Source organism: Mauremys reevesii, linkage group 9 (assembly GCF_016161935.1).
Source record: "Mauremys reevesii isolate NIE-2019 linkage group 9, ASM1616193v1, whole genome shotgun sequence".
In the NCBI taxonomy this organism is placed as follows: Eukaryota; Metazoa; Chordata; order Testudines; family Geoemydidae; genus Mauremys; species Mauremys reevesii.
In genome coordinates this window covers 61267160-61334935 of record NC_052631.1, presented here as the reverse complement: position 1 = coordinate 61334935, position 67776 = coordinate 61267160, and the positions used below count along the sequence as shown (strand labels likewise).

General features: G+C 52.6%; 1 protein-coding gene across 1 annotated transcript; it reads right to left on the bottom strand.

The window, feature by feature from the left end:
• Positions 1–7300: 7300 nt before the first annotated feature.
• Positions 7301–39393, bottom strand: XPNPEP2 (X-prolyl aminopeptidase 2). The gene is made up of 21 exons (XM_039488665.1): positions 39245–39393; positions 29354–29427; positions 28665–28775; positions 24993–25056; positions 23726–23830; positions 23221–23307; positions 22833–22979; positions 22276–22377; positions 20717–20798; positions 19649–19844; positions 18742–18831; positions 18502–18611; positions 17621–17698; positions 17018–17089; positions 16668–16728; positions 16059–16128; positions 12580–12684; positions 11938–11997; positions 11505–11581; positions 7738–7836; positions 7301–7660 (listed from the first exon to the last, which is right to left on the bottom strand). The coding sequence occupies exons 1-21, from the start codon at positions 39291–39293 to the stop codon at positions 7460–7462; spliced, it is 2040 nt and encodes a 679-aa protein (XP_039344599.1). The 5' UTR covers positions 39294–39393; the 3' UTR covers positions 7301–7459.
• Positions 39394–67776: the final 28383 nt, after the last annotated feature.

Sequence of the window (67776 nt, the reverse complement as noted above, 5' to 3'; positions counted from 1 at the left end):
AGCAAAAAGGACACAGCCAGCCAGTGAATTCTGTTACACAAAAGAGTTCAGAATTTGACCCTACTGGACAAGGAGGAAGGGAAAGATTAAACTTTGCAAAGAAAAGCCACAGATTAACCCTAAAATACCAAAACACCAAGGAAGAGGTTAAACTGAAAGCCTATGTTAAGGAAGACCCTGAGGTCAAGAAAAAGCTACAAAGATTCAAAAGGGATATTGAACAACCTGACCTAAAGAATGATTTGTCTAAACCAAAGGCTTGGCATGACAAAAATAATTTTAAATGTACACATGTGATAGGACTGACAATGTTATTGCTAATTATTGTAACTAACTTGTTGCTGATACCAAGAACTGTTAAAATGTACAATGTGAATGGTCTTTTGGAAAAGTCCTTGAACAAGTTAAGAGTGGTACATAATAGAAACCCTTATAATTTTGCTGTTTGGTTTAATAAGAACACACTTTGTATTAAAAAGCCTAATGATGTTGAGGTTTCACAGCTAATGCATAGACATATTTCTAAAACTTTCCACAGCAGAAAAGCCACTACAAGCTTGAACTGCTGTGCACAAAGGGAAACTCAGGTACAACACCTCATGGCCTTTATGGCTGAATGCCAGAGTAAGTACTCTCTGAAGAATGTTAATGGCTATGTTAACACATAGACCAAACCCTGGAATCACTTAAGTGTTTCACAAAGTGTGGACTAAGTTTTTGGCAGGGGCAAAAGCCTGCATCAATAATTTGGCCTTACAAAGAATTCAATATAAATACAGCTCATTATCTATGTTGGAAGGTACTTAACGTGTAGCCAGGAGCTCTAATTTCACCCTTCCACACCAGTCTCACATTGGAGGTGTGACCATGGGTGGCAGGTTTGTAGAAATTTTGGTGGTGCCCAGAACCCACCCCTGCCCAAACTCTGCCCCCCCAAAAAAACTCTGCCCCCCGCCTGCCCAAGGCTCTGGGAGTTTGGGTGGGGGAGGAGGTCTGCGGTGCAGGAGGGGTGCAGGGTGCAGGCACTGGGAGGGAGTTTGGGGATGGAAAGGGGTGTGGGGAGGGGGTGCAGGGGTGGGGCTGGGTTTGGGGTGGGGCTGGGGATGAGAGGTTTGGGGTGTAGGAGGGGCTCAGGGTGAGGGTACGGGTGTTGGGGGTGAGGGCTGTGGGGTGGGGCTGGGGATGAGAGGTTTGGGGTGTGGGAGGGGGCTCAAGGCTATGGCAGAGGGCTGGGGTGTAGGGTGAAGGCTGTGGGGTGGGGCTGGGGATGAGGGGTTCATAATGTGGGGGGGCTCAGGGTTGGGGCAGATGGTTAGGGTGCAAGGGGATGAGGGCTCTGGCTGGGGCTGGGGCTGAGGGGTTTGGGGTGTGGGAGGGGCTCAGGGCGAGGGCAGGGGTGTGGGGGCATGGGGGGTGAGGGCTCTGTCTGGGAGGTACTGTATCTAATCATAGAATCATAGAATCTCAGGGTTGGAAGGGACCTCAGGAGGTCATCTAGTCCAACCCCCTGCTCAAAGCAGGACCAAACCCAACTAAATCATCCCAGCCAGGGCTTTGTCAAGCCTGACCTTAAAAACCTCTAAGGAAGGAGATTCCACCACCTCCCTAGGTAACCCATTCCAGTTCTTCACCACCCTACTAGTGAAAAAGTTTTTCCTAATATCCAACCTAAACCTCCCCCTCTGCAACTTGAGACCATTACTCCTTGTTCTGTCATCTTCTACCACTGAGAACAGTCTAGATCCATCCTCTTTGGAACCCCCTTTCAGGTAGTTGAAAGCAATTATCAAATCCCCCCTCATTCTTCTTTTCTGCAGGCTAAACAATCCCAGTTCCCTCAGCCTCTCCTCATAAGTCATGTGCTCCAGCCCCCTAATAATTTTTGTTGCCCTCCGCAGGACTCTCTCCAATTTATCCACATCCTTCTTGTAGTGTGGGGCCCAAAACTGGACACGGTACTCCAAATGAGGCCTCACCAGTGCTGAGTAGAGGGGAATGATCACATCCCTCGATCTGCTGGAAATGCCCCTACTTTTACAACCCAAAATGCCATTAGCCTTCTTGGCAACAAGGGCACACTGTTGACTCATATTCAGCTTTTCATCCACCGTAACCCCTAGGTCCTTTTCTGCAGAACTGCTGCCCAGCCATTCGGTCCCTAGTCTGTAACAGTGCATGGGATTCTTCCGTCCTAAGTGCAGGACTCTGCACTTGTCCTTGTTGAACCTCATCATATTTCTTTTGGCCCAATCCTCTAATTTGTCTAGGTCCCTCTGTATCCTATCCCTACCCTCCAGCGTATCAACCACTCCTCCCAGTTTAGTGTCATCTGCAAAGTCAATCCTTTGGGATTGGTAGAACCTTTTCTTTTATATGATGAAATAAGACATTTTCATCATATTTGACGTGGGTACCTGTATGGAGGCCTCAGGCTGGATCACTTTAAGGGAACTGTGTTGTTTGGACTTCTGAGTAACCAATAAGGTAATAAAGAAGCTGTTTTATGCTGGCTTGGTAAATCTAGGTATTGGAATATCCACCAGCTTTTGGGGGATTGTCTGCCCCATTCTTTGCAGTTCACTCTAATTGAGTGACTACAGCTGGCCCCCACTGGGACCCCAGTCACAGAGGTGCTGGAAGGGGGAGGAGCTGATTGGTGGAGCCTGCTGAACAGCTGATTGGTGGTTGGCTGCTGGTGGGTGCTGAGCACCCACTATATTTTTTCTGTGGGTGTTCCAGCCCCAGAGCACCCACGGAGTTGGCGCCTATGCCCCTGCTGCTCCCCTTGGAAGGCTGTTGCAGAACTTCACTACTCTGAAGGTTAGAACCTTTCCTCTAATTTCTAGCCTAAACCCGTTGATGGCCAGTTTATATCCAGCATTGGCCCTTAACGTAAATACCCCTTCTCCCTCTCTAGAGTTTGTTCTCTATAAATACATCAGAGGGATTATCATGCCATTTTGTAAGGCTAAACAAGTCAAGTTCTTTGAACCTCCTCTCATAAGGTAGGTTTTTCATTCCTTGGATCATTCTAGGAGCCCTTCTCTGCACGTTCCAGTTTGAATTCATCTTCCTTCAACATGAGATCAGAACTGCACACACTATTCCAGATGAGGGCTTACCTGTGCCCTGTATAATGGTACTAACACTTCCCTGTCTCTACTGGAAATACCTCACCTGATGCATCCTAGAGTTGCATTAGCCTTTTTTATGGCCACATCACATTGAAGTGAAACTAGATATTCTAGTGTGACAGAATACTCCTTTATTCACACCCTGTGCACTATTGTAATCTTTGTACAAGGTATGCCTAGTAAGGAATCATTTGACAACTCATAATTTGCTGGTCAGTATTGTCCTGATAAAATGTGTGACAACACTGTATGTAAAGTTATAAGATTCCCCTGTATAGTGTTAACATATGTTTCAAACCCCACTACCCTGGCCAAGCAGAAGAGGTTTGTTTGTTTTGAACAAAGGAGTGTGTTTGCCTTAATTTGCATGCAAGCAGTAAACAGAGTCAGAAAGCAGGAAGGGAAGACAAAGGAAGCTCAAACAGGTGAAGAAGAAACAGCAGGGAACATCGTTCCACACGGACTTTGTCTCCTAGTGCCCAGATGAAAATGGTTTTCAAGAGGGGGGACTGAAACTATAAAAAGAAGGGGCAAACAGCCCAAGGCAACCTCCCCCGCCCTGTGTGTGTCCCTGTCTCTCTGGCATCATACCTAGGAAAACAGCAGTTGGACTCTGAGTGGCGGGGGTGGGCTCCTGACCTGAAGAGTTTGGTCAGTAACTGGGCTGGAAGCATGTGGTGAGAAATTTTGCTTGACTCTAATATAGCTTAATTTAGGCCCCAGTAAGCAATTTATCTTTATTTTTCTTGTAACCATTTCTAACTTTTATGCCTCATTGCTTGTACTCACTCAAAGTCTAGCTCTTGGTAGTTGATAGTCCTGTTTTTATTGCTTTATCTAATCCAGTGTGCTCCAGCTGAAGTGTCTGGGTAACTCTATTTAAGATAATAAGCTGGCATATCATTCCTTCTGCACCCTCAAGCTGAGGGCTGGGCGATACAGGACATACATCTCTGGGGGGAGATGCAGGGCTGGGGATGTGCAGGGGTCACCCTGCAGTGTAACCAAGGCTGGTGAGAGCCAGACTGTAGCTGGCTGGAGCGGCCCTGGCAGGAGCTACTTCAGCAAAGCATTGGAAGGCATCCACAGTTGCAGGGCAGGGGGACACAGCCCCTGCTCCCCAGCCTGGATTGTGCCCTGGTATGTCATATAGAGGGAGAACGAAACATGGTGAACTAGTAGTGATGACTGGAGCACAGGTATTGAAGGGTGTGTGTTGCTCGGTACAGACAGCCGTAAAGGTGGTGTGGCATTGTATGTTAACAATGAGGTAGACTGTAAAGGAACTAGAAGAGAAGGAATGGATAAATACAGGAAAACTCACCTTGCCATGAGGCCTTGCCAAGGGGCATTCAGATTGCACTCACTCACATGGCTCCCTGCACCCTCAGGTTTCTTTATACTGCAAGTTTTGCAAGGGGGAGGGATAGCTCAGTGGTTTGAGCATTGGCCTGCTAAACCCAAAGTTGTGAGTTCAATCCTCAAGGGGGCCACTTAGGGATCTGAGGCAAAAATCAGTACTTGGTCCTGCTAGTGAAGGCAGGGGGCTGGACTCAATGACCTTGCACGGTCCCTTCCAGTTCTAGGAGATTGGTATATCTCCAATTATTATAAGGGAAACCAAGGAGGAGAAGTGACTTGCCCAAGGCTCAGCAGCAGAGCCAGGAAGGAACCCAGGTCTCCTGACTCCCAGTCCAGTGTCCTATCCACATGACCCTGCCACCTGCTTCTCTGGGGCTGATTTGACCTATGCCAGGTGCCACGCCAGTCCCTTGAGCAGCATGGCATCTGGGAGGCACAAAGATGCCTGGCTCTGAGAGGGGCAGTATAGAAACTGGCCCAACATCTTCAGGGAGGTAACTTCCCCCTTGCTCTATTAGTCCCCTTCTTCCCATCTCTGCTGTCCTTCCCTCTCTGCTGGCATCCGCAAGCCCACCCCCTCTACACTGCTCCCCCTCACACATGCCATGCTCTCCCCTGTCCCTCCCACTGCAACCCATCAGCTTTGCCACTCTCAAGAGATCAAAAATCATGAGATTGGCCCCCCAAATCATGAGTTTTTAAGAAAAGATTACATGGGGGGGGGGGTGTTGCTCCATCTTTCAATGAACTGCCCCCGCCCATCTCTAGTGTGTGTGAAATAATTAGTGGGGAGTCAAGGAAACAGCCACCCAGGCAGGAGAGCCCAGGTCAGGGCAGCAAGCTGTGGGGCAGGTGGGTCTCCCTGCTTCCTTGTGTGCCTTTAGGCTCCCAGCATTATTTACAGGGAGCTGGGATCCCTGGCCTGCTTTAAAAGGGCTACAACAGTGCTATAGCCAAAGTCCATGTCAGGGGCCTGGTTTTCAGGGGCACTCTGCCCCCACATCCCCAGCTGCCACTTTAGCAACATAAGGGACATTAAACTGGGTGGAAACAGAAAGAGGCTTCTGGGATTCCCCATGCACTGGGGAGTGCCCACTGGAATGGCACTGGCCTATGGGATCTCTGCCGCCATGATCCCAGGCCTGTTTCAGAGGGTAGATCGGGGCATGGCCAGGGAGAACTGTGTGTGAGAGCAGCCCTGAGGCTTCTCTAATTTACATCAGGGCCAGGAAGGACCCTGCACTTCCCCAGAATACATGGGACCTGATTTTCCATTACCTTGGTAATTTGCAGTAGTGCAAAGTGGGTGTCAATCACTATCATCAGGATGGGAGCATTCACGCCCACTGTGCACAAGATGTGAGGCCATGGAGTATGAGGCCCTGAAGTGCAAAGCTGGCTTAAAGCTTGTGACAAAGTGGGACTGTTCTTAATGTTTCTTCTGAGTACTGTGTGTGTGCCTCAGTTTCCCCTATGCATTAAAAGTCTCCAGTGTGGCTGACAATCTGTCTCCTAGCAATAAATGGCAAGGGCCCTTCCCCCCTTGCAAGAGGACAGCTAAAGGTGAACAAAGAGATCAGGTGACCTTCTGGCCTGGGAAAGAGACAAAGGCCAGAAAGGAGGGGCTGGAGGGGGTTTCAGTTTGGAGCTGGCTGGGGATGGGAAGTGAGGGTTGTCTGGCTCACTGGGCCCCAGAATGGACCTGGCTGAGGGAATCTCGTTCTCTGTACCTACAAGCTCTGTTTTAGACCGTGTTCCTGTCATCTAATAAACCTCTGTTTTACTGGCTGGCTGAGAGTCACGTCTGACTGCAAAGTGGGGGTGCAGGACCCTCTGGCTTCCCCAGAACCCCACCTGGGTGGACTCCCTGTGGGAAGCGCACGGAGGGGCATATGCTGAATGCTCCAAAGTCAGACCCAGGAGGTGAAGCCATGTGAGCTTCTTGCCCTGAAGACAGTCTGCTCCAAGGGAGAGGAGGCTCCCCAAAGTCCTGACTGGCTTTGTGGGGAGCAGTTCCAGAGCATTGCCCGGGGACTCCGTGACAAAGCTACCATAACACCCTATCTGAAATACAGGGACAGAGTGAAGGAGAATCAGGCCCCAGGTCTCTACGTCGCCTGAGGGGTTCAAATCTGGGCCTGTACCAGAGACTGGGCTACCCCAACCGTGGCAGGCATGGGAGAAGGCTAGGGAAGGGATGAACACTGGGGAATTAGCAGGGAGGCAGGAGAAGGCAGGCCGTGCCTGGAAAAGTGGGAACTGGGGTGGGGCTGGCAGTCCAGCAGGGGGACACTAGTGGGCCTTAAACTAAAGGCAGGCCTAGGAAGTGATGACACAATGCTGCTATGTAGGGTGAATTTGGAGTCAGTCCTGTCAGCCAGCCTGGGTTCCACATGCATCCGGGCCGGCCACACCAGCTTCCCCCCCACAGAATTCAGTGCTTCATTGACACTTGCCCTTGGGCCTGCTGTTGTGCCCCAGGCCGGGACATGGATGCCCAGGTGCATGCAGAAATCCTGCACAAATGCTCCCCCCGAGCCCTGCACACACCAGCACTACACATATACACGCGCCCACCAGTGCCACAAGCGTTTGCATGCAGAAGCCCTGCACAGGTACCTCAGCACAGTCCACACACCAGCGCCCCTCCCTGCATGCATCAGACCCACTAACGCAACCACTGGCTTGACACACACATACCAACCCTGCTTGTTTGTACATGCCACAGCCACGCACACGCACCCCCCTCCTGTGCACAAGCCCCCACACCTCAAAGGCGCAGCAGCCACTGCACAAGGGGAAGCTCTCAACCCCCTGCCCGGAGGTTACTTGTTTTTAATCGCAAGCTAAAAAGGAAGTGAGGTAACAAGGCTGAGAGTGAGAAAAACATACAAACCACAGACTGCCTAGAAGAGGGGCTGGGAGACTGGCTTACGGCTGGGCGGTTGGGGGCCCAGTATCCCTCAGGCCTGTCTGTCAGGCAGGAGTGTAGACACCAGAGAGGTGATTGCTAGGGTGCCCAGGGAGGTGGCCACCAGTGTGCCCCGTGAGAAGGGCTGCGTGTTCCTCCTCAGCCACTTGTACTCCTCCTCCAGCTGGCGTCTCTGCAACTCTGGCCCCACACGCTGGCGGATGGTCTCATAGTACGTGTTGAGATACTGGATCTGCAACCAGACAGGAGAAGGCCATGAGCGGCAGGTGTGATGGGTAGCCCCAGCCTGCCCCGAGAGCCCCCACTCACCTGGTCCTCAGACAGGAAGCTGATGTCAATGAGGTTCCGGTCATAGGGCACCAGAGACACCACCTCGAAGGTCAGGTGGGCCTTCTCCCCTGCCCCATGCTGCAGCAGGAGAGAGACAATGAGGGTACTGAGCCCACCACCCCCGCTAGGCTGCTATTTACACCCTGCCAGCCCTCCTGAGCTCTGACCTCCTCCTCCTCATGGCATGTCATGGTCCCAGAGCCACAGCCTCCCCTATCTGCCACCACATCCCTCACTTGCTGCCGCGGGTCATGCAGTGCCTACCTCTGTGCCACATGGTCAGTACACTGGCATGAGAGACACTCCCACCTCCCTTGTAATCTGTGGCCAAGGTAAAGGTGCAGGAAGCTAAAAACCTACATGTGGGGTTTTCTAATTGCAGCACCTCCTCCACTGACTGGTCTCCAGGCCCTTCACTACTTGCATCCTCCTCTCTCCCGCCACCAAAGCATCTCCCCATTTTGCAGATGGGACAAGGTCACTGTAGACCCCCAGTCCCAGCCCCTAGGCCAGCTGCCTTGTAAATGGGCTGAGCCAGAGCAGCTCCCTGTGTGACACGTTGTCCCACCCGTGTTTAGAGCTCACTGAGGTTTGTGATGCTGCTGGTGGGCCCTGTGGTGTCACTCAGGCACTAGAGGCACAGGTTTACAGCTGCCCTGAAGAGGGTGCACCTGGCTTTGCTGTCTCTGGTCACTGGAGAGGGAGGCTGGCCCAAGGGTTTGGCATTAGCCAACATGGGAGACCTGGGGGTCAATTCCCTGCTTTGCCACAGATTCCCTGTGTGACCTTGGCCATGTCCTTTAGTTGCCACTGTTACAGGCTCTGATTTGGGTGGGTCACAGCCTCTCCCCCTGCAACTAGCACCCAGACCTCTCCCACATCTGAGCCAGTGTGGACTTCCCTCCCTTCCCTCTAGCAGTGGCAAGAAGACAGAGCATTTCCCTACTGTTGGTAACTGCACCCCCCCACATACACACCCAGCCCAATCAGGACGAATGGGGCATGGTTTAGTGCAGAGGCCAGTCCCTAATGGGGGTGCTCAGTGTTGCTTATCTGGGGCCAGCAGGCAGCATGGCTGGACGCAGGGTATGCAGCGCCCAGCAGGACAGCCCTTTCCTGCAAGCAAAGCAGGGGAAACTGCTTCTTCCCCTCCTCCGGCCTGGCCTCAGGGAAGGGGCCAACTGGCCAAGCCTTGCTGACCACTCATGGACAGCCAGACTCCCTGGAGCACATGCAGTTCTGTGCCAAGAAACTCTGTACTGGAGTTGCTCAGCGCTCAGAGACTCCAGAGCAAATGGGCTCAGGGGCAGGGGCGGCTCTAGACCCCAGCGCGCCAAGCAGGCGCTTGGGGCGGCCGTTTCCCGGGGGGGCGGCATTTGGCTCCGGTGGAGCTCCCGCCGGCATGCCTGCGGCAGGTCCACCGGAGCCCGGAACGAGCGGACCTGCCGCAGGCATGACTGCGGCGGGTCCCGTCTTCCCGCGGCTCCGGTTGAGCTCCCGCAGGCATGACTGCGGCAGGTCCGCTGGTCCCGGGCTCCGGTGGACCTGCCGCAGGCATGCCGGCAGGAGCTCAACCGGAGCCGCGGGAAGAGGGGACCCGCCGCGGGACCGGGGAAGGGCGGCGCAGCACTCCGCGCTGCTTGGGGCAGCCTACTTTCTAGAGCCGCCCCTGCTCAGGGGACAAGGAAAAGGGGGTTTCCCTGGCATCTGGTTCTGCAGACTCCCTGGGACTCACGAGTCCTGATGAGCTCTCTCCAGCCCATGCATCATCACCAGTATCTGACCCAGCAGGGGCATCCCCCTACATACAGCTCCAGGGAACCATCATACAACTGGACTCTGCTATCAGCGCTGCGTGAACGGGACTAGACATCAGCTCCCTCTCTGCAGCCTGTGAGTCAGTGCAATGACAGCTGGGAGCAGCTCTGGGGTGCTGTGGCTATTTTGTCAGTCATGACTTTTGGCCCTTGCCTGAGCTATGGTCCCCTTCCCTTCCCGGGGTGTGCTTGTGAAAGGAGCCATCACACCTTTCCCACTGCAGGCTCCTTTGCTGATCCCAGTCTGGGCTCTGCTGTGACCTGGCCTGGAAACAGCTCTGCTCCCTGGCCTCTTCCTTTCCTAGCTCTGACTCCTTCCAGTGCCTCGCTCCCCTTGGCCCCAGCCCAGCCCCCAGCCCAGTGAGCTGTGCTGAGGAACTGCCTTCCCAGCAGTGCAGCGTCACTGCCATGGTTCCAGTCCCACCTACATGGTGGTTCCCTTTTGGGATCCCACCATGTTCCTTTCTCCAGCTCCTGCTCCTTGCTCCCTGGTGTTTCCCCTCTGCTCACTCCCAAGCTGACTCACCCTTGCCTTTCCACACCTCACTGCCTGTCTGGGTCAAGCTTATGTGGCTGTTTCTCCACTTCCTGTGGCTGGATGGCTGAGACAGACGTGTTTGCGTTGAGCAAGAGGTGCCTGCCCTGTCACAGCTCACTGCCTCTCCCTTCCGACGTGGTTCCATTTGCCACACTCCCTACAGCCCTGTGTGGCCTGTCCTGCTCTCACACCTGGGGCTGCCAAGCCTCCATAACATCATCCAGGGGTGAGGGCTACTCCTCTTGGCTCCTGCTCTGCATACAACGTACGCTGAGCTGTGATCGGCTCCACCCCAGCCCGTGCCGCACCCTCCACGTCCATGCTGCAGCCTCTCCCGGGGATGCTGCCAAAGTGGCACTGAGTTCACTGATACTGGTGCAGCCTCATGTGTGGATCCCTTGTGGGGCTCACAAGACCCATGCTGACTCAGTGGCATTGGTTTAACACATGGCTTTAAAATCACCTTGTTGGCTAGCACTAGCAAATCCAGCTGGACACCTATCTGGTCTCCCTGGTGCCCTGCCTAGCGCCCCCTCCCCCCCCGCAGCTGGTGGGTGCAGCGGGGCACAAGGTCTTTCATCTTGCACACATGCCACGGGGCCCCATCCCTCCTCACAGACCCCAGCACGCACAGCTGGGCCCCTCTGCCCCACCCAGACCCCAGCATACACAGTTGGGCCCCTCTGCCCCACCCAGACCCCAGCACACACAGCTGGGCCCCTCTGCCCCACCCAGACCCCAGCACGCACAGCTGGGCCCCTCTGCCCCACCCAGACCCCAGCACACACAGTTGGGCCCCTCTGCCTCACCCAGACCCCAGCACACACAGCTGGGCCCCTCTGCCTCACCCAGACCCCAGCACACACAGCTGGGCCCCTCTGCCCCACCCAGACCCCAGCACACACAGCTGGGCCCCTCTGCCCCACACAGACCCCGGCACACACAACCATGCCATGCTGATCCTGCAGCCAGCTAGCTGAGCTCTTTGATGATTTGCCCAAGAACATGAATAAGTACACACTCAATCTCCTGTGTGTTCAGAGATTCACAGACTCCAAGGCCAGAAGGGACCATTGTGACCATCCAGTCTGATCCCCTGTATAGCACAGGCCAGAGAACTGCCCCAGAATAATTCCTAGAGCAGATCTCTTAAACATCCCTGGCCTCACACACCCTTCCCCAAGCCATTGTTAAGCAGCTGGTAGGGAACTGTCATCAGCTGTCTCCCAGCTAAGCCCTCAAATCTCTTTGCCCTCATCCGGGTTTCAGGTCTGGTCCAGCCCTCTAGAACTGAGGGAGAAAGTGCGGGGAAGGAGGGGAAGGGAAGGTGGCTGCCGACCGGTGATGTGTCAGCAAGGCCTGTCCCATCAGGGGCGAGGAAGATGAGTCACCTTGGTCTGAGCTTCCACCACCAGTGCCACGTCTTCAATGCGGATTCCAAACTCACCCTCCTGGTAATAACCGGGCTCTGGGGAGCAGACACAGGATGGCCAGTGAATCCAGAGCCCTGACAACCCTGTCATGCTGTACCTGGGGTCTCCCACACACCCTTGGGATCACAGAGCTCCAGCTGCATGATCCCCACTTTCCCAAATACCTCCTGGCCACAAGCTAGACACCAGGGCCCTGTCCCACAGCACTACACCACACCCCCTAGCCCTGGAAAGAGTCTAGGACTGCCATGGGAATGCATGGGGTCTGGGAGATTTCATGAAGGGTGATGCTGCCTTAGAGTAGAAGGCACAAGAGCCCACGTCTCGGGGCACAGGGGTATTGGAAGTGCCCGGGGCGTGGAGGGGCGGGGGTTGTGAGGGACACGCGTACCTATGGACGTGAACATCCCTTTGACCAAGGGCACATTGTTGGACTGGAATCCCACTGGCCCTGCAGGGAGAAGATGCCAAGTTTATTTCTCCTTCTGGATGCCGGAGAATGGAGACATCCACTCCCTCCTCCACAAGCAGGCTCTATTGGAGAGGTGGCTGCACCTTCCACATGCATAGGGCCTGGGACCTGTGCTTATGGTGCATATATCCAGAGCCCAGCATGCTTAGCAACCCTCACTCCCTGGGACCCACAGACGATTCCCTCCACTGGGCCTCTCAAGCCAGCCAGGCATCCAGCAGGCTGACCTGCCACACTGCCCAGCCATCGGTATCCTCCAGGCCCTGTGATGACAGGTGCTGTGCTCCCTGGGGCCATGACAAAGTCACTGGGCAGGTGTGGGGCATCCAGTTGCCAGAAGAGGATTGAGAATTCTTTGTGGGCAGCCACCACTGATGTAGGGCGCCTGTATCCCAGACACTGGCCGAGCAATGGCTGCAGGGAGACAGGGAGAGGCAGAGCTGTTGGCGCAGCTCCCCTGTGCCTGTCCAGTCCAAACACCCAGGGGTAGGGGTGAGAGCCAAGGGGGCACAGGCCCTTGTGCTGTTTCCCTTGGGGACAGACAACCAGCAGAGCACCTACACTCATGGACAGACAGAAAATTGCCGATGCCATGGCCAGTCCCATGGCCGTAGTTGAGTCCAACCTCCCACAAGGCTCGGCGTGCGAAAGCCTCAACCACTCTCCCTGAAACACAAAAAGCCAAGAAGTCCTGAGAGGAGAAGCCATGCCCATCCCCAGCGTGCCTGCCTGCATAGCAGAAAGCTAAACTGTATTATACTATTCAGCCACTGGGTGTCACTGGGTGTGTACTACCTGTTTGAGCTAACCTTAGCCATACCTGGCAGAGCATTAAAGGATCTTACAGTGACCAGGGCTGGTGTGTCTCTCTCTGGGAAGGAAGCTCTGTGGCCAGCCAATAGCTGGTAAAGAAGCCTGACCTGCTAGTAGCAGCCCTGCTGCTCTGTACAGGAAGTACATGACATGATGTCAGAAGCAAACTAATGCCAGAAGAAAACAAACAGAAGGAACAAAGCAGCAAAGATTGCAAACAGAGGGGGAAACGGAGAAAAGGTTGCAGGATCTCATCCACATGCCACTCTTCAATGCCCCCGAGAACTTCAGCTTCGACAAATGGACAGACTGGAAGCAGTATTTTGGAAGATTTCCAATTGCTACACATTTATTTATTAATTAATCTTTAATTTACACTGTGGGGAAGCAGGCAGAGCATATCTTTAAATCCTTTAACTTTACTGAAGCCAGTCACAAAGATGACGAGGAAAGGGCTCTGGCTATATTTGATGTATACTTTATACCTCAGCAAAATGTGGCTCATGAAAAAGCACATTTTCACCAGAGAATTCAAGGACCGGGGGAAATGGTGGATGTTTTATAAGAGCTCTGCCTGCATAGGCTGAAAACTGTGATTTTGGAACTGCAAAACATGAAAATATCAGAGAAAAGCTGGTTACGGGGGTAATAGATAAAAATCTTTCACAGCAGCTACAAGTGAAGACGACTAGCTGTAGCTACAGATAACAAAGCACTCTGGACTAGTCAAACAGCAGAACAAAAGGCTGGAGCATCTTCAGAAACCTGAAACTAGTTTAGACACTGTAAACAGACACCTGCGAGCACTAAAAGCCATTACCATAAAACCCCGGAGGCAAGAAGAGAGAACTCCAGAGGGATAAATTCCAGCCTGCATGCATGAGGTGTGGAAAAAGTCCTATCCCAAGAGATGATGCATGTCCAGCCAGAGGCAAAAGATTCAATACACGCACAAAATATGGACAGCACCAAAGCAGTGAAATTGAATATTCATGGCAAGACTATTGACTTTAAAATTGACTCAGGAGCTGAAGTCAGTCATCTCAGAAGGGACTTACAAAACCTGACTAGCCCTGGAGGGATTCGGAATGCATGGGCCAGTCCCCCACAGAAACAACTTTCAAAGACAAAAGCTTTGCATTCAGAGTGCACATATGAGCAAAGGACCACAGACCAGCAGCCTTCTCAGCCGCAGCATGGCTGCCAGGATGGGCCTAGTGAGGAAGGTGAAAGAACTTGATGGACTATTGGGTGATATTGGACTTCTGAAACCTTAAGAGACCATGCTGAACCATACAGAGTACGTACAGATCGCAGGATTCCCATCCCGTTACTTGGAAATCGAGTTAAAGAGAATAGAGTGGATTGGCATAAGCAAGAAAATCTCTGAACCAACGGCATGGTGTGCTGCAGTGGTGCTGGTTACAAAGAAAAATTAAAAACAAAGAAACAAACAAACAAAAACCGGTGTGAATCTTAAGAGACTCAATGAAGCAGTTAGTTGTAAGAGAAACATACATCCTCCCAACGAGGGTTACCATATTTCAGGTTTCCAAAAAGAGGACACTGCCAGAGGGGAGGTTTTGGAGGGGAAGGGGGAGCTGGAGGTGGGGTACAGTTGGGGGTGCTGAAGGGGGTACCTGTGGCAGGGGTACTCACTGGAAGTGAGGGGCAGTGTTACTCCCTGTCACAGTGGCAGGGCAGCTGGCACAAGTCCAGGACGCAGCAATGGACATCAGTCAGCACCTTCCTGCGGGACCCCCTCCCCAGGGCTAGGAGCCTACCTGGGTGGGCAGGATCCAGCAGCTGTGGCTTGCAGGGGAATGGACCAATCAACTGCAGATGCATAGGAGGGACCAATCGGAAAGCAGACCAATCAAGGCTCTTTCTGAGCTGCAGCTTGTCTGCTATGCAAACCCCTCAGACATTGCCTGTTATTTTTAAAATCCCCCACGGACAGAGAAAGGAGAATCAATAAAGAGGCTGTATCCAGGGAAACCCGGATGTCTGGTAACCCAACTTCTAGCACTGGGTAACTTCGCCCTCAAAGTGAAAGGAGCTACAGTATTATTTCAATCTGAATGCCTCGAGCAGATTCTGGCCGGTTCCTTTAGCCAAAGGAAGTGCTAAACTGACTCCATTGATCACATCCTTTGGGGGACTTTGCTTTTGAATGTTACCTTGTGGGATTCCCAGTGCACCTGAAAGTTTCTGAAGAAAGATGGCAGAATTGCTAACAAACACAAATGGAGTTGTAGGTTTCATGGATGATATTATGGGTCTTTGATAGGAGAACACAACAAATCCCACAACCAAGGTCTAACCCTAATCAGTCAGTCAGTCTGAAGCTAAACAAGGAAAAGTGCATTTTCACCTACCCCAAATCAAGATTTTGGGACAGACAATAAACAAAGATGGAATCAGTCCTAGCCCTCAGAAAGTAGAACCAATTTGAGAATAGAATGCACCAACGAATGTACCAGCACTGAGACGAGTACTGGGGATGGTACATTGCCCTGGTCAATACCTACAAGACCCTTCTGCAGAAACAAAACCCCCGATTGAACTGTTAAAGTCCAACACATCTTGGCTGTGGGGGCCAAACCAAGAAATTGCCTTTAAAAAGGTAAAAGAAATGATCTCAACAGCTCCAGTTCTACGATGTGAACAAGCCCACAATGGTTGGTGCGAATGCAAACAAGCTACAGCCTAGGTGGTGTACTATTGCCACAACATGGCTCTGAGCGGAAGCCAGTTGCATTTTGCTCTCTCACACTCACATAGGGTGACCAGACAGCAAGTGTGAAAAATCGGGACGGGGCTGGGGGGTAATAGGCGCCTATGTAAGAAAAAGACCCAAAAATTGGGACTGTCCCTATAAAATCAGGACATCTGGTTACCCTACACTCACAGAAGCAGAAAAATGGCAGGCCCAGATTGAAAAGAAGGGCCTGGCAAGAACATGAGCATGTGAGAACTTTCTCCGATCTCTGTGTGGACTGGATTCATTTACACAGGTAACAGACCAAAACCCCCTGGGAACCCTCATCCATGGAAAAGACCTGGATCAAGCACCACTGAGATGCCAGGGCTCTTGGGTAGGTTGATCCATCTGAAAAGCCAACTCTGCCCCAAAACATTGAATCTCAGGTTCTTCCCGGCCTTGTTCTCAGCATGGGGCGCAGCCAGCAATCCCAGGGCAGGGCTGTGCCCAGCTTGGCGCCTACCTGATGTTTCGGAGGGGAAGACAAGCCTGGCCAGGTCGATGTTTCCCATCAGCACTCGCGTGTATGCTTCCTGCATGGGACAGAACGAGTCAGGGGCCACCCGCAGCACTTGTCGTGGCTGCGGTGATGGCAGTGCAGGGAGGCAAGGTGTCCATGCAGACCCACAACCCCGCTTTTGCACGGCATCAGAATTGCTCTGGTAGGGGTCCTGGGCCCTATGACTGCTAGCAGCTAATGGAGACTCTCCTCTAGCTAGGTGGTGGGGCCTGCGTTTCTGCAGCAGGGGAAGGTGGGCATGTCCCAGCTGGCGCCATGAAGTCTCAAGGCCCATGGAGTGTGGTGTTACCGCGGCTGTGAAGCTCAAGCTGGCTGTGGATTTGAACAGAGTGCTGTCCTGTCCAGCTGCCTCTGGGCCTTCCAGGGGCTGGTGTCTGGGAGCCAAGAGATGGAAAGAGGAGAGGGCCCTCATTACTGACACAGGCAGGGAGTGGGGAGCCCTTGCCATCTCCCCCACCAGAGATGCTCATCAGTCTAGGACTGTGGCACACAGAGCCTGGGACCCAGCCACAGGCCAAGGGCAAGGGGTCCACATATGGGCATGCTCAGTACCTTCTGGAAAGGGCTGGGATCTCCCCAGTGGACAGTCCGGGTTATGTCCGTGGTTCCGTCCCTGCAGCAGAAGGAAAAGTCAGCAGCATCCCCAGAAGCTGGGCCCTGACCTTGTGAGCCTGGGACTCACTGCCTGCAGAGTGCTGAGCTGGTCCCTCTGCCGGAGTGCAGAGCAGCTCCTGCCCTTCCTCCTGCCCGCTGTGGGACCAGAGGGGTACAGGGCTGGGCACGCCCTGGGGGAAGGCGGCTCAGTGTAACCACCATGGTTTGCCTGTTTCTGGACATGGTTAGTGCTGTTCTTGTTGGGACAGAACTGGGGCAGCACGAATATGAGGCCAGGCCATACGCACAGATATTGCCCTCCGGAGTCCGACAGGTACATTTCATCCACAGACAACTTCCGGCTGCTGACGTTGGATGGACTGAAAGGGAAAACCCCCACAGTAACCAAGAGATTCCGCTAGCAACCCCAAGGGACACCCCGACAGCTGCCTCGTGTGCATGCTCATGTACACTCACATACGTGCTCACACGCTAGAGTGGGCCAGTCCAAGGGCCTGGAGAGACTGATAGAAATGGGAAAGCTCTGCAGGCTGCAGGTCCCCTTCCTCTAAGAATGCCCATCTGTCCTGGTGTGCGCCCAGCCTTCCTCACCACAGCATTGGAGCACCCCACCGTGCAGCAGCAGGGCCCCCACATGCCATGTGTGCAGTGGGGAGCTGAGGGGAGCATGGCATTCAGCTCTGAGAGGGCTGCAGCTGGCTTCCCTCTCTAGGGCAGGGAGCCCCACTACCTGGGCCCAGCTCCTGGGACAGTTCTGTCTCCTGCCCTGCTGGCTGAAAGATTCCTGATCCCGTGGGCAGTGAGTGGGAGGGAGGTCCTGGTTGTGGAGGGCGCCAGGGCCCATCCCAGTGGCACTGATCCCGTCCATGGAGAGGCTGCTCTGTTGGTACCTGTAGTGGGCCAGCGCTGCGTTGAGCCCGCTGGCAGAGATGGTCTCGAAGCTGGCACCCCTGCAGTGCTCCTTCTCTCTGGAAAGGAGAAAGGAGCCCGGGAATGCGGGAGGGATGAGACAGTGCAGCTAGGCCTCTGGGGGAGAGGAGGGGGCCGTGTGGCTCCCTCCAAGGACTGGGAGGGCAGGGGGCATGGCTGGGCCCTACAGACCCAGGCGGGGGAGGGGGCAGAGCAAGCCCTGGGGAGGGTGCAGCTGGAGTGTGAGGAAAGGTAATCTAGCTGGGCCCTGGCACTTGGTTCTCTGGGCTCTCTCCCTCCCCACCCCCAGCCATACATTGCTTCCTCCTCTTGGTTTCTGGCCTGGGGGTGGTCTGGGGAAGGGAGGGCATGGCAGGCTAGGGCTCACCCTGGCCATATCCCCCCAACACATCTCTCCTGGGACCTGCTTTCCCCTCAGGTGGTGTGCAGCTGCCAGGGAATGGAAGGGTGATCAGCCTATTTCTTCCAGCGCTCTACTTCAACATCCCCTCACCACGAAGGGGCGCTGTTGGCCTATAGAAACCTGGCCAGTGGAATGCCAGCCATGGGCACCCTAATGCCTGTCCTGCCTGCCCTCCATGCAGCATTGCCCCAACAGGGCACAGGGGTTTGCAGGAGTCCCTGTGTGGCTGTGGCCATGCCCTGCTCACCGTGGTGGGGCACCAACACAGAGCAACTCAGTCTCTGGTCACTAAGGACTCGTGCGGTGCGTGGACCCCAGAGCCAGATCCTGCCCCATGGGCTCATCTCCCACAAGGTCTGTGGCCCAGTCAATGTCCCATAGGGGCGGGAGTGGAAATTGCCAGGCTGGAGCCCGGACAAGGGTCACGCTCGTACTGACCTTCGTAGCTTGTCCACATAGCGAGCACCGGAGAATTCATCCACCGACCCCTTGGGAACGTTCTTCTCCAGCCAGAGCAGGTACTGGATCATGGCCACGGCATCCCGCACCTGGGGGCGACCCACCGGGAGCCTGATTCTCCCAGGTGAGAGAAGCACCAGGCCCTTCCCCATGCCAGCCAATCCCCACCCCTGGGCCAGTCCCTCTGCAGAGGGAGAGCCAGCTCCTGCCAGCACTTACGTGGGCCGCTTTCAGCAGCGCCTGCTCCTTGGCGTTCTTCACTGCCTTGGTCGTCATCACGGGGGAGTAGCTGCTTTCCACCAGCTTGTCCTGCAATGGGCAGGATGGGCCAGGTGTCAGCTGGCCAGAGGAGCAAGGTTTGCCAGCCACGCTGCCCCTGAGTTCCCTGTGCATGCAGGGAGCAGGGGGACAGCTATTCCCATGAGCTGCTGGCACACAGCAGCCCAGCTGGGGCCCGTGGCGGCTCCAGGCCCTGCACGTACTACCTGGCAGAAGAACTGGCTGGTTTCTGGTGGGGCAGTGGGTGGCGAGTCACACACCGGGGTCCTCTCAACCCCTCCCCTTACATACCTGGGGTCTCTCAACCCCCCTTCCCTTGCACACCTGGGGCCAAGTCTCAACCCCCTCCCCACACACACCTAGGGCATCTCAACCCCCCTTCCCTCGCACACATGGAGCCTCTCACCCCCTCCCCTCACACACCTGGGGCCTCTGACCCCCCCCCCCCCCACTCACACACAGGGCCTCTCAATCCCTTTCCCCTTACTTACCCACGGCTTCTCAACCCCCTCCCCTCACACACCCGGGGCCTCTCAACCCCCTTCCCCTTGCACACATGGAGCCTCTCACCCTCCTCCCCTCACACACAAGGCCTCTCACCCCCACTTCCCTCGCATACCCGGGGCCTAACCTCCCTCCCCTTGCACACGCAGGCACATCACTGCTGTCCCCTCCTTGCATGCCAGCTCCTTACATGGGTAATGATACCCCTGGTGCCTCTCACACAGGCAGATTAGCCAAAGCCACTCCCAGCCCTGGGCTGGCTCAGCCTGTCCTGCAGACGCAGAAGAGAGGAGGTGGCAAAGGTCTAGCTCCTTGGTACGGGAGAGCTGGGGCCAGCGCTCACCTGGGGGATCACTCCATAGAGCCCATAGGTCGTGTATTCCGTCCCGATCCAGACCTGGACATCTCCCTGGGCATAGGCCTGCACGCTGGCTCGCACCTGGTCATACTCCTTCACCTGCACGCACAGGGGCCCCGGGCACTGTGCGCTCAGGGACTGCAGTGCCTCCATGCTCAGGCGGTTCCTGTCCACAAACAGACTGGGGGGAAGGAGCACCAGGCTGGGCTCAGCTGTGGCCCCCACCACTGTCCAGCAGAAGCAGGGCCAGGACCCTAGCCCAGGGCTGGGATGGGAGTGGGACAGGAACCTGAACGCTGGAAAGAGAGCCCAAAGGGGATTGGGGAGCTGGCCCAGTCCCCAGGAGATGCACTGGGGCTCAGAGCGGGTGGGGAGCCGGTCCTTTGGGGACATGAGGGAGCTCAGAGGATGTGAGGGAGCTGGTGCCCAGGAGACATGCTTGGGATCAAAGGGGGTGGGGAGGTGATCTGGTCCCCAGGAATGTACTGGGGCTCAGAGGAATTGGGGATGTGGGGCCAGTCCTTGGAGGATTCACGGGCTCAGAGGGGATGGGCCAGCTCGTACAGTTCCTGGGGGAGGTGCTGGGGCTCAGAGGAGCTTGGGGGGCCAGTCTGATCCCTAGGGGAACTCTGGGTCTCAGAGGGGCTGAGGGAGCCGGAGGCCAGTAACTAGGGATGTGCTGGGGCTCAGAGGGGATGGGGGAGCCAGCCCAGACCCCAGGGGATGTGCTGGGGCTCAGAAGGGATGGGGGAGCCGAGGGCCAGTGCTCAGGGATGTGCTGGGGCTCAGAGAGGATAGGGAGGCCAGGGGCCAGTCCCCAGGGGATGTGCTGGGGCTCAGAGGGGCTGGGGGAGCCAGCCCGGGCCCCAGGGGATGTGCTGGGGCTCAGAAGGGATGGGAGAGCCGAGGGTAAGTGCCCAGAGATGTGCTGGGGCTCAGAGAGGATGGAGGAGCTGGGGGCCAGTCCCCAGGGGACATGCTGGAGCTCAGAGGGGCTGGGGGAGCCAGCCTGGGCCCCAGGGGATGTGCTGGGGATGGGGAGCTGCTCTGTACCTGATGTCTGATGTGGTCAGCAGTGCATAGGAGTAGAAGACAGGGTTGTACGAGATGTCATCTCCTCGGAGATTGAAGAGCCCTGTAGGAACAAAGGTGTTATAGACCCTCCCTTGCGCACCAGGTTGCCTGCCCTGCCCTGCCCTGGCCTAGCATCGCTCCCCGCTGGGTTCCTGGGGCCATGCTGGCAGAGGGTATGGGCATGAAGTGACACTAGAGTTCACACATCCGTCAGGATGTGTGAACAGTGACCAGCACAAGGGGACTGGATCTCACCCCTGTAACAGTGAACAGCCAGCCTGGGCAGGTAGTGTTGGCTTGCTGCGGGATGCCCAGCAGGGAAGCTGCTCTCAGTGGTGCTGAGGGCATTGGAGCAGTGTTGGGAGGGTCTGAGGGGTGTTGAGGGAACTGGGAGGCTGTTGGGGAGCTGGGAGAGTCTGAGGGGTGTTGAGGGCACTGAGGGGATGTTGGGTGCTGAGAGGGTCTGAGGGGTGCTGAGGGCACTGGGATATGTTCTGGTGCTGGGAGGGTCTGAGGGTTGTTGAGGGCACTGGGGGACTGTTGGGGGTCTGGGAGGGTCTGAGGGTTGTTGAGGGCACTGGGGGACTGTTGGGGGTCTGGGAGGGTCTGAGGGATGTTGAGGGCACTGCGGGGCTGGGAGGGTCTGAAGGGTGATGAGGGCTCTGGGGGGGGTTGGGGGACTGGAGGGTCTGAGGGTTGTTGAGGGCACTGGGGGACTGTTGGAGGTCTGGGAGGGTCTGAGGGGTGTTGAGGGCACTGGGGGGCTCGGAGGGTCTTAGGGGTGATGAGGGCACACGAGGGCTGTTGGGTGCTGAGAGGGTCTGAGGGGTGCTGAGGGCCCTGGGGGGCTATTGGGGGTCTGAGAGGGTCTGAGAGGTGCTGAGGGCACTGGGGGGCTGGGAGGGTCTGAGAGATGATGAGGGCCCTGGGGGGCTGTTCGGGTACCGGGAGGGTCTGAGGGGTGCTGAGGGCACTGAGGGGCTGTTCTGGTGCTGGGAGGGTCTGAGGGGTGATGAGGGCTCTGGGGGCTGTTAGGGGCTGGGAGGGTCTGAGGGGTGCTGAGGGCACTGGGGGCTGTGGGGTGCTGGGAGGGTCTGAGGGGTGCTGAGGGCAGTGGGGGGCTGGGAGTGGTTGAAGGGTGCTGAGGGCAGTGGGGGCTGTTGGGGGGCTGGGAGGTTCTGAGGGGTGCTGAGTGCACTGGAGGGGCTGGGATGGTCTGAGTGGTGCTGAGGGCACTGGGGGGACTGTTGGGGGGCTTGGAGTTGCTGAGCGGTGCTGAGGGCAGTGGGGGTCTTTTGGGTGCTGGGATGGGCTGAGGGGTGCTGAGGGCACTGGGGGGCTGGGAGGGTCTGAGGGGCACTGAGGACAGTAGGGAGGCTGCTGGGGGGCTGGGATGGTCTGAGGGGCACTGAGAACACTGGGGAGCTGCTGGGGGCCTGGGACACCGGGGCTGCCAGCGAGAAGCCAGGGGTGTGGGCTGAGGCCATGGTGGGCGGGGGGGGTGCAGTGGCAGGATGGTCCTGGGCCACAACGCTCACAGGCCGTCTCCTCCAGAGCTGACAGAAGCACGGCCGTGGGGCTCCTGGAGTGCTGCTCCATCTGGCTCCGGATCCCGGACACTTTCTCCTGCCAGGTGCTGCCTGAAAGGACAGTGGGGGTCGGGCATGAGGGTCAGGTACACGCAAAGCCCCATGCAGGCCCCTGGCCCACCCCTGCCTGGCTCTAGGACAGTCGTTTCTCCAAAACCTGCCCTGGCAGAGGGCTCAGGGCTGGCCAGGACTCCCTCTGTAGTCTCCCATAAATGCTGTGCCCTCGGCAAACAAGCCAAGGACCTCCCAGCCTGACCCAGCCCAGCCAGACTCCTCCAGGGGAGCCCAAAACATCTGGAGATCTCCGGGGAGCAAAGGCACCACCCTGGGGTCAGCTGTGTGCGTGGCACTCAGACATCTACCCTCCATCAGCGCAAACAGGTACACCCTGCCAACATCCCGGCATGCCCAGCGGCACACAGGTGATTGCTCTCCAGTGTCACCAGCAGGGGGCACCAGGGAATGGGCTCACGTGCCACGCCCACTCACAGGGGGCAAGTACCTACCCGTGAAGGTCTCTGGCAGGAGGTAGATCTCGCTGGTGGGCAAAGGAGGCCGCTGCGAGCCCCACACCAGGTCCACAAGGTTGTCCTCGATGGGAACCAGGGTCCTGTTGGAACCCTGCAGAACGCGGGCATAACTGTTCCAGAGATCTGAGAAGGGATGCAGCTGTTGGTTAGGCTCAGAGGTATGGTCAGTCTGCTGCGCCCTCCCCAGGCACTGCTCCGGCCAAGGCTTCAGGGGTGAGAGCCAGGGCAATGGGAGCTGGGCTGCAGTGTCAGGCCCTCCACCCCCTGTCCTAGGCCTTAGGTGGCAGGTACTGTGGAGTGGAATGGGGGCATAGAGGCTTGGCTCCTCAGGGAAGGTAGGGGATGCAAGGAGCAGGGGCGATACCAATGGAGAAGAGGAAGGGATCCAGTCCAATGTTCTCGCCAGCGGGAATCTCCTGGAGCAGCCACTCGCCGATGGAATCAGTCCAGACTGCAAGACAGGGCACAGCATAGTGGCATGTGGGTTCTGGGGGCAGGGGGAAACGGGCAGGCAGGGAAGGGAGAGCAGGGCTCAGTGTGGAGAGCTCAGGTGGCTCATGTGTGGCACACCTGGAGAAAGGCTGCTGGGCTGCCAACCTGGCTCTGCCTGGAGCCCAGGGCTCTGAGTCACTGCCAGACTGGCTGCCTCATGGTACCAGAGGCTGCTGTGTGCCAGGCCGGGTTTGCCTGCAGCTCTGGAGACCAGGGCTCCCCAGTGAGAGGCTGGGACTCCCCAGCGCTAGGCACTCATGGCAGCGGCTGGGCACAGAAAGGCTGCTGAGGCCCTGAGACTGAGGGCGGCTCTGGGACTGGAGTGGGCAGCAGAGGTCGGGCTTGGCACAATCTCCCTGCCCATCATAGCTACTGACCTATCTTCTGTAGCTCCCAGTTGCAGTCCATCTGGCGCTCAGCCTGGGTCCAGTACCGACTGTCTGTCCACAGAGCCGCCTTCTTTGTCGTCACCACCCCTGTCCCTGAGACGGGAGAGGAGAAGGCTCGTTAGCCCGGTGTTCAGGCTTTTGCAGACACCAGTGGTGCCAGTCGGGGGTGCTGTGGGGAGGGAATGTCCCTCCCAAGGGGGTTGAGGGAAGACCCAGAGGGTGCCCTTTTGTGGGGGTGGTGCCCAGAATTTGCTCCCCCAAGGAGTCTGTGAATTGGTGCCACTGGCAGGCATGTCTCACTGCCCCTTCCCTCCCAGAGGGGCTCTTGTCAGGACAGTTGTTGGGGGCGGGCAACTCAATCAGGGACCTGTTAACCCCAGTGCCTAGTGCAGCACTTGCCCTCTTGCTAATGCAGGGAGGGGCTTGTGTGGCACTGCATGCTGGCCTGTTCTGCGGCTTCGCACAGAACAAATGACCCATCTTCCCAGTCTGCCTCTGCGACGATGGCAGTGGGCAGCAGGATGGTGCCATATGCCAAAAGCTTGCGGGTGCAGATTGCAGACCCATAGCCATGGAAGGGACCTCAAGGGGTCATCTACCCCCTCCCACCTGCCTCCAGGGCAACAGGGACATGGGAAGCACCCATGTGCTCACCGCCTCCCCGCCCTGTGCCAGTGCATGCCCCCTTCACAGTGAGTGATGCTGTAACCTCAGTGCAGTGAGCCTGGCAGGGGAGCCTGTTCCCGTGGTTCTGCCCAATGTCCATCAGTGCCCGTCCTCAGCCCCCTTCCTCCTCCAGACACTGCCCAGCCAGGTGGCAGCAAGACAGCTGGTTCCAGGAGGCCCCCATAGCCTCAGCAGTGCATGGGCTGGCTTCCCCTCGGCAGCTCAGAGCCCCTCTCTGGCTAACAAGGAGTACAAGGGCTGTCCGACCCAGGGTCCGTGTGCTACGGAGGGGGCAGGTCTGTCCAGAGCTAGGTTTCACCCACCCCTACCCTGGCTGGGACACAGTCAGCTGGAGAGCTTGGGGCCTGGTTACTTTGTGTCCTGGGCATGGAAACAGCCCTCCTGCGGGTCAGGGAGAGAGCACACAGGGAGAGGCGCCTTGTTCGGAGGGGGTGCTGTGATGGGATGGGCCCAACAGGGGCATAATGAGGGTGCAGCCTGGCCAGAGGGCCCTTGGGGTAGGGGGATCCAGGAGTGGGGGGCGGGGAAGGTGAACAGGAATTCAGACAGGCTGTGGGGACGCACTCACCTGCAGATCCCGTGAAGCCAGTAATCCATGCCAGCCGTGCGTCCCGCTCAGCAATGTACTCGCTCTGGGACACAGAGAGACATGCCATTACAGCGCACGCCTGCCCCACCCATGCAGAGACACACCATCCCAGTGCATGCCGCCCCTCCACGCAGAGACACGCCATCACAGTGCATGCCACCCCCCACGCAGAGACACGCCATCACAGCACACGCCTACCCCCCCTGCAGAGACACGCCATCACAACGCACGCATGCCCCCCGACACAGAGACACGCCATCACAGTGCATGCCACCCCCCACGCAGATACATGCCATCACAGCGCACGCCTAACCTCCCACACAGAGACACGCCATCACAGCACATGCCTGCCCCCTCAGGCAGAGACACGCCATCACAGCGCACGCCTAACCTCCCACACAGAGACATGCCATCCCAGTGCACACCTGCCCCCCATGCAGAGACATGCCATCAGGGCGCATGCCTGCCGCCCCGTTACACAGTGGGGATTTTCCCTTGTTAATGTTGTATGTGAACCTAAGTGAGTCTTACTGTTTTGCATGAATGCTGTGTGTGCCTTAGTTTCCCTGTGTATTGCACCAATGTCTAGTCAGAGGTGGGCAAAGTATGGCCCATGGGCCACATCCGGCCCACAGAACCGTCCTGCCCGGCCCCTGTTCCCCCTCCCCTGCAGCCTCAGCTCACTGCGCCACCGGGCAGCTCAGCACTGGCGCACACCCCTCCCCCCACGGGGGTGGGAGCAGGGGAGAGCAGGGAGGGAGGCTCACCCACAGCCTCAGGGGAGCAGGCGGGAGGTGCGGGCGGCAGGAGCGCGGCGAACGCAGGTGGAGGACTCAGGAGGAGCACTGGGCGGTCGTGCAGCCGGCCGGAGAGAAGCGGTGCTTTGAAGGGGAAACCGCCGCTTCTCTCTGATTGCACAGCTGCCTCTGCCCCTCCTGAGTCCTCTGCCCATGCTTGCAGGGCCACGTTCCGAAAGGGGCTGGGGGGGTTGGATATAGGGTGGAGTCCCAGGGGGGCGGTTAGGGGCAGGGGATCCCAGGAGGGGGCAGTTAGGTGACAGGGAGGGGGAGTTGAATAGGGGGTGTGGTCCCGGGGCCTGTCGGGGGCAGGGATGTGCATAGGGGTCAGGGAGACAGTCAGGGAACTGGGAACAGGGGGGTTGGATGGGGGTGGGGACACAGGGGGGGCAGTCAGGGGACAAGGATCGGGGGGGGGTTGAATGCGTTGGGAGTTCTGAGGGGGGCAGTCAGGGGGCGGGAAGTGGGAGGGGGCAGGGGCCAGGCTGTTTGGGGAGGCACATCCTTCCCTAGCCGGCCCTCCATACAATTTTGCAACCCCGATGTGGCCCTTGGGCCAAAAAGTTTGCCCACCCCGGTCTATGTGGTGGGAATAAGGGTGTGTGACTTTTGCGGGGGCTGCTCCAGTTGTCTCCACAGATGCAATGGCTGCCCTTGGTAACCTGCGGGGGTGGGAGGGGAAATGCGACCAGGTGAGCCCGGAAAGCGAAACAAAGGCCATAGGCAGAGCAACGGGCAGGGCAGGGGCCAGGCAGCTGGAAGAGAGTCAGTCTCGGCTGGCTTGGGGCACAGGGGGAGGGCTAGAGCCTTGGCTCTGGGCTCCCCTGCCCCCAAGATGGACTTGGCTGAAGGTCACTGATTTCTGTGCTAACAAGTTCTGTCCTATTGTGTTCCTGTCGACTAATAAACCTTCTGTTTTACTGGCTGGCTGAGAGATACTGCTGACTGCAGAGTTGGAGTGCAGGGGCCTCTGGCTTTCCCAGGAGCCCCACCCTGGCGGACTCGCTGCAGGAAGCACTCGATGTGGAAGGGGATGCTGAATGCTCCGAGGTCAGACCCAGGAAGGTCAAAGCTGTGTAAGCTTCTTGCCCTGGTGACAAGAAGGCTCCCTCAGAGTCCTGTCTGGCTTCGTATGGAGTAATTCCAGAGCATCGCCCCAGTGACTCCATGACACCCCCATGCAGAGACACCTCAGCACAGCGCACGCCTGCCCCGACCCCCAATGCAGAGACACCCCAGCACAGCGCACGCTGCCCCCACCCCCCATGCAGAGACACCCCAGCACAGCGCATGCCTGCCCCCACCCCACGCATAGACACCCCAGCACAGCGCATGCCTGCCCCCACCCCCCACGCAGAGACATCCCAGCACAGCGCATGCCTGCCCCCACCCCCCACGCAGAGACACCCCAGCACAGCGCATACCTGCCCCCACCCCCCACGCAGAGACATCCCAGCACAGCGCATGCCTGCCCCCACCCCACGCAGAGACACCCCAGCACAGAGCACGCTGCCCCCACCCCACCCAGAGACACCCCAGCACAGCGCATGCCTGCCCCCACCCCACGCAGAGACACCCCAGCACAGCGCATGCCTGCCCCCACCCCACGCAGAGACATCCCAGCACAGCGCATGCCTGCCCCCACCCCACGCAGAGACACCCCAGCACAGAGCACGCTGCCCCACCCCCACACAGAGACACCCCAGCACAGCGCATGCCTGCCCCCACCCCGATGCAGAGACACCCCAGAACAGTGCATGCTTCCCCCCCCCCCCAGGCCGGGGCACCCCAGCACAGCGCATGCCTGTTCCCACTCCCCACACAGAGACACCCCAGCACAGCGCATGCCTGCCCCCACCCCCCTAGGGAATACATCACATCTCTCTATGTGAGACAGAGGCATGTATATCTATCATTCTCTATAGAGATAGAAAGATAGTCATGTACCTTTATTTGCTATTTTTCTCACTGTCTCTGATACTATGGGATAGTATCAAAATGAGAAAAAGTCAATGATGGTTATGAAGGAGATTAGAGAGATACAATGTCAGATAGTAAACAGTCAGTATGAAAGTTTTAGAGTTCACTTAAATAGCTGAAAGCTAAGAAATAAAAATGATGAGACAAGATGACAAAGCGCCAGGTTTAATTTTTAAAGCAAATTTTACTTAACATTTTCTACTAATGCCCAGGCAAATTTCCGTATATGCAGAGCCCTTCCCTTCTATGGTGACACTGAATACACAATGTCAAGTAACACACAGACTGAAAGCTTTTGCCTTTTGGCCCGGCTCCTCCGGACGGAGCCACGCAACCCCGCGGTTCCGCTCCCCCGGCCGGAGCTCCGCGGCCCCACTACCACCGCTGGAGCGCGGAAATCCGAAGAGCAGCCCGGAGAGTACATATTCCACGAATCGGGCCCTGCACTGGCTAAAGCCGGCCCTGCCCCCCACACAGAGACACCTCAGCACAGCGCACGCCTGCCCCGACCCCCCACTCCCCCAACACCCCAGCACAACGCTGCGGCCCAGGGACCAGTGCGCTGAACAGCCCGTACACTGGCAGACACCAGCTGCCCAGTGGGACTGTGTCCTACAGCCCCTCTCCCCACCAAGGCTCATGGTGCCTGGGGGGCAGAGGCTGTGCACCAAGGGGAACAGGATCCAGGCAGGGGAAAGGGGCAGCAGTTTAGGGCAGAAGCACAGGGCCAAACAGCTGTGCTCCCAGGGACAGGCAATGAGGGCACAGCAAATCAGGGTACAGCAAATGCTGGGGCCCCCTGCCCCGGGGCATGGAGGGTGGAGTAGACCCTAGGGTGGGACAGAGACCCGGAGACTGGCAGCCTGAACCTTACCATGTGTGCATCGGTGGCTGGGACAATGTAGGCACTGATGTTGTAGAACTGCATGCGCTGGCGCAGGGCATTCAGCTGTGCGCTTGTGTCCGTCACCGTGGGGGGCAGGAACTGAGGTCACAGAGAAACACACTAATGAGGGGCCGATCCCCAGGGCAGCCCTCCACCCTCCTGGCCTTCCGTGGGGGCCCTGCGCTGCCGGCATGGAGAGCAGGAATAGCACAGACGTGCAGCTGTGCTGAGCACTCTGCTCCCGTGTGCTGCCAGGCGGGGCAGAGGGCAGCATGTCAGTGAAACCACTCAAGGGCTGGCTGGCTGCTCCCTGGGGCCCATAACAGAGTGCCCTGGCAGCATGTGAACCCTCTGATGTGGATTGCCTGCTCTCGGGGCTCTGGGGGGCAGAGCTGAGCACAGAACAGGACAGAGACAGTTTTCAGAAAGGCAGAGAGGCGCCCCTGTGTTGTGGGGGGCTTGGCTGAGGCTCCTCCCACCAGCCCCTTCTTCTCAGGTGCCAGGTGGCTGCCCTTTGGCTATGCTGCCAGGGCATGTGGATCCCTCGACTTGCACTGAGAAGCAGGGAGAAGGCTGGAGGCTGAGAAGGGCAGAGAGGAGGGAGAAGGTCTGGGCCCGAGAGAATCTGGCTAGTGGGGGGTGCCGTCAGGCCTGCCCTGTGCGAGGGAAGATCTTACCGGAGGGGATGTAGTGCAGTTTCTGATGTCACTCGTGGCAGAGCTGCTTTGCTTCGGCCATCCTATGGCACAGCCTAGGAGCAAGGGACAGAACCACGTCAGCAGCTGCTAGGATGTGCCCCCCTCCCCAAGCCACTGAAATCCCTCCTCCTTGTTCCCTGCCATGTGTTCCTGATGCTCCACAAGCCCCAGTGCCGTGAGCCCAGACCTCCCTTCCTCTGCAGAGCATGGCAGCTCAGCAGGCCATGCAGAGACAAGGAAGATGCCAGTGCTCTAGCAGTGGGCTTGTGGGGCCCGGAGCCAAGAATCAGGGCCTATCTCCATGTCACACTAGTATGCAGCAAAGAGCCTGATTGTGAGAAAGACTTCCCTCAGTCTGGAGACAGTACAAAGCCCGTGCTGCAAACGCTGGTGATAGCTGATTCTTTTCCTAAAGCTCCAGCTCCTGGAGTCCTGTGAGTTTGGAGAATCTTAGCTTGTGCTTTGTAAAATAGCGTATGTTCCCAGCCCATGTAGTTGTGGAGAGAAGCCAGACATCATCGGCTGAGGGCAGCTCGAAGGCTCAGAAACCAGGAGGTTTATAGTTATTATTGTTTTAAATCTCATGGCTTTCCAGCCAATCTCACGATTTCCTTACTCTGAGTTTTTGACTGCTTGGGTTGGTGACACCCAAACCCAGGACCTGGCCTGGCATCTGATCAGTCTCTACCACTGCCCCCTGCAGAAGAGCAGAAGCGGAGGCTTTGTTCACTCCCCTGCCCTAAAGCAGAATGCGAGCTGGGTGCCCTCTGTTCAGCAAATAGCAAATTCACTGAAAAATACATGTTTCAGGGCCCTGAACCTGTTCAAGAATTTGCATTGAATTCAGCCAGTCATTTCAGCCCCAAAAAGAAATATTTTGGAAATGCTGACTCAGTCAGTTTCAACAATATCAATTCAAAGTGACGTTTGAAATGCTTCATTCGACCTGGTTTTCATTTAGTCAAGAAACCAGTTCTCACTGTCCCGAGGTTTTTTTTCCTGTTCAGCCACGAAACCCCCAAATCAAATTGATTTGCTCAGCCCAAGTGGAACAGAGCTGTGGCCTGAGCGGGGGGCAGTACCTGGGACAGAGCACATCCTTGGGCTGGCCTTCGGTGCTAGGGTGGCGCCCAGACTCACCTAGGCAGTAGATTGCTTTCTGTTGGACATGACCTAGTTAGACTCCAACTCCAAGTTGCTTAAATATTTTAGCATCAGGGTGAAATGTTCAGACGTTGCTGACTGTAACTGAACTAGGTATGCGGGGTAGGTTCACACAGTGTGTGTGTGTGTGGGGGGGTGTCTGTGTGGTACATGTGTGTATACTCATGCTGTCAAGCGATTAAAAACATTAATCATGATTAATTGCACGATTAAAAAATTAATAGAATGCCATTTATTTAAATATTTTTGGATGTTTTCTACATTTTCAAATATATTGATTTCAATTACAACACAGAATATAAAGTGTACGGTGCTCACTATATTTTTTTATTACAAATATTTGCACTCTAAAAATTATAAACAAAAGAAATAGTATTTTTCAATTCACCTCATACAAGTACTGTAGTGCAATCTCTTTGTCATGAAAGTTCAAATTACAAATGTAGAATTATGTAAAAAAAACACTCCTGCATTCAAAAATAAAACAATGTAAAACTTTAGCGCCTACAAGTCTACTCAGTCCTACTTCTTGTTCAGCCAATCGCTCAGACAAACAGGTTTGTCTACAAGTTTGTTTACATTTGCAGGAGATAATACTGCCTGTTTCTTGTTCTACAATGTCAAATATCAGAGGGGTAGCCATGTTAGTCTGGATCTGTAAAAAGTGATAAAAAGTCCTGTGGCACCTTATAGACTAACAGATGTATTGGAGTATAAATAATTTTTACCTGCCTCTGGAAATTTCCACCACATGCATCTGATGAAGTGAGTATTCACCCACAAAAGCTCATGCTCCAATACATCTGTTAGTCTATAAGGTGCCACAGGACTCTTTGTCGCTTGTTCTACAATGTCACCTGAAAGTGAGAACAGGTGTTCTCATGACACTATTGCAGCTGGCGTCGCAAGGTATTTATGTGCCAGTTGCACTAAAGATTCATATATCCCTTGATGCTTCAACAAACATTCCCGGGAACATATATCCATGCTGATGAAGACGCATTCTGCTCGATAAGGATCCAAAGCAATGTGGATTGATGCATGTTTCATTATCTAAGTCAGACGCCACCAGCAGAAGGTTGACTTTCTTTTTTGGTGGTTTGGATTCTGTAGTTTCTGCATCAGAGTGTTGATCTTTTAAGACTTCTGAAAGCATGCTACACACCCTGTCCCTATCAGATTTTGGAAGGCACTTCAGATTCTTAACTCTTGGGTCGGGTGCTATAGCTATCTTTAGAAATCTCACATTGGTACCTTCTTTGTGTTTTGTGAAATCTGCAGCGAAAGTGTTCTTAAAACGAACAGCATGTGCTGGGTCATCATCAGTGTTCTCTCTAATTTTTCCCACCATGTGCGGAATGAATTTTGTTATGTGCACCAATATGGAGGTGAGATGTGTAACACATCACCTCCATATTGGTGCACATAACAAAATTTATGTGGTGTGGGTGGGGCCAAGGGGTTCGGAGTGTGGGAGTGGGGCTCAGGGCTGGGGCAGAGGATGACGGGTTTAGGGCTGGGGCAGAGGGTTGGGGGGGGGGGGAGTTGAGGGCTCCAGCTGGGGGTGCGGGCCAGGGATGAGGGTTGGAGTGCAGGCTACCCGGGGGCTATGGCAGGGAGAGAGGACTCCCCGCAGCTCTCCCTCCCCGCAGCAGCACCTGGGCTAGGGGGATGGGGAGAGGAAGGCGCCTCTCCCCCAGCTGGAAATAATGTGTAAATTTTAACACTGAGAGTAATTAACCATTGGAACAATTCACCAAGGGTCACGGTGGAGTCTTCATCACTGAACATTTTTAAATCCAGACTGGCTGTGTTTCTAAAGCTCTGCCCTAAGGATTATTGTGGGACAGGTCTCTGGCCTGTGCTATACAGGAGATCAGAAGTATTTGTGGCACCTTAGAGACTAACAAATTTATTGTAGCATAAGCTTTTGTGGGCTACAGCTCACTTCATCGGAGATCAGAGTAGCTCACACTGGTCCCTTCTGACCTTGAAACCTATGAGTCTAAAGCTGTGTCTACACTGCCACTTTCAGCACTAAAACTTTTGTCCTTCAGGGGTGTGAAAAAACACACTCATGAGTGACAAAAGTTTTAGTGCTGAAAAGCAACAATATAGACAGTGTTTTATCGCCGGGAAGCTACCACCGCTCATTCAGGGTGGTTATTTTTATCACTGGGAGAGCTCTGCCCATGTCAGAGTGCGGCTGTGGCCATGCTGTAACGTGGGTAGTGTAGACACCCTAAGAAAGGAGAATAGTTCTAACAGATTCTGGATTTAAGGGATTATTCTTGGAACTGAGATGTAAAGTAAGGCAGGGAGCCTGCAGGCATGGGTGGCAGGTTTGTAGAAATTTTGGTTGTGCCCAGAACCCGCCCCCCCAACTGCCTAAGGCTCTGGGAGGGAGTTTGGGTGGGGGTAGGAGGTCTGGGGTGCAGGTCCTGGGCTGGGGATTAGGATGCAGGAGGGGGCCAGGCTCTGGGATGGAGTTTGGGTGCTGGGTGCAGGCTCCAGGCTGGGGCAGGGGGTGGGTGTGCAGGAAGGGGTAAGGGGTGCAGGCTCTGGACGGAGTTTGGGGGTTGGAGGGGGTGCAGGCTCTGGGAGGGAGTTTGGGGATAGGAGGGGGTGCAGAGGTAGGGGCTGAGGATGAGGGGTTTGGAGTGTGGGAGGGGGCTCAGGGCTAGGGGATAGGAGGGGTGCATGGGTGAGGGTTGTGGGGCTGAGAATGAAGGGTTTGGGGTGTGGGAGGGAGCTCAAGGCTATGGCAGAGGGTTGGGGTGTGGGGGGATGAGGGCTGGGGATGAGGGGTTTGGGGTGTTGGAGAGGCTCAGGGCTAGGGCGGAAGGGCAGGGTAAGGGCAACCTGCCCTGCTGTTAGTGGATGAAAAAAGGGCACTAGGACCCTGGGGCAGCAGACGGCAATTGATCCCGGGAGTTGGTGTAGTGTAGGATACCGCTCCATGTAGGAATGTGCTACACCAGCAGCACAAGCAGGCATGGGAGAGGTGCACACTGCTTTCTTTCAGGCAGGGATGCTCCGGGGCAGGGGCCTGGGGAGAGACCCAGATCCAAATACTGGTGGAGTAGAGACCCCAGCCCTGAATATTCCTGGAGCCCAAGCACCACAAAAGAATATAACTCGCCGCCTATGCCTGCAGGGTCTGAGGAGCACCTTGGGACAGCACCTATCTACAGGTAGGAAGACAGGGCAGAGAGAAACGTATCCCATGGGATACAGAAGGGACAAGGTTTATATAATGATATTGCTTTTGGGGGCTGGGAGATTGGAAATGCCCCCCACACAGGGGATTCTTCCACTCCCCTTGCTGATCTCGAGGAATAGCTTGAAGATGCTCTTCCAAGGAGCACTTCTCCCCAGCTGTGTTGTTGTGTTTCCATGTCATTGTCCAGCTGGCAATTGTGAGGCCCGAGCTCTGTGAGCCGTATGGATTTCCCATCATTTCTGGGACGTGTAGATTTGATCCCTAGAGAGCAAGACTCAGCTTCAACAACATAAAACTGCACATCAAATAAAAACCATGCAGTGTCTCACCCTCTAAACATGAGCCAGGGAGCACCAGGATTGCAAGAGAGAGTTCCTGGAATCAGCCAGAGAGCATGAAGGTGTTTACAGCCGTGAGAGAGAGACTGATTGCAAACAGGGATTCTGGATATGTTCAAGGTTTTCAATAAATACGTTTTCCTGCATCCAAAGGAACCACAAGCACCTCAGCCCCAAAGGAGGTGTCTGTGCTGGAGACCAGAACCGGAGGAGTCAGAGCAAGGTGCAGAAATCTGGAGCGGTTGTGGGTGGTGCAGATGGGAAGGGAAACAGGGTAGAGTCAGGTCGTGCTCTATGTACTGGGGGAGCAGAGCAGACGGTTGTGACAATTGGGTTGTAACTTTTCCCTGCTTCGGAATTTATCACGGAAACTAGGTCAAGTTAGTTTCAGTGAAGAATGTTATGAACAGGTGAAAGAGAACCGCAGAGACACTGTGTTAGTCAGAACCAAACAGGCCACGTTGATGTAATCCAAGGAATGCTGAAATGATGCTAAGTAAAAACAGATGATGATGTGGAGCCAAAATTGGGATGTTGGATATTAGGCCTGTCATAAACAGATAGTTAAGGGTTAAGGTCTCTTTTACCTGTAAAGGGTTAACATGCAGTACCTGATGACCACCTGACCAGAGGACCAATCAGAGACAAGATAATTTCAAATCTCTGTGGAGGGAAGCCTTTGTCTGTGTTCTTTGTTAGAGAGTTCTCTTTTTAGATCTAAGAGAGGCCAGTCATGTCTCCAAGTTCTCCTGGAGTAGTTTCTACTATCTAATAGTAAGTATTAATTAGAAAGGCGGATTAGTCTTATAATTTGATTTCTACATTTGCAATTGTGTGTTTGCTAAAGGAAATTCTTTATTCCTGTTTGCTGTTACTTTGCTTTGACTGAGAAAGAAAGGAGGGGGAATTCTCTCCAGAGATTGATAAGTTTAGACCTGTATATTGTTCCATCTTGGTTACAGAGACAGTGACTTTCTTTTTTATTCTTTAATAAATTCTTTTCTGTTAAGGACTTGGTTGACCTTTCTTTGGGTGGATTCTCAGGGAAAGGGGAGGAGGGAAGCATCCCTCTGTAGTGGATCCCGGTATCTCTCCTAGGAAAAGGGAGGGGGGAGGAAGCAGGGGGGAATGGTTTATTTCTCCTAGGTGTAAGAACTCCATGGATTTGGGGCTCTTGGGATCCCCAAGGATTTTGGGGAAGGACTGTGTCCCAATCCACGTACCTGATTGGGTGGTGGCAGCTTTTACAAGATCTAAACTAGGATTTTTAGTTTAGAGGGAAACCAGTGCAGGTCCCCATATTGGAACCCAACAGCTCCAAGTGGGGGTGAGACCTATGACAAGGCCTAATTGGTGGAGAAAATAATAAGGGGCTGGACCATTACGCCCACCCTTCCCTTTGTGGGTCCTTAAAGAAAGAGCTTTGTGGGGGGAAAGACAGAACGAAGACAGAAGAGGAAGAACAGATGGAGGCTACTGGAGCAAGCTTCACCATCATAGGTGCCATCCCTTGCCCCTGTTTCCTGGGACCCTGGGCCTTGGTCATCCTGCTCCTGAGAGATGTCCTGACCAGACCGAGCCAGAGGGAGGAACCTAGCTTACATCGCCACCTCTCTCAGCTCCAGCTGAATTCCCAGCGCCTGGGATGACAGTTTTACCACCTTGACACTGTCAAACAAGGGCTATTCCGTGTAAAATCACCTTTTACAGCAGCTCACGCCCACCTCAGCCAACTTCATCTCTTTTTCCCCAAAAGACAGGCTCTCCCCTTGTATCGAGGAGGGGGAAACAGAGAGGAGCCTGGCACTGGCTGTATATAGGCAGGGGGAACAGAGAGGAGGCCGAGACTCGCTGTCTATCTATGGGGTGGGGGGTAGAGAGGAGGCCAGGCAGTTGCTATGTACTATTTACTATGGCTAAATATAAATATGCCCAAAGAATGCAGACCACATGTACAGGGTGGGGGACTCTATCCTGGGAAGCAGTGAACGTTAAAAAGATTTCAGGGGGTGGATAAACAGTTGAACATCAGCTCCCAGTGCTACATTGTGGCCAAAAGAGCGAATGAGATCCTGGAATGCATAAACAGGGAATCTCGAGTCAGAGCAGAGAGGTTATTTTACCTCTGTGTTGGGCACTGGTGTGACCACTGCTGGAATCCTGTGTCCAATTCTGGTGTCCACAACTCAAGAGTGATGTTGATAAAGTGGAGAGGAGTCAGCCAAGAGCCACAAGAACAATTAAAGGATTAGAAAACCTGCCTTATAGTGAAGGGGCTCCATCTATTTAGCTTAACAAAGTGAAGGTTAAGAGGTAACTTGATCCCAGTCTATAAGTACCTCCATGGGGAAGAAAACAATCTAGCGGAGAAAGTTATACCACAATCCAGCAGCTGGAAGTTGAAGCTAGACAAATTCAGATGGGAAATAAGGCATAATTTTTTATCTGTGAGAGTAATTAACCACTGGAACAGTTTACCAAGGATTGTGGTGGATTCTCCATCACTCAGAGGTGAAAGTAAGCTGGTACGGTCCGGTACAGCATACCAGCAAGAGCCAGTACGCCGTGCTGGACCGCACCGGCTTCCGCAGCTGGGATTAAAAGGGCTCTGGGCTCCCCACAGTGGCGGGAGCTCTGAGCCCTTTAAATCCCACCCACAGCTTCGGCGGCAGGGCTGGGGCCGGGATTTAAAGGGCTCGGAGCTCCCCGCAGCCACGGGAGCCCCGAGCCCTTTAAATCCCAGCTGGAGCTGCGGTGGGGACTTAAAGGGCCCTTTAACTTGCCCGTGAGCCCAGGGGGCTCCCAGCCACCTCTGCAGCTGGGAGCCCCAGGTTGATTTAAAGGACCTGGGGCTCCCAGCCACAGCCAGTGCCCCAGGGCCTTTAAATCTTGAGAGGCCCTGCCTCTTCCGGGTGAGGCCACGCCTTTTCCGGATGAGGCCACACCCCCCTCAGGACTCCAGCAGTACCGATAAGTCCTGTAAATTACTTTCACCCCTGCCATCACTGACAATTTTTAAGTCAAGATTGGATTTGTTTCTAAAAGATCTGCTCTGAGAATTATTTTTGGGCAGTTCTCTGGACTCTCTTTTACAGGAGCAGAGGAGTCAGACTAGATCAGGGGCGGGCAAACTACGGCCCGGGGGGCCGCATCTGGCCCTTCAGATGTTTTAATCCAGCCCTCGAGCTCCAGCTAAGGAGTGGGGTCGGGGCTTGCCCCGCTCCGTACGTGTCTTGACTCCATACAGCTCCCGGAAGCAGCAGCATATCCCGCCTCCAGCTCCTAGGTGGAGGGGTAGCCAGGGGGCTCCCCCATGCTGCCCCCACAGCTCCCATTGGCCAGCAACCATGGCCAATCGGAGCTTCAGGGGTGGCGACTGCAGATGGGGCTGCACATAGAGACGCCTGGTTGCGCCTCTGCGGAGGAGCTGGAGGCGGGACATGCCGCTGCTTCCAGGAGCTGCTTGAGGTAAGCGCCACCTGGAGCCTGCATCCTTGACCCTCTCCTGTGCCCCAACCCACTATCCCCGCCCTTCAAACCCTTTGGTCCTAGCCTGGAGCACCCACCTACACCCCAGAGCCCGCACCCCCAGCCGGAGCTCGCACCCTAACCCCCCACCCCAGCCCAGAGCCCTCTCCCGCACCCTGAACTACTCATTTCTGGCCCCATCTCAAAAGAGCCTGCACCCCCAGCCAGAGCCCTCACCCGCTCCCTCACCCCAACCCCCAATTTCATGAGCATTCATGGCCCGCCATACAATTTCCATATCTAGATGTGGCCCTCGGGCCAAAACGTTTGTTCACCCCTGGACTAGATGATCATAATGGACCTGTCTGGCCTTGGAATCTATGAGCCTATGAGCTAGGTAGATCTGCAGCATCATGGGAGGGTGGGCAGGGACTGCGATTAGTGGGGACTTGCTGACCAGCAGACCCTGTCTGGAGCATTACACCCCATGCCGTGGTCCCCCAGAGACTGTGGAACAGGGCTCCCTTCTGGTGGATGCTTGAGCCATTAAAAAACTAAGGAAATTGCTGGACAAAAAACATTGTTAGTATGAGGTTAAGGTTCAGAGTGTGCCCACAGATTGGTCAAATTAGGGTACAAATCCTCACAAGAATGGTGTGGTTATCAAAAACCAACCGGTAAGCAGCCAGGCTATTCAGAGCCAAAGTAACTTTACAGCGATGCAAACATATCAAAGCATGCAAATCCACAGCAAAAGAGGGCAATCCACCTTGTAGTGGTACCCCAACGTGATCAGAAATGGAGCCAGGCTTAGCCATTCGCCACTGACCAAGATCCTCACACAAAGCTAGAATGGCCCTCACACAGGACCAACAGCTGTATTCTGCAGATTCCTGCTCAGATACACATCTGACTCTTGGAGGCTGCCGTTCCCCACACTCTGCTGCTTACTCAGGGGCTGGTCCTGACAGAGGCTGCTTAGCACAGCACAGGATCGGACCCTGCCAATTCCACATGCCAAGATGCTCTCTCGGCTGAGTTATCGACTGAGCCTCTGCTTCCAGAATTGGAATCGCTGAGCTTAGTTTGCCGCTGCTGGGATTTTAATGTCTCTTGCTTTCATAATGTCAGTCACAGCAGGCCACCGGAGCACACTCCAGATCACTTGCCATCTGCTTGTGGAGCTGCCCAGCTGGGCCACTGATCTTCCCTGCACAAGTCCAAGTTGCACTGACCAGCGCTTTAGGGTTGGAAAGGCTATTTAATATTCCCACAGCTTGTCCTTTAGTCAGTCTGTCATGCAGGGGCCACAGATCAGTGCCCACATGAGGGACAGGCCCCCGGGGCCAGCAGGAGCTGGAGTGCTCCGTTACAGGGCTCTGGGGGATGGGGGCAAGGAGCAGCAGTATTGTCCTTTCTAAGAAGAAAACCTCACTTGTTTTCTCTGGGATGCCGAGCAAAGAGACTTGCCTTAATTTAACCCTAAACTTCCGACTCAATCCCAAGACAGGGACATGGGTCCCAGCCCAGGGCAGTGAAGGGAAAGGCTAGACATTCAAGGGGGTGAGGAGGATAGATTAGATAGATAGGCAGGCTCAGTGGGAACAATGGTTTGTCCCAGGCTCAGCCCGTCTCTTCATGCTGGTGCCATCTGAATGAAGATTCTCACCAACATACCAGGAAGAAGAAGCATCCAGGCCCATGTAGTCCAGCGAGAAGAGGGCATGTTTCCTTGGCAGTCCGGAGCCTTCTGCTGCCAGGTGGGATCAAAGAGCCCAGTGCTGAGTCTCTGTCTGACTCCCAATCCCCCTCCTGTGCCCGCTAAATAGCAGTTCCTTAGTCAGCAACAGGCAGGGGGCTGGCTTTCAGATTCTTTTCACTTCCTCTGTCCTCCAGTTCAGATTCTTGCCACCAGATAAAAACAAACAGATAACACAGCAAAGGACAGGGTCCCAAAGTCCAAAGATCTGCCCAAAGGCAGCAGCAGTGACAGACAGTATCAAAGAATCCAGCCTAGGCCTGCTCCCCTGGAACACTCCTGGGTAAGGCTGGGGCTTGAAAAGGACTGGAAAAGATGCAGCATATGGGCATGTGCCTTGCTTTGCTCCTGCCGGCTCTTTTGAGGGCCTGAAAGGAGATATGTCTGACCAAGTGTTCACGCTAGAAAGGTCAGAGATACGGGGTCTCCCTTGAGGTCTCGCAGACCCAAAGATCTGGCGTAGGGGCACCTTTTGCTCTCAGCTGGCAGGAGTGGGGCACAATCCTTCACATTCAGACATTTAAGGTCACCAGGTTTACGAAAGCCGGCAAAATTTAAGGGCTTTAAACAACCTAAGTGAAACCCCCTCCCTCCTCAAGTGCTCAGCTTGCAGTTCCTGAGAGATTATCATCCTGCGAGTTCTCCAGCTGGCCACAGAGCCTTTTAGAAGAAAGAAAGAAGGGAGACAAGACCCAGATGTATACCTTAAAGAACAAGCAGCAGACAAACCCCTTTGCAGGCCCTCTTTCTGCATCATAAAAGCCACACACAAGGGCACAGAGCCAATTCTTTTCCTTTGCAGCTGACTTTAGTCCAGGCCAGAGGGAGGCTGTGGGGCTCAGGTGGGGCCCTGCCAGAACACAAGTGTAGGAGACAGATAGACCTTCCTTTCCTTCCCCCAGTCTCCTGGCCTGTTTGGGGCAGAGGAGGGCAGGGCTCGGGCGCCACTCACCCCAGTGCCTACTCTTACACTTCCCCTTCAATGTTGGTACTTTTTGACAATTGCAAGTTAAACACACTATGAACCTGACCCGCACTCACCCCCTACCTCCACTACTGCAGCCATTAACATGCACAGCTAGGGCTGAGGGATGTCCTCAGTGGGAGGAGTGACCAGACCCAAGCCCCCCTGGCTCCCAGATTACACGGCCACTTCTTGTTCTCTGGAAAGTTCCTGCTGCAGGAGCTGGGTGGGCTGTGGGGGTGGAGCTGTCTCCTGGCACCTGTGTTTGCTGCTCCTGGTGCGCGAGCATAGTCAGTAACACCCCAGAGTCCTCGCTGGCTTTACTCAGATATTGTGTGAGGGCCTCCCATAGAGTCAGCTCTCAGGGCTAGTGATGACATTGATGCGGAGGGCGTAGCTGTGACCTGGGCAGGTTATCAGCCACTTGCTGAGTGGAATTTATCCTTCTGCCCGACCTGCCTGGGTGTGACTGATTGCCAGTCCTGTCGCTGTCTCTCTTCTGGCGCAGCTTCCTGGAGCACAACGCCACCTGCGGTGCCTGCCTCGAGGAGCATGTTAGACGTTGGCGCTGGGGTTTTTAATCTGTCTGACCATGAGCCTGATAAAGAATCGGGGTGTGCTGCAACAGCCTAACAGGGACAAGCATGGATCTGCTGAATCCAGTTTCTTATCAAGCTCTTTGCCACCTTCCTCCTAGTCCATTAGTCAGAACCGCTGAGGACAGACATGAACTGTGGGCCACTCCCCGTCATTCACTCCTCTGGGCTCCGCTCCTGCACTGCCCAGGAGGAAGAAAGCAACCTCCAAGGCCCAGGCCTTCCTTCAGCTGCATTGGGAAGGAGAGACGCAGAGCTCCAGCTCCCCTGGGGCAGGGGAGGGATGGGGAGGGAGAGGCAGCGAGACATATGGAGGAGGAGAGATTGCAGCAGGAGAGTGGCAGGGGAGGCACAGGGAATGCATGGAGCAGAGAGAGCACTCAGTGGGCAGGGCCAGCCAGCCATGCTCAGCAAGTCGGCAAAGACACAGCTGAGCACAGCCACATGCCATTGGCTTCCGGCAGCTGGAACATCTCACACGCCTCCAGTCCTGACAGCCCTCCCCGCCCTTCCCCCTGCTACCAGAGCACCGCACTCCTAGCCCTCACCCAGCATGTTCCCCTCTCCCAGCCCTGGTCTATGGCGGGCCCGAGAGCCTGAGTCTCATCCCATGTGCCCAGCAGAGAACTAAAGCACTCGGGAAACATGCCCAGTTTCCTCCCCTAGCCAGCCACCGGCCAGCTGCCTGTGCAGAGCTCCGCCATGCAGCTGTGAGCACTCCGAGGGCCCCTGGCAGTTATGGAAACATAATAACGGCTCATAAAATGACATTGGAACAGCTTGTGCAGCAAGCCAGCTCCAGGACAGGGGGAGAGTCGACTGCTCACACTCTCCCCTTGTAGAGCAGGGGCATTGTGAATCATATCAGCTCCCTGCTTCAAGCCACAGTCGTGCCCTGAGGGGATCATGCCTGGGGGCAGGCCGAGGTGCAGCAGAAAGGTCCTGCAAAGCCGGCATGCATGAATTCTGGGGAGTTGCGGGGGGCTAGCTTGCTGGTCAGGGTGGGTTACTGGGCCCCTCTTCCTGTGTCTGTTCCAGCCCCAGCTTCCCAACCTGGCTCTGCAGCTCAAGCTGTGAGACTCATGCTGTGAGCTTCAAAGGTCTGTGGTCAGTTAGTACCCAGAACAAGCACTAGCACCAGTCACCTGAGTCCAGCCGGGAGGGGTCCACTGAACCACTGAAGAGCCTCTAGGGCGTGATAGTGGTGTACCGCGTCCACTGAAATCAGTCTCTCCTTATGCAGCTCAGTGCATGGGTACATCCTTGTGTGTGCCGAAGCCCTGAGCACACTGGTTAATCCCATCCTCTCGTCTCCCTTCCATTCTTGGGTCATGGGTGACTGTCCCAGAGTCCTGGCAGTGGCCTGGAGCCCGTCCTCACCCCAGGCACTTCACCAAGTCTGCAGAAGCCTCACTCACTGCCCTTGCTACGCAGCTGTTCTGGGCCTACCTTGTCTCGGATGCACACTTGAGAAGCTTGGTGAAAGATCAATGTCACATGCCCAGAGCGCAACGCTAACATGGTCACAGCTTGGTCAGTCGAACCCACTTCCCCCCACAGCAATTAGAGCCTCCACACCTCAATGAAGACATGCAAGTTGAACCCCGTTTTGGCCCTTCCCTAGGGGAAATCCATGCTCAATGTCAGTTAGCACCCTCTGGCTCAGATTTTGTTACCAGGAGACACATACAGCTGTGCACATAGACACACACTCAGCATGCACACAAAGTTGAACATACACACACACAAGTGCTTATGCACACACATGCACACACACACACAGCTACACACACAAAAAACACAAACTGATGTACACCCTCCCAGAACTGTACACACACAGCGTGCACACAAAGCTGCAGGCACACACACCTGCGTGTACATGCACATACACGAGCTGAACACACACACAGAGATACACGCAAGGATACAGACCCTCTCCCCTTATAAATAATCCCTGTTGCGATAGCTCAATTATTGCCAGGAAGCAGGGCCTTCAGCAGAGCCAGTCTCTAGGCCACCTAACGAACGCAGCTGGCATGCAGCAGGTAGGGTGGCCAGGTGCCCATTTTTAGACCAGAACACCCAGTTGAAAAGGGACCCTGGTGGCTCCGGTCAGCACCACTGACTGGGCCATTAAAAGTCCGGTCAGTGGTGCAGCAGGGCTAAGGAATCTCCCTGCCTGCCATGGCTCTGCATGGCTCCAGAAGCAGCAGCATGTCCCCACTCTGGCTCCTACACTTAGGGGCAGCCAGAGGGCCCCACATGCTGCCCCTGCCCCAAACGCCGCTATGCAGCTCCCATTGGCCGGGAACCACAGCCAATGGGAGATGCGCAGGGCAGCGCGCAGAGCCGCCTGGCTGCGCCACCGCGTAGGAGCCGGAGAGGGTAGCCACCTGTACCCTGAACCCCCTCCCATGCCCCAACCCCCTGCCCCAGCCCTGATCCCCCTCCCACCTTCTGAACCCCTCAATCCCAGCCCAGAGCACCCTCCTGCACACCAAACCCTTCATCCCCAGCCCCATCTCACAGCCCACACCCCTAGCCAGAGCCCTCACCCTATCCCTGCATCCCAACACCCTGCCCCAGCCCTGATCCCCTTCCTGCCCTCCAAACCCCACGGTGTCAGCCTGGAGCACCCTCCTGCACTCCAAACCCCTCATCCCCAGCCCCATCCCAGAGCCCACACCCCCAACCAGAACCCTCATCCCCCCTGTGCCCCAACACCCTGCCCCAGCCCATAGCCCCCTCCTGCACCCTGAACCCCTCATTTCTGGCCCCATCCTGGAACCCACACCCCCAGCCCAAAGCCCATACCTCCTCCAATACCCCAACTCCCTGCCCCAGCCTGGAGCCGCCTCCTGCACCCTGAACTCCTCATTTCTGGACCCACCCTGGAGCCTGCACCCCCAGCCAGAGCCCTCACCCCCTCCCATGCCCCAACCCCCTGAGCCAGCCCAGTGAAAATGAGTGAGCGAGTGTGGGAAAAGCAAGCAACAGAGGGAGGGGGATGGAGTGAGCAGGGGTGGGGCAAAGGTGTTTGGTTTTGTGCAAGTAGAAAGTTGGCAACCCCAGCAGCAGGCTGCCTGATTGGCTACACTGCCGGCCTGGCTGGAGCAGTCAGCAGACCAGCTCTTAAGTCCAGCAGCAGTAGCAGGTCAGTGGCTGCTCAAATCATTCACCCACAGCTGCGATAGCTCCTGCTCCTTGCTCCCGCTCTGCTCCTGCCTTGACCCCAGCCTACCCCTGCCTTAGCTCACTCCAGGTTACCCAGCCCTGACCCTCAGCTCCAACTCCTTTGGTGCTGACTCTCAGCTCTGATTCTTGACTACAAACTCCTGCTCTAACCACTGGGTCTATCTTCTGCTCCAGCCACGAGGCACGACCACCCACTTCCTGGTCACTGACAGCTTTCAATAGAGGAGGTTTTGAAACAAATTGATAAATTAGGCAGTAATTTGTCACCTGGACCAATACTCACCCAAGAGTTGAAGGAACTCAAATATGAACTGCAGAACTAGTAACTATGGCATGTAATTATCACTTGATCAGCCTCTGTACCAGATGACTGGAAGATAGCTAAGGTAATGCCAATTGCCAGAGGTATTCTGGCAATTACAGGCCTAACTTCAGTACCAGGCAAATTGGTTGAAACTAATAAAGAACAGAATTATCAGACACACATTTTAATACACTATGTTGGGGAAGAGTGTACACAACTTTTGTAAAGGGAAATCACGCCTCAGCAATCTATTAGAATTCTTTGAGGGTATCAGTAAACATGCGGACAAGGGGGAATCCAGTGGATATAGTGTACTTGGACTTTTAGAAAGCCTTTGACAAAGACCTTCACCAAAGGTTTAAAAGCAAAGTAAGCTGTCATGGGACAAGAGCTTCTGATGGATCAGTAACTGGTTAAAAGATATCCTGCAGCAAAAAAACTTCAGGACCAGACTTCAAAGAGAAACTGCTGAGCTTCAGTTCATCTGCAAATTTGACACTATCAGCTCAGGATTAAACAAAGACTGTGAATGGCTTGCCAACTACAGAACCAGTTTCTCCTCCCTTGGTTTTCACACCTCAACTGCTAGAACAGGGCCTCATCCTCCCTGATTGAACTAACCTCGTTATCTCTAGCTTGCTTCTTGCTTGCATATATATACCTGCCCCTGGAAATTTCTACTACTTGCATCCGACGAAGTGGGTATTCACCCACGAAAGCTCATGCTCCAAAACGTCTGTTAGTCTATAAGGTGCCACAGGATTCTTTGCTGCTTTTACAGATCCAGACTAACACGGCTACCCCTCTGATACTTGGTTAAAAGATAGGAAACAAAGGGTAGGAATAAATGGTCAGTTTTCAGAATGGACAGAGGTAAATAGTGATGTTCCCCAAGGATATGTACTGGGACCTGGGCTGTTCAACATATTCATAAATGATCTGGAAAAAGGAGTAAATAGTGAGGTGGCAAAGTTTGCTGATGATACAAAATTATTAGGGCTGTCAAGGAATTAAAAAAATTAATCACAATTAATCGTGCTGTTAAACAGTAATAGAATACCATTTATTTAAATATTTTTTGATGTTTTCTACATTTTCAAATATATTGATTTCAATTACAACACAGAATACAAAGTGTACAGTGCTCACTTTATTTTTTATTACAAATATTTGCACTATAAAAACCAAAATAAATAGTATTTTTCAATTCACCTAATACAAGCACTGTTGTGCAATCTCTTTGTCGTGAAAGTTGAACTTATAAATGTAGAATTCTATACAAAAAAGCTCTGCATTCAAAAATAAAACGATGTAAAACTTCAGAGCCTACAAGTCCAATCAGTCCTACTTGTTCAGCCAATCGTTCAGACAAACAGGTTTGTTTACATTTGCAGAAGATAATGCTGCCCGCTTCTTGTTTATAATGCCACCTGAAAGTGAGAACAGGCGTTTGCATGGCACTGTTGTAGCTAGTGTCGCAAGATGCCAGATGCACTAAAGATTCATATGTCCCTTCATGCTTCAACCACCATTCCAGAGGACATGTGTCCATGCTGATGACGGGTTCCGCTTGATAACCATCCAAAGCAGTGCAAACTAATGCATGTTCATTTTCATCATCACGAGTCAGATGCCACCAGCAGAATGTTGATTTTCTTTTTTGGTGGTTTAGGTTCTGTAGTTTCTGCATCAGAGTGTTGCTCTTTTAAGACTTCTGAAAGCATGCCCCACACCTCATCCCTCTCAGATTTTGGACAGCACTTCAGATTCTTAAACCTTGGGTTGAGTGCTGTAGCTATCCTTAGAAATCTCACATTGGTACCTTCTTTGCATTTTGTCAAATTTGCAGTGAAAGTTTTCTTAAAAAGAAAAGGTGCTGGGTCATCATCTGAGACTACTATAACATGAAATATATGGCAGAATGCGGGTAAAACAGAGCAGGAGACATACAATTCTCCCCCAAGAAGTTCAGTCCCAAATTTAATTAACGCATTATCTTTTGAACAAGCATCATCAGCATGGACACATGTCCTCTGGAATGATGACCAAAGCATGAAGAGGCATATGAATCTTTAGCTCATCTGGCACATAAATATCTTGCGACGCCAGCTACAAACAGTGCCATGTGAATGCCTGTTCTTACTTTCAGGTGACATTGTAATTAAGAAGCAGGAAGCATTATTTCCCATAAATGTAAACAAACTTATTTCTCTTAGCGATTGGCTGAACAAGAAGTAAGACTAAGTGGACTTGTAAGCTCTGAAGTTTTACACTGTTTTGTTTTTGAGTGCAGTTATGTAACAAAAAACATTTGTAAGTTGCACTTTCATGATAAAGAGATTACACTACAGTACTTGTATGAAGTGAATTGAAAAATACTATTTCTTTTGTCATTTTTACAGTGCAAATATTTGTATTAAAAATAATATAAAGTAAGCACTGTACACTTTGTATTCTGTGTTGTAATTGAAATAGATATATTTGAAAATGTAGAAAAACATCCAAAATATTTAGTAAATTTCAGTTGGTATTCTATTGTTTAACAGTGCAATTAATCACAATTAATTTTTTTGAGTTAATCGCATGAGTTAACTGCGATTAATCGACAGCCCTAAAAATTACTCAAGATAGTTAAGTCCAAATCAGACTGCGAAGAGTTACAAAGGGATCTCACAAAACTGGGTGATTAGGCAACAAAATAAGAGCTGAAATTCAGGGTTGATCAATGAAAAGTAATGCATATTGGAAAACATAACCCCACTTATACATACAAAATGATGGGGTGTAAATTAGCTGTTACCACTCAGGAAAGAGATCTTGGAGTCATTGTGGATAGTTCTCCGAAAATATCTGCTCAATATGCAGCGGCATTAAAGAAGCTAATAGAATGCTAGGAACCATTAGGAAAGGGATAGATAATAAGAAAATATCAATGCCACTATATAAATCCATGTTACGCCCAAACCTTAAATACTACGTGCAGATCTGGTCGCCCCATCTCAAAAAAGATATGTTAGAACTGGAAAAAGTACAGAGAAGAGCAACAAAAATGATTAGGGGTATGGAACGGCTGCCATAGGAGGAGAGATTAAAAAGACTGGGACTGTTCATTTTAGAAGAGAGATGAGTAAGGGGGAAATGACAGAGGTCTATAAAATCATGAACGGTGTGGAGAAAATGAATAAGGAAGTGTTATTTACCCCTTCACATAACACACGAACCAGGGATCACCCAATGAGATTAACAGTCAGCAAGTTTAAAACAAACCAAAGGACGTATTTCTTCACACAACGCGCAGTCACCCTGCGGAACTCATTGCCAGGGGATGTTGTGAAGGCCAAAAGTATAACTGGGTTCAAAAGAGAATTAGATAAGTTCCTGGAGGATAGGTCCATAAATGGTTATTGCCTGGGTGCTCTGAGTGCCCATAAACCTCTGACTGCTAGAAGCTGGAACTGGACAACCGGAGATGGATCACTAAATAATTGCCCTGTTCTGTCCATTCCCTCTGAAGCATCTGGCATCGGCCACTGTCAGAAGACAGGACACTGGGCTAGACAGACCATTGGTCTGACCCAGTGGGGCCATTCATCAGTTCTTATGTTCTCATGAGTTTGCATGTAACAATGAAATCTATGCCTTGGTCCTGCACAGCCCATTCTTTACAAAGTATGGCTTTCACAGCCACTTCCTCCCAGACTTGCCTGTAGGATCCCCAGTACCAGCCACTGCAGATTTAGTCTCCCATCTACTCTAGGTGCACTAAGCGCAAAAAACACCTGCTGTCTGCAAAAGACACCTATAAACACCATGCAGACCAAGACCGTCAGGCAGCTCCCAGTCTGGTCATAGGGACAAGGTGCAGCTCTCTGCCCAGAATCTTAAATTAAGTGGCTCATCCGCTAAACTAGACGACCAATACCTGGATTACAGAATGTGTAAACCTCGTGTTTACTGCTGCCCGAATCCTTGAAGATCCACCTCGCATTTCACATCTCATTCTTAAAGCCCTACATTGAGATCCCCAAACCTCTCCAACCTACCACTGACACCCGTAATAGTCCATGGACAGGTGGAGCACTTTGTCCACCAAATCCTCGACTCTCAGTGAGTCAGGGCAGGCTCCAGTACCTGGTGGACTTGGAAGGCAACAATCCGGACGAGTGATCTTAGGAACCGGTAGAGAACATCCACGCTCCAGGCTTACTGTGGGAGTTCCATTGGAAGTGCCTTGAGAAATCGGACCCTGAGGCCCCAGGAGGTGCCCGTGCAGGGAGTGCTGTCAGGAATCAGGTCTGTAGCAGAGCCAGTCACCAGGCAAGCTAACGAACACAGCCAGCCTGTAGTAGGCTGCCTGATTGGCTGGAGGAGTCAGCAGACCGTCTCTTAAACTCACCAGCAGCAGCAGTTCAGCAGCTGCTCAAAGCATTTGCCCATGGCTTTGATAGGCCCTACTCCCACTTTGTTCCAGCCCTGCTCCTGCCTAAGCCTTACCCCTGTCTTGCCTCACACCAGGTAACCCAGTCCTCACTTTGGCTCCGATTCCTGACTTCTGACTCCTGCTCTAACCACTAGGCATGACCACCGATGTCACGGTCACTAACAAACACTGCATGTCCCTGCTGGGAGGTGAACTGTATCATGTAGGGCTATACTGCAGTACTGGCCCTTTCCATGAGATTCTCCCATCCTCTGTTATGTGAGAAGCCCGCCACATGGTGATGCTGCAGGCACTGCATGTCAGGGCTCCTGAGTCTCCAAACAAACACAGCGCTATTTATTTGCAGGACTCGCTCTCCCCATGGTATGTCCAACCTGGCCAAACCACGAGAGCAGAGGCCCAACAGGCAAACATTAACACAACACTATAAACCAGCGGCTTACACAGGAGCCAGGGAAGGGATGGAGCTGTCCATGGAGAATGCAAATGCAGCCCCAGCCATGTCCACAGCCACATTGGGGGGAGAAAAATGTGCAGGCACTAGAAATGCTCCTGCCCCAGTGCACCCCCCAGCCTCTGCCTGAGACCAGCGGGTGGGGGAAGCTATGGGTTGGTTATTCAGTTATTGGTTGGCTTCTTCTGCAGCATCAGCTAATGGTTGCTGCTGGAGAGAGGATACTGGAGCAGAGGGATCCTGCTCAGGGCTAGTCTGAGCATGCTCCTGTGTTACAGAGGCTCTGATTCTGAGCTGTGCTTCTATGGTGGTGGAGGTGGTGGTGGTGGTGGCGGCGATGGCGATGGCGATGATGGCGGCAGCAGCAGCAGCAGGGTGGAGAGAGGATGTCTTTAAGCCAGCTTTGCACCTTGTGTGTAAGCTAGAACAGTTCCAAGGGCTGCTCTAACTTATAACAACTTTGAACGGCACCTATGAGCCGCTCTGCTGGACCAGAGTAACCAGAGGGCAGAGACTTCATGTCATGCTGCCTCATGTTCTGCCCAGACCCCCATCACACTTCTGCACTGGGTCCCAGAGCCTGGGCTCCAGGTCAAGCCGCAACGTCTACACAGCAATTTTACAGCCCCTGCAGCCTGAGCCCCACAAGCATGAGTCAGCTGTCACAGGCCAGCCACGGGTGTTTAATTGCAGTGCAGACATTGCTCAGTGTTGCCTAGGGAGCCTCTCTATGTTCATTGGTGGATGTGGTAGTCGGGATATGTTCATCCTCTTTCCAGAATCACATCTTCTAGGATAAACTTCTGATTCCTTTGCCTATTCAGTGAGGTCCATTTGCCCACTCTTTGCAATGCCTGGTTTAGCACCTGCCGCTGATGCTGAAATGTGCTTTGGGAATCAGTTGCTTCCTTGCCATAGATGGGGGATGTCTGCTCCCAGAGGTAGGCGCTGCCAAAGGAAGCAATGTTCTATGGACACCCAGCTACCTCAGGAGTGGAAAATTACTGTCAGGCAGGCTGCTAAAAGGGCAAACAGCCCCAGTGAAAAATGCTATTGAATGTGCTGCTGGGTAGGAAAAGCAGCTCCGAAGGGGCTAGATAAAACACCATTCCTCCTGCTGTCTGTGCTCTGAAATCATACCTTCCAACGCTGTACTTGGCTACTGCTGATAGCTGATTCCAGCTGCAGCCAGCGCAGCATGACATCCTCTCAGAGGAATGGCCATCACCATTAAGTGCTGTTGCACCAGAGTTTGCCTTCAAATATTTTTCATCACATCAGAAACGAGCAGCAGAAATTGGCCTTTTGCTGGTCGTTTGATGTTCAGAACAGTGACAGGAGGGGAAACAGCTGCCAAAAGTGCAAGCTCCCAACTCCACAGCGACTCAGCAAGTTCTTTAATACTCGCTTTGGTTTCCTTCATAAATGTTCTCCAGGCATTAAAGAACAATCTGCGGGGCAGAGCCTGTCCCACAACTGCAGGGTGTTGCAATAAATAGCTTCCCAATAGGGGGTGCTGTAGTATGATTAGGTCTAGGCGCTTAGGCTGTGTTTGCACTTTTGGTGGCATATAGGGTACAGAAACTGCACCCCATCCCACCCCAGCGTGGATGTAAATACCAGTGTAGACAGTGAGGCACAGCTTAGATGAGTAAGGACCATGGGCACTGGGAGGGTGGGTGGGGGGGACATTGCCCCGCCAAACTGCAAGCCTTGGGCAGGCACAGAATTTGCCACACACCCCCCCCCCCCCCCGCCCCACATGTGGCCCCATTGGCCTGACTGGAGCTGCCCCCTGTCCAAATATAGAAGTCAAACTCCACCTATGGTAAAGACCATACACCAGATACACCAGAACTGGGGGCGGGGGAATGTACCCTACATGGCTCTCTACACACCCAAGCAGTGCCTCCTCCATCTACACTGCTATTTTATGGGGCAGCAGCAGCAAAAGGGTCAGGTAGCAGCAAAAGGCTTTGACCGTGCCTCCCCCTGGCAGAGCCTTTCCCTGATGTATGTAGCTACACTCTGCAGGTTGGATGCAGCCTGCTTTTCATTGTGGTGTGTAGCTACATGTACCCTACATGCTACTGCTTTCGGGGACGTGCTTGAGAGAAGGGAGGCCGTACATGTGGAGGAAGGCAGAGCCTGAAGATTGCACTGTGCTGCTGTTCTCTTTTTATGCTCTCACACAGAATGTGGTGTTAGAAGTGAGTTGGCTCCTGCAGGTACATAAATCCAGGAACTTCATGTTGGAAATACTGAGGGGAAAAGAGGAAAACCAAACAAAAACAAAGAGCAACCACTAATCCTGGCAGCATGCCAGGTTCCTGTCCCTGAACAGATGGGCAGGAAAGGGGATGTGTTTAGCAATGGGAAAACTGTAACATTGAAACAGGGCTGGATAGAAAGGGAAAAAAAATAAGAGCAGCCATCTACTAGTTGTACTGGGTAAAGCCTGCCAACTGCTCCAGCAGCATCTGGATACACCAGCAGCAGACTGGGGGGGGGGGGACCCATGTAAAATCCTATAAGTGCTTCAAAAGCATTTTAACCTACAAAATGTATCAGCTATGAAAGATCTTTTCAAGCAGTGTAATCCAGAACCTGGGGAGACAATAGGTCAGTCTATTGCCAAACTGCACAAAAGGGCTGACTCATGCAATTAGCAAATTTTACGAGCTGAATTAATTAATGACAGATTAGTAATAGGGACAAAGACACAGGAGCTTAAATAAGAATGTTCCGAGAGCCCACACCAACTCCACCAACAGCTACAGACACAAACAAAGCTGGTGAACAAGCTCACATGTGGCACTAACACTGAGATAATTCACCAATAGCCAGGGCCGGCTCTAGGGTTTTTGCCGCCCCAAGCAAAAAGAAAAAAAAACACTCTGGGAGTGCAAATGCTGAAGAAAAAAAAAAAACGGTGCCCAGAATGCTGCCCCTGAAATTGTGCCGCCCCAAGCATGTGATTGGTTTGCTGGTACCTAGAGATGGCCCTGCCAATAGCATACGGGAAGCATGAAAATTCAGAGAAAAATACATCCAAAATTGTGCAAAAGCAAATGCACAAATACAAAGCGGAGAAGAGAAATGAACTGCAACAGAAAACCTGTGGATACAATGGAGAAAAACATAATAATGCAAAATGCTCTACATGTGAGGTCACAGTGGCGTGCACAGGAGTGACATTATTAATATGATCTGTGACCGTATAGATCATTGTTGCAACCAAGGTCCTATAGTGGCACCAAATCTTGTACAAAGGAGGTCACGTAAGGTGTCCATGAAAAGGTTATGGTTTGCTGGTTATGATTATGCTATCTGTATGCGTGTATCATTTTTGTATTTGAAGTTATGAATATTGGCTGTGTACTTGTATCTCAATGTGTTTGATTCTAAGCAGCACCAGTGAAGCATTTGGCCAGCTTATTGAGAAGAGACTCTTCAGATTAAGTGCCCAGTCAAGAAATACTTAACTGACAATGGACCTTAAGAGACTCCAAACACTTAACTGACAATGGACCTTGGAAGACTCCAATACACATATGAGAAGTCTTCCGGGGAACATTCAAGGTAGTATGGGAGCAATGGCTGCTCTACCTGTAAAGAACTGAGTCATGCATGGACATGTGACTTGCCCATGTGACTCCAAACTCCACCTTGTTGCTGTGATTTTCCACAGTAAGAACAAAGGGATCCTTCCACATGGCGGAGGATATAAAAGGCCCTAGAAACCCCTCCATTTTGTCTTCAGTCCTGCTTCTAACCTCACTACAAACTGAAGCTCAGAACAAAGGACTGAATCACAAAAATATCAGGGTTGGAAGGGACCTCAGAAGGTCATCTAGCCCAACCTGCTGCTCAAAGCAAGACCAATCCCCAGACAGATTTTTGCCCCAGATCCCTAAATGGCCCCTTTAAGGATTGAATTTACAAGCCTGGATTTAGCAGGCCAATGCTCAAACCACTGAGCTATCCCTCCTCCCCAAATAAATAACCCATCCAAGCTGGGTTTGTACTCCAGAGATTTAATTTGCGCCTGCAGTTTATTCCATCACTGCTACAAGCCTGAACCAAGAACTTTGCCATTACTGTATGTAATTGATTCATTTAACCAATTTTAACTCTCATCTATATTTCTTTTTATGAATAAAAAAATGTTTATGCCATCCACAGCCTCAGAAACCATCCTGACATTATAATCAAAGAGGCTGATAAAGGAGGTGCTGTTGTCATCATGAACAGGTCTGACTACCAAAAGGAGGCCATCAGACAACTCTCCAATACCAAATTGTACAGGCTACTTCCCTCAGATCCCACTGAGGAATACACTAAGAAACTGCACCATCTACTCAGGACACTCCCTACACTAACACCGGAACAAATCAACATACCCTTAGAACCCCGACCAGGGTTATTCTATCTACTACCCAAGATCCACAAACCCGGAAATCCTGGACGCCCCATCATCTCTGGCATTGGAACTCTCACTGAAGGACTGTCTGGATATGTGGACTCTCTACTCAGACCCTATGTTACCAGCACTCCCAGCTATCTCCGTGACACCACTGATTTTCTGAGGAAACTACAATGCATTGGTGACCTTCCAGAGAACACCATCCTAGCCACCATGGATGTAGAGGCTCTCTACACAAACATCCCACACACTGATGGAATACAAGCTGTCAGGAACAGTATCCCTGATGATGCCACAGCACAACTGGTTGCTGAGCTCTGTGCCTTTATCCTCACACACAACTATTTCAAATTTAATGACAATATATATCTCCAGATCAGTGGCACCGCTATGGGCACCCGCATGGCCCCACAATATGCCAATATTTTTATGGCTGACCTGGAACAACTCTTCCTCAGCTCCCGTCCACTCACGCCCCTTCTCTACCTACGCTACATTGATGACATCTTCATCATCTGGACCCATGGGAAGGAGACTCTGGAAAAATTCCACCATGATTTCAACAGCTTCCACCCCTCCATCAACCTCAGCCTGGACCTATCTACACGGGAGGTCCACTTCCTAGACACCACGGTGCAAATAAGTGGTGGTCACATTAACACCACCCTATACCGTAAACCTACCGACCGCTATGCCTACCTTCATGCCTCCAGCTTCCATCCCGGGCACACCACAAGATCAGCACACCATCACACCTCAGCTGCTGGAACAGGGCCCCATCCTCCCTGATTGATCTAACCTCGTTATCTCTAGCTTGCTTCTTGCTTGCTTATATATACACACCTGCCCCTGGAAATTTCCACTGCTTGCATCCGAAGAAGTGGGTGTTCACCCACGAAAGCTCATGCTACAAAACATCTGTTAGTCTATAAGGTGCCACAGGATTCTTTGCTGCTTCTATGAATAAACCTTTAGATTTTAGAAAGGATTGGCAACAGCGTGATTTGTGGGTAAGATCTGACTGGTATATTGACTTTAGGGTGACCAGACATCAAGTGTGAAAAATCGGGACGGGGGTGGGGGGTAATAAGCGCCTATACAAGAAAATGCCCCAAATATTGGGACTGTCCCTATAAAATAGTATCAGAGAGGTAGCCGTGTTAGCTCATGCTGCAAAACGTCTGTTAGTCTATAAGGTGCCACAGGATTCTTTGCTGCTCCTATAAAATAGGGACATCTAGTCACCTTAATTGACCTGGGTCTGGCGCTTGGTCCTTTGGGATCAGGAGAAACTTTTTTCTTTTACTGGGGTATTGGTTTGCATAACCATTCGTCCCCATAAGGAGAGGTACTAGTGGTGATACAAGGGAACTGGAGTATCTGACGGAATTGTTTGTATGACTTCTGGTTAGCCCAGGGGTGGGCAAACTATGGCCCGGGGGCCGGATCCAGCCTGTCAGAGCTTTGGAGCCAGTCCGTGGGATTGCCACCTCCATAGAGCCGCGGGCCCCACACCATTGCTGCAAGCGGCCGGCACCACATCCCTGAGGCCCCTGGGTGCGCTGCCCTCGCCTGCAGGCACTGCCCCCCGCATCTCCCATTGGCCAGGAACGGGAAACCGTGGCCAATGGGAGTTTTGGGGGAGGTACTCGCAGGCGAGGGCAGTGCATGGAGCCCTATGCCCCCCCATCCCTGGGGCCGCAGGGACATGGTACCAGCCACTTCCAGGAGCAACGTGGCGCAGGGCCAGGGCAGGCAGGGAGCCTGTCTTAGCCCTGCTGCCACCCTGGAGCCACTCCAGATAAGCGGCACCGGGCTGGAGCCCGCACTCTGCACCCCAACTCCCTGCCATGAGCCCCCCTAAGCCCCTGCTCTGAGCCCCCTGCTGCATCCCCCTGCACCCCAACCCTCTGCCCTGAGCCCCCTCTCACACTCTACACCCCCTCCTGCACCCTAATCCCCTGTCCTGAGCCCCCCTGTATACACTACACCCTTCTGTGCTCCAACCCCTTGCCCTGAGCCCCTTTTTGCACACCGCACCCCCCCACACAGCCCACACTCCCTCCCGCACCCCAACCCCCTACCACAGACCTACATTCATGGCCCTGCATGCAATTTCCTCACCCTGATGTGGCCCTTGGGCCAAAACATTTGTCCACCCCTGGGTTAGCCAGTGGGGTAAAACCGAAGTCCTCTCTGTTTGGCTGGTTTGGCGTGCCTTAGTAGTGGAGAACCCCAGCCTTGGGCTGTGACTGCCCGGCTCTAAGCAATTTGTCCTGAATTGATACTCCCAGTAGTGTCCCGCCAGATGCCGCATCGTTACACCAACTCTACCAACAGCTACAGACACAAACAAAGCTGGTGAACAAGCTCACATGTGGTACTAACACTGAGATAATTCACCAATAGCATAGGGGAAGCATGAAAATTCAGAGAAAAATACATCCAAAATTATGCAAAAGCAAATGCATAAATACAAAGCAGAGAAGAAAAATGAATTGCAGCAGAAAACCTGTGATATGGTGGAGAAAAACATGATAATGCAAAATGTTCTACATGTGAGGTCACAGGGGCATGCACAGAAATAAAAATTTGGCCACTTTTGAGGGAGCATTTTCTGTGCCCCACCATGGCTGGATGAGCTGGCTCTCCCTGCCCTGGAGGAGATCTGTGCCCCCACTGCTTGGGGGGCCCTGTGCTTCTGCTTGCCCCCTCCTTGCACATACCCCTGTGAGGTTATATGCAATAATTGTGGCCAAAAAAAAAATCATTATCTCAAAGCTTGCAAACAATAAAGCAAAGAAAAAAATGCACCATATCAAGGAAGCAAGCAGTGACTCAGAGCATGAGATTTTGCATGTATATGATATTAATGCAATGTAAAACAGCAAATATAAATGTTTGTAAAGCTCAGACTTGCAGCAGTTGCAAACACAAGGGAGCAGCACACAAACAAACTGGAAACAGAATGCAAGATAGACAAAGAGGCATCAGTGAATGTGCTGTGCTCAAAGACTTTCTTAGCAATGTGCAAAAGAAGAAAGCAAAATTGCAACCAAGCAAAGGTAATTAAAATTATGTAATGGCATGAGCATAATAACCATTAGGACAATGTAAATTACAAGCAAAATACCAAGGAAAAGTACAGAGGCTGAAACCTCAAGTAACACAGACAGCACAGAAGCCACTGCTTTCAAGTTAAAATAAGTCAATTCATGAACCTAGGAACATTAAACTTGGGACAAACGATTCATACAACAGACACACAAGCAAAACAAAAGCCACACCCAGAGCAATGGCATCCATGCAGCAAAGCCAAGCTGCTAAAAGACTACCAAAATGTTCCTGAAAGATTGGGATGTCTTCCAGGGATGTTACACCTGGAAATGGATCAATAGATTCTAAGGCCAGCAGGGACCATTGTGGTCTTCTGCTCTGACCTTCTGTCAGATAACTGCCCCAAAATAATCCCTAGAGCAGAGCTTTAAAACCTTAAATCTTAAAAATGGTCATTGATGGAAATTCACCACAACCCTTGATAAATTGTTCCAATGGTTAATTACTCTAATTATTAGTTAAAACTTTACATTTTATTTCCAGTCTGAATTTGTCTAGCTTCAACTTCCAGCCATTGGATCATGTTAGACCTTCTTCTCCTAGACTGAAGAGCCCATTATTAAATATTTGTTCCCCATGTAGATACTTATAAACTGTGTTCACATAACCCCTTAACCTTCTTTTTGTTAAGCTAAATAGATGGAGCTCCTTGTGTCACTATAGGGCAGTTTTTCAAATCCTTTACTCATTCTCATGACTCTTCTCTGACCCCTCTCCAATTTATCAACATCCTTCTTGAATTGTGGGCCCCAGAACTGGTCACTATATTTTAGCAGCAGTTGCACCAGTGCCAAATACAGAGATAAAATAACTTCTCTACACCTACCTGAGACAGAGTCCTCTGTTTATGCGTCCCAGGATTGCACTAGCCCTTTTGGCAACAGCGTTGCACTGGGAGCTCATGTTCAGCTGACTATCCACCATGACCCCCAAATCTTTTTCAGTCGCTGCTTCCTAGGACAGAGTCCCTCATCCTGTAAATATGGCCAACATTCCTTTTTCCTAGATGTATGCATTTACATTTAGCTGTATTAAAACACTGTTCTCTGCTTACCATGTGATCCAGATCGCTATGAATCAATTAACTTGTTCTCTTCATTATTTACCACTCCCCCAATTTTTGTGCCCTTTTCAAATTTTATCTGTGATGATTTTATGCTTTGTTCCAGGTCATTGATAAAAATGTAAAATAGGATAAGACCAAGGTAGCCAGTAAGAGAGCTGCAGGAGGAGGTGGCTCATCTGTGAAGCATCTGGGAGCACTAGGACTTCATTGATAGGATGCACATGGAAACATCTGGGATGGAGGATACTAGATGACTACAGTGGCACCACTGGCTAATCTGTGGGGAGGAGACTGATTGCTGGGCACCTTGGACAGTAGACAGGGCTCCACCCCCCACCACCTAGGTCCTGGTCCCCTATCCATCGAGCTGAAGAATTGCTATGCTGGACTTGCAACAGGAGGTGAGGAGCAGACTCCCGTGACTGAGAAGGAGGAGCCACCTGTCCCCAAGGTTGAGAGGCTCATGGCCTCAGCACCCAAGAGGAGGAGGTGTAAGTGTGGCCGGGAACTATCTTCTGAGGAAGATGGAGGCATCCATCTGCCAGCTTGACCTGACGTCCCAGGAATGCTGCCTGCCTGGAGCCCACAGCTGAGACATGATGGAAAGGTTGCTGAGGATCATCTGTCCCTCTGGTCACTACCCCATGCTGCTCACCCATGTGAGCACTAATGATACTGCCAAGGGCTTAAATTCTCACTGAATATTTCCCAGAGCCCCGGGGCTTGGGGCTTCAGCCCCATGGGAGGCGCAGGGGCTCAGGGCTTCAGCCTCATGGGAGGCGCAGAAGCTCAGGGCTTCAGCTCTGCGGGGTACCAGGGCTCCCATGAGTTTGAAAATATTTAGCGGAGCTCCACTCCGGAGGTCTCTGGCTAAATTTAAGCCCTGGTACTGCCAGGTCTGACCCTGAGCAGATCAGCAGTGACTACAGGGCTCTGGTAACAAGGGTGAAGGACACAGGGGCACAATTTATGTTCTTATCCATCCTCCCAGTTGAGGTAAGGGTCCAGGCAGGGACACGCACATCCTGGAGGTGAAGGCATGGCTGCACAGATGATTTTGATGGAAGGGCTTCAGCTTCCTCACACAGGGGATGCTGTTCCAGGAAGGTCTGCTGGGACAAGATGGGGAAGAGCATCTCCATGCACTGACTTGCCAACCTAGGTTCACATATTACATAAGCCCACAGGTAAGCTGTCATAGGTCTCACCCCCACTTAGAGCTGTTGGGTTCCAATGTGGGGACCTGCCTTGGTTTCCCTCTAAACTAAAATCCTAGTTTAGATCTGGTAAAACTGCCACCACCCAATCAATTACGTGGATTGGGACACAATCCTTCCCCAAAATCCTAGGGGATCCCAAGAGCCCCAAATCCATGGAGTTCTTATACCCAGAAGAAATAAACCATTCCCCCCTGCTTCCTGCCCCCTCCCTTTTCCTAGGAGAGACACCGGGATCTAACTACAGAGGGATACCTCCCCCTCCTCTTTCCCTGAGAATCCACCCAAAGAAAGATCAACCAAGTCCTTAATAGAAAAGAATTTATTAAAGAATAAAAAGAAAAGTCACTGTCTCTGTAACCAAGATGGAACAATACAGGGTCTAAACTTATCAATCTCTGGAGAGAATCCCCCCTCCTTTCTTTCTCAGTAAAAGCAAAGTAACAGCAAACAGGAATAAAGAATTTCCTTTAGCAAACACACAATTGCAAATATAGAAAACAACTCAAAAGACTAATCCGCCTTTCTAATTAATACTCACTATTAAATAGTAGAAACTACTCCAGGAGAACTTGGAGACATGACTGACCTCTCTTAGAGTCAAAAAGAGAACTCTCTAACAAAGAACACAGACAAAGGCTTCCCTCCACAGAGATTTGAAATTATGTTGTCTCTGATTGGTTCTCTGGTCAGGTGGTCATCAGGTACTGCATGTTAACCCTTTACAGGTAAAAGAGACCTTAACCCTTAACTATCTGTTTATTTATGACATAAACATAAAAAAAGAACCTTACCAGAGGACTAGATGTTACAGGGGGCAGGGAAAATAACAATAGGGTCATAGAGCAACAAGAAGGAAATCAGTGGGGAATCTGCTCAACATGTTAGATGTCTGTACATAAATGCAAGAACCTAAGCTAAATTATTACTTAATTAATGTCACAGAGACTTGGTGGGAGTCTTGTGGCTGGAATATTGTGAAAGAAGGGTATAGCATGTTCAGGAAGGACAGGCAGGAAAAAAAGATAGGAGGTGTTGCTTTATACATCAAGAATATGTAACTGTTCTGAGGTCGAGACAGAGTTACGAGGCAGACTAGTTGAAACACAAGCGCCGACTTTCTTCTTTCTGGATGGGTGCTCCACCCCTATCCGCTCTGAGGCCCTGCCCCCCTCTGCCCCACCCCTAAAGGCCCTATCCTCATTCCACCTCTTCCCGCCCCTGCTCCACCTCCTCCCCCAAGCTCCTTCCGCCTGCTGCCAAACAGCTGATCGGCAGGGCACACATGGAGTTGGCACTTATAAATTGAAAGTCTTTGGGTAAAGATAAAAGGGGAGAAAATAGATTCAGAGATTCTAGGACTGGAAGGGACCTTGAGAAGTCATCGAGTCCAGTCCCCTGCCCTCATGGCAGGACCAAATACTGTCTAGACCATCCCTGATAGACATTTATCTAACCTACTCTTAAATATATTCAGAGATGGAGATTCCACAACCTCCCTAGGCAATTTATTCCAGTGTTTAACCACTCTGACAGTTAGAAACTTTTTCCTAATGTCCAACCTAAACCTCCCTTGCTGCAGTTTAAACCCATTGCTTCTTGTTCTATCCTTAGAGGCTAAGGTGAACAAGTTTTCTCCCTCCCTCTGATGACACCCTTTTAGATACCTGAAAACTGCTATCATGTCCCCTCTCAGTCTTCTCTTTTCCAAACTAAACAAACCCAATTCTTTCAACCTTCTTTCATAGGTCATATTCTCAAGACCGTTAATCATTCTTGTTGCTCTTCTCTGGACCCTCTCCAGTTTCTCCACATCTTTCTTGAAGTGCGGTGCCCAGAACTGGACACAATACTCCAGTTGAGGCCTAACCAGCGCAGAGTAGAGCGGAAGAATGACTTCTCGTGTCTTGCTCACAACACACCTGTTAATGCATCCCAGAATCACGTTTGCTTTTTTTGCAACAGCATCACACTGTTGACTCATATTTAGCTTGTAGTCCACTATAACCCCTAGATCCCTTTCTGCCGTACTCCTTCCTAGATAGTCTCTTCCCATTTTGTATGTGTGAAACTGATTTTTCCTTCCTAAGTGGAGCACTTTGCATTTGTCTTTGTTAAACTTCATCCTGTTTACCTCAGACCATTTCTCCAATTTGTGCAGATCATCTTGAATTATGGCCCTATCCTCCAAAGCAGTTGCAATCCCTCCCGGTTTGGTATCATCTGCAATCTTAATAAGTGGACTTTCTATGCCAATATCTAAGTCGTTGATGAAGATATTGAACAGAGCCGGTCCCAAAACAGACCCCTGCAGAACCCCACTTGTTATACCTTTCCAGCAGGATTGGGAACCATTAATAACTACTCTCTGAGTATGGTTATCCAGCCAGTTATGCACCCACCTTATAGTAGCCCCATCTAAATTGTATTTGCCTAGTTTATCGATAAGAATATCATGCAAGACCGTATCAAATGCCTTACAAAAGTCTAGGTATACCACATCCACCGCTTCTCCCTTATCCACAAGACTCGTTATCCTATCAAAGAAAGCTATCAGATTGGTTTGACATGATTTGTTCTTTACAAATCCATGCTGGCTATTCCCTATCACCTTACCACCTTCCAAGTGTTTGCAGATGATTTCCTTAATTACTTGCTCCATTATCTTCCCTGGCACAGAAGTTAAACTAACTGGTCTGTAGTTTCCTAGGTTGTTTTTATTTCCCTTTTTATAGATGGGATGCTCTCATGGTAGGGGTCTGCTATAGACCACCAAATCAGGAAGGGGAGAGGGATGAGGCATTACAAACACAGACAACAGAAATATCCAAACCACAAGACCTGGTAGTAATGGGGGGGGGGCTTTCAATAGCCAGATGTCTGTGGGGAAAGTAATAAGGCAATACACAAAATTTCCAGTAAGTTCTTGGAATGTACTGGGCACAACTGTGTGATTCAGAAAATGGAGGAGGTAGGCAGGGGGACAGCCATTTTAGATGTGATGCTGAACCAACAGCTGGAAATTACACCTGCAGCTCCAGTGTAGACATGCCCTAAAATGGCAAAACCCAAGAGCAGATTGTCTCTAACACACATGTGTCACGACACATTGCAGACTTTGGTAAAGCACTCATGTGTCCCTGGGACTGCTGCTTTCCCTGAGAAACAGCATCCACAATCTTCTCTAGTCACATAAAACCCTTTGCATTTAGACTCCTACGCCCTGTCCCACCCCCCCTCCTTCCCTAGGTGCTATGTGTATCTCAGAATTGCCTTCGGCGGGAAGACGGGAAGACTACATTCTGCTCTCAGCACTTGTCTGCTGCAGGGATTTTTGTATTGATGTAGCTGCACCAGTACAAACCCCTATTGTAGACGCAGGGTGTAAATTTAAAATCAATCTAGTTTAAACCAGTGCAAGTCCTTAATGGAGATGCCCTTAAACTGGTTTAAGCTACACTTAAATTGATTTAGCTTGTTGACAAATCATTGAACTAATCTAAACCAGTTGAAATGAGGGTGAGACCAGTGTAAGTGCATCTACATGATGGGCTTGCACCAGTTTAAACTGGATTGATTTAAATTTAGTTTAGTTAAATGGATGCCACTTTTCTAACTTAGGGCAGGCCTGTGTGGAGAGCAGAGTGCAGTGGAGCACTGTGAGGCCTGTGGTCTCTTCTCTCCTGTGGGGGTGAGTCTCAGAGCACAGGCCCAGGCGTGGGGAAGTTCTGTCTCCTGCACAATTTGCTGGTCCCATAGGAACATGGCTGTTAGAGGAGGTCATGCTGAGAGCCAAAGGATGGAGGGTGTAGGGCAGTGGGAAGAGCTGGGATCCCAGGTACAGTGGAGTGGAGGAGCAGTCTCCTGGAGGTGATTTACGCGTAAGGCCAACCCTGACCAGAATGCTGTTCTCTGTGGGGAGTCAGTGCAGAGCCCAAGGGTGAGGGGTGCACAGGGCGCTGGGCTGCTCCAAGAGTGGGTAGCACACAGATCGCTTCTGGGGCGTGAGTCGGGGAAGCACCAAGGCAGGCTCTCTGTGCCCGCCATAAGCCATAGACAGCCATAGGCAGCAGGAGAGAGAGCTGCCTAGGCACTTTCCCAGCACATGCAGTTCACCAGCCAGCAGTCCGCGGGCAGGAGCTCAAAGGGCACTCGAAGGGGAGGAGGGGTGCTATTAGCTCATCTCACTTCCAGCATGGAGCTGCCCCGGTTGGCACGCAGTATTCAGATTGGAAAGGGTTGGTTTGGCAGCAAATCATTCCCTTTAAGCACAGGTGCCTGCAGCCTGCACAGCGCAGATTAAAGAGCCAGTGCAGAGGAGGATAAAAATGCAATGCCTGAGGCCAGGCGTGTTTGTCTGAGCCAGTGCAGCACAGTTCCCATGCTAGCCTCTCTCTCAGCTCTGCTGTCATTTCGCATGTGAAGCAAACCCAGCACCTACGGTGTCCTGGGGGAATGATTGTTGGCCAGAACAAACAGCCTACCCCTTCCATGTAGCACCGCATGATACTCGTGCCAGCTGACCTCAAAGCACCAGGGTCTAGTGACGCAGATATTCAGGAAAAGCTTGGTGTAGCTGCAGCCTGGCTGAAAAGGATGCAAGTCCCATCCCAAACCCAAACCCGGGGTGGGGGGGGAGTGGCACTAGAGAAAAAAACATGGCACTTTACACTGCACCCCCTGCAGAGCGCACCCTGCCCTGGCATCCACCTCATGGGACCTGCCAACTGCTTGCATCCACTTCTTCCTGTGTACGCCAACGTGCAGAGAGCACTAATGCAGGGTGGGGTCAGTGCAGAATGGGTGTGCAGCGTGGCTGCTGAACCATGCAATGCTGCTAAGAGGGCAGCCAGCCTCAAGGATGATGAAGGGAGAAGGTGCAGCCAGGCTGAGGGGCAAAGGGGCAGCTGGTCTGGGGGATGATAGAGGAGGGGAAGCTTGGCTGAGGGGTGAATGGGGGGAGAGAGGGCAGCCGGGCTGAGGGGAGAAGAGGCAGCTGGGCTGAGGGAGGAAGGGGATGGCAGCCAGGCTGAGGGGTGAAGGGGGGAGAGAGGGCAGCCGGGCTGTGGGGAGAAGGGGCAGCTGGGCTGTGGGGAGACAGGTCAGCTGGGCTGAGGGAGGAAGGGGAGGGCAGCTGGGCTGAGGGGTGATGAGGGCAGAAGGGGCAGCTGGACCAAAGGGTTATCGGGGAGGAGCAGCCGGGCTCACAAGATGACACAGGGCCAGCTGAAAAGAGCAGGGTTGAAGAAGGCAACACAAAGATGCTGGCACTGACCAGGCTAAGCTCTGGTGTCTGGCTGGTGCATCAGGAACTCTTCTGCACAGAGGCAGGGTAGGTCGCTAGAACCCTCCAAAACTAGGGTATCAATGAAGCTTCAAACTAATCTGCAGATTTAGAGAGGTCCAGGCCAGAAGGGATCCTTGTGATCATGCAGCCTGATCTGCAGAGCAGCCAGAGACCCCAGTGAATTCTGCAGGGAGCCAGCACGCTGAGCCCACGCAGTAGCAGCAAGTCAGACTGGTGAGGAGTTAGCATGCAGACGAGGCTGGAGAGGCAGCACAATGACGTCCTGGAAGTAAGGAGAACTGGGACTATTCTCCACTGGAACATTTGGGCTGGTGTGCTAAAAATAACAGGGTAGCCGGGTGGCAGCTCAGACTAGCTACTTGTACATGCCTGCCCGGCCCCTCTGGATACATACTTGGGTGGCTAACGTGTTCTCCGCATTGCATAAGAGAAAATGAAGATTTCCTGGACAGACGTCAGGATATGCTTCTATAGGCACAACGTTCTGAAGAATCGGAGCAGGCTGTGCAGAGGAGAGAGAGGGACGGTGAAGAAATTTGACAGCATGTGGCCTCCAGAAGAAAGAGGAGCCTCCATGTACCAGCAACTGAGATACAGGTGAGCAACCGTTTTCATGTTCTCTCCACAGGTACTAATGCAGAGAGTGGACTAGATGATACATTTGAGGGAAGGGAGCAGAAGGAGACTCCATCGATTGGAAGGCATGTGATGCACTGTTCTAGGGATGGGGGTTCCACGATCACCGCTCCCAAGAGAAGGAGGCGGGTGGTGGTGGTCGGGGACTCCCTCCTCAGGGGGACTGAGTCATCTATCTGCTGCCCCGACTGAGAAAACCGAGAGGTGTGCTGCTTGCCAGGAGCTAAGATTTACGATGTGACGGAGAGACTGCCAAGACTCATCAAGCCCTCAGATCGCTACCCCTTCCTGCTTCTCCATGTGGGCACCAATGATACTGCCAAGAATGATCTTGAGCAGATCACTGCAGACTACGTGGCTCGGGGGAGAAGAATAAAGGAGTTTGAGGCACAAGTGGTGTTCTCGTCCATCCTCCCTGTGCAGGGAAAAGGCCTGGGTAGAGATCGTTGAATTGTGGAAGTCAACAAATGGCTACACAGGTGATGTTGGAGAGAAGGCTTTGGATTCTTCGACCATGGGATGGTGTTCCAAGAAGGAGGAGTGCTAGGCAGAGATGGGCTCCACCTAACGAAGAGAGGGAAGAGCATCTTCGCAAGCAGGGTGGCTAACCTAGTGAGGAGGGCTTTAAACTAGGTTCACCGGGGGAAGGAGGCCAAAGCCCTGAGGTAAGTGGGGAAATGGGATACCGGGAGGAAGCACGAGCAAGAGAGTGCAAGAGGGGAGGACTCCTGTCTCAGATTGAGAAAGCGGGACAATCAGCGAGTTATCTTAAGTGCCTATACACAAATGCAAGAAGCCTGGGAAACAAGCAGAGAACTGGGTGATGTCATGGTGGGAGTCTGCTATAGACCACCAGATCAGGGGGATGAGGTGGACGAGGCTTTCTTCAGGCAATTAGCAGAAGTTACTAGATCACAGGCTCTGGTTCTCATGGGAGACTTTAATCACCCTAATATCTGCTGGGAGAGCAATACAGCTGTGCACAGACAATCCAGGAAGTTTTTGGAAAGTGTAGGGGACCATTTCCTGGTGCAAGTGCTGGAGGAACCAACTAGGGGCAGAGCTCTTCTAGACCTGCTGCTCACAAACCGGGAAAAGTTAGTAGGGGAAGCAAAAGTGGATGGGAACCTGGGAGGCAGTGACCATGAGATGGTTGAATTCAAGATCCTGACACAAGGAAAAAAGGAGAGCAGCAGAATACGGACCCTGGACTTCAGAAAAGCAGACTTAAACTCCCTCAGGGAACTGATGGGCAGGATCCCCTGGGAAAATAACATGAGGGGGAAAGGAGTCCAGGAGAGCTGTCTGTATTTTAAAGAATCCTTATTGAGGTTGCAGGAAAAAAACATCCTGATGTGTAGAAAGAATAATAAATATGGCAGGCGACCTTGCTGATCTTAAATGCAAAAAAGAAGCTTACAAGAAGTGGAAGACTGGACAAATGACCAGGGAGGAGTATAAAAATATTGCTCAGGCATGCAGAAGTGAAATCAGGAAGGCCAAATCACACTTGGAGTTGCAGCTAGCAAGAGATGTTAAGAGTAACAAGAAGGGTTTCTTCAGGTATGTTAGCAACAAGAAGAAAGTCAAGGAAAGTGTGGGCCCCTTACTGAATGAGGGAGGCAACCTAGTGACAGAGGATGTGGAAAAAGCTCATGTACTCAATGATTTTTTTGCCTCTGTCTTCAGAAACAAGGTCAGCTCCCAGACTGCTGCACTGGGCAGCACAATTTGGGGAGAAGGTGACCAGCCCTCTGTGGAGAAAGAGGTGGTTCGGGACTATTTAGAAAAACTGGACAAGCACAAGTCCATGGGGCCGGATGCGCTGCATCCGAGGCTGCTAAAGGAGTTGGCGGATGTGATTGCAGAGCCATTGGCCATTATCTTTGAAAACTCATGGCGATCGGGGGAGGTCCCGGATGACTGGAAAAAGGCTAATGTAGTGCCCATCTTTAAAAAAGGGAAGAAGGAGGATCCGGGAAACCTCACCTCAGTCCCTGGAAAAATCATGGAGCAGGTCCTCAAGGAATCAATTCTGAAGCACTTAGAGGAGAGGAAAGTGATCAGGAACAGTCAGCATGGATTCACCAAGGGCAAGTCATGCCTGACTAACCTAATTGCCTTCTATGAGGAGATAACTGGCTCTGTGGATGAGGGGAAAGCAGTGGATGTGTTATTCCTTGACTTTAGCAAAGCTTTTGACACAGTCTCCCACAGTATTCTTGCCAGCAAGTTAAAGTATGGGGTGGATGAATGGACTATAAGGTGGATAGAAAGCTGGCTAGATCATTGGGCTCAATGGGTAGTGATCAACGGCTCCATATCTAGTTGGCAGCCAGTTTCAAGTGGAGTGCCCCAAGGGTCAGTCGTGGGGCCGGTTTTGTTCAATATCTTCATTAATGATCTGGAGGATGGCGTGGACTGCACTCTCAGCAAGTTTGCAGATGACACTAAACTGGGAGGAGTGGTAGATATGCTGGAAGGTAGGGATAGGATACAGAGGGACCTAGACAAATTAGAGGATTGGGCCAAAAGAAACCTGATGAGGTTCAACAAGGACAAGTGCAGAGTCCTGCACTTAGGATGGAAGAATCCCATTCACTGTTACAGACTAGGGACCGAATAGCTAGGTAGCAGTTCTGCAGAAAAGGACCTAGGGGTTACGGTGGACGAGAAGCTGGATATGAGTCGACAGTGTGCCCTTGTTGCCAAGAAGGCTAACGACA

Bases quoted from the DNA above. Each gene is read 5' to 3' on its own strand.
- XPNPEP2 (XM_039488665.1), bottom strand. From the start codon at position 39,293: ATGCCCTCTTCTCGCTGGACTACATGGGCCTGGATGCTTCTTCTTCCT. The intron at 23,831-24,992 runs GTGAGTGCGTCC...CTCCCGTCTCAG, and splicing joins TGGCTTCACGGGATCTGCAG to GGACAGGGGTGGTGACGACA. The intron at 23,308-23,725 runs GTCAGTAGCTAT...CCTGTCTTGCAG, and splicing joins CTGGGAGCTACAGAAGATAG to TCTGGACTGATTCCATCGGC.